Source organism: Bos taurus, chromosome 2 (assembly GCF_002263795.3).
Source record: "Bos taurus isolate L1 Dominette 01449 registration number 42190680 breed Hereford chromosome 2, ARS-UCD2.0, whole genome shotgun sequence".
Taxonomy (NCBI): Eukaryota; Metazoa; Chordata; class Mammalia; order Artiodactyla; family Bovidae; genus Bos; species Bos taurus.
In genome coordinates, this window is record NC_037329.1 from 135,995,804 (window position 1) to 136,063,098 (window position 67,295).

The following is a 67,295-nucleotide window of genomic DNA, read 5'->3' on the forward strand; positions in this document are numbered from 1 at the left end:
GGCAGTTACCTTCAGGGCAAACAGGACCTCCAGACTGGGCTTTCCCCTCTGGATTTTTGCCTTCTGCTAGATTCTTACTTTGGAATTCTTTTCTCTTTCTTTCTTTTTAAAAATTTATTTATTTTTGGCTGCACCACGGGGCATGTGGGGTCTTCATTTCCTGACCAGGGGTTGAACCCAGGCCCCCTGCACTGGGAGCATGGAGTCTTAACCACTCGACCACCAGGGAAGTCCTCGGAATCCTTGTTAATTGTTCGATGGTCTTAAGAAGATGATCTTTTTGAATTGGATCTAGGACTCTGGTTGTCTTCAGAGGAGGGTTGTTGCAAATTACATATCCCAGGAGCCCTGGTGTAGAAGTCTCTGCCCTTCTGCCTCCACTGGCATTTCTCTGCCCTTGCCCAGGCTGTGTTCTGGCCGCTCAGACGGTAAAGAGTCCGCCTGCAACGCGGGACACCTGGGTTTGATCCCTGAGTCGGGAAGATCCCCTGGAGGAGGGCCTGGCAACCCACTCCAGTTTCCTTGCCTGGAGAAGTCCATGGACAGAGGGGCCTGGCGGGCTACAGTCTGTGGGATTCCAAAGAGTGGGACAGCACTGAGCGACTGAGCACGGCGGCAGGCTGCGTCCAGGTGACAACGCCTCCCGCCTCATCTCAGGCACGCCTACCCTCCACGCCCTACTCGGAATGTGGCCACTGTGGGCTCTCCCAACTCACGGTCCCTTGCTCGCAGGCCTGGTCCCTAGAGTCCACATCCCCACGCCTGTGCTTATTTACCATCAAACATGTGTGTGGTACTCACAGTCTGCCAGGCCCGTTCCAAGCCCCAGGGACTCAGCTGTGACCAACACAGAGGCTGCCCCTTACCCTCCAGGAGGGTGATGAGAAGTTGGTAGCAACACAGTGGGATCTGGGTTGGGAGGAGGAAGCAGGAGCCACGGAGTACATTGCAAGGAGATTCAAGCAGGGGAGGCTTCCAAGAGGAAGTGATATTTAAACTGAGGCCTGAAGGATGTGTAGCAATTATCCAGCAAACACGTCTGTGAAGGTGCTGAGCAGAGCCGGTGAATCAGCCTGGAGGTCGGGGTGGGGGTGGGGGGCAGAGGGAAGCTGGGAGGTGGCCGCGGCACCCCGACTGCCTTTATGGGTCCCCTCTTCCCACCTCCCCCCAGAGATGGGCCTATAAAGATGAGAGGCCCCTTGCTTGAGGGAAAGCAAACACCCTTGATCATCAGCGCCACGCAGTCTCTTTCAGGAAAGGTCGCCGTCCTTGGCTCGCCTCAGTCCTGGGCTCCAGCCTCCTCCTCTGCTCCTGCTGGGGGCGGAACGGGAGAAGCCGGATGCAAGGCTGAATGAAGCCACAGAGCCGGCTCCCTCAACCACGGCTGCCAGGGCACCCTCTGCTCAGCCCCGAGGCCCTTCCTGAGCCACCTCCGGCTCCGTCCTCCCATCTGTTTGCCTTGGACAGGATCCCCGTGCTCGGGAACCTGAGGGACGGGGTGACGGGGTGACGGGGTGCAGAGGAGGCCTGAGCCTTCAGAGCAGGCTCCAGTGATGCTCTCTGTGCAGCCAGGGGTGCAGCGACCAGAGACATACGGGACCCCCAGCCCCTTTCTTGCCCCTACGTCCCCCTTGATGTGGGCCCAAGCCTGGAGGGAAGGTTGGTTAACCCTCAGGAACCAGGAGCTGAAGGGGCGAAGGGGAGGTCTCTGTCCTGACCGCTGAAGGCTTATTGCAGGGAGCTGGGAAAGTGACCCTACCTGAGGAGGGACTCCTTTATCCCACCCCATCCCATTGTCCAGATGGATAAACCGAGGCTCAGGTCACATGCAAATGAGGGGCAGAGGCAAGAGCTGAACCCAGGTGCCCTGCCTCTTCTCCCATCCCCTCCTCAGACGGCCCCATGATGGGGGGGCCTCAAGGCTCACACTCGGGCTGCGCTGGACGGGACGGGACCGCAGGAGTTAACCGAGGAGTTAACCATTCTCCAGCTCCAGAGCCTGAAACTCGGCCTCCTGGGAACAGATGGGGCTGACAGGCCCCATCCCACCCCGTGACATTTCATCAGAGGCTGACACCTTCCTGGCCCACAGCTCCAGGACCAACCACAAAATGCACTGAACAAACAGGCCCTGTGCAGCCTCTCTAGGCCTCTGTCAGCGCCTCCCAGGCAAAGAGCCCCAGAAACACAGCCGAACAACATTGGCTACTGCTTGCGGCAACGAGGGTGGGTGCTGAGGGGCGGCTCTGTGAGAAGCAGCTGAGCAGGGCTTGGGGAGGGCTCCGGCTGCTGTTAGGAGCTCGGGGAAGGGCTCGAGGGAGTGGAGTTTCACTCTGGGCTGGATGCATCCGGAAGCGGGGGTGACTGTGTGGCGGGGTACCCTAATGGTTTTAATCTGGAAGTAAAGAGGGATGAATTGAAGCTCAAGCTGTGATCAGCAAAGAAACAGTCGTCACTCACTCAGCTGGGATGTCTGGTCATTTTTGTGGTTTGGATCACATTCATCTTTTGTCTGCATTCAGACTTGATTATCGAGTGGTCTTGATTTTCGTCTTGATCCCTCATGGTCCTCGAGGGGCCCTGTCTGATGCTGGTGATCTATGATACTGCTTCTGCTTAACGGGAGTGCACGGGGGCCCAGGCTGGGGGGTCGGGCCGCTCCCGGCTGTGTGTAGGGGCTGCGTTTCTCTTTCTCAGCGTGGAGCCTGGGAACGCCGGACACCTCACACAGGAGACCTGTAACTGGATAAATGTCAGCTGTGCCTTGTCTGTGGGCCCCAAGGCCGCAGAGAAGTTCAGCTGAGAGAGAAGCCAAGAGCCTCTGGAGTCAGGCCTGGGTTCAGAATCTACCTCTGTTCAAGCTCTTAGATCACCTTCCTCCTTCCAACTGCACCCACCCACGAGTACTTAGCGAATGCCTGCTGTATGCCAGGGAGGGGAGCCTTGGGCGAGAGCCTTCACCCTCTGGACTCAGTCTCGGTTCAGCCCAGTCACTCAGTCACGGCCGACTCTCTGCGACCCCATGGCCTGCAGCATGCCAGGCTTCCTTGTCCATCACCAACTCCTGGAGTTTGCTCAAACTCATGTCCATCGAGTCAGTGATGCCATCCAACCATTTCATCCTCTGTCATGCCCTTCTCTGCCTTCAATCTTTCCCAGCATCGGGGTCTTTTCTAATGAGTCAGCTCTTCACATCAGGGGCCAAAGTGTTGGAGTTTCAGCTTCAGCATTAGTCCTTCCAATGAATATTCAGGACTGATCTCCTTTAGGATGGACTGGTTGGATCTCCTTGCTGTCCAAGGGACTCTCAAGAGTCTTCTCCAACACTACAGTTCAAAAGCATCAATTCTTTGGTGCTCAGCTTTCTTTATAGTCCAACTCTCACATCCATACATGACCACTGGGAAAAAACCATAGCCTTGACTATACGGACCTTTGTTGGCAAAGTAATGTCTCTGCTTTTTAATACGCTGTCTAGGTTGGCCATAGCTTTTCTTCCAAGGACTCAGTTTACCTCTCTAGAAAATGGGAAGAAGGTTGGTCTGTAAGATTAACTACTATCTCCCAGGGTTGCTGTGAGGTTCACTGAAAATCTGTGTGGAGTGTCTCAAGCACGGTCTGGAGCATGCCATCTATTCTTCCCAGGGGCCCCTGCCTCTCCTGACCACCCCGGCCTTGCGGGCCCTCAGTTGGTGGGAAAGAAGGAGAAGAGGCACGTTCCAGGTTTAGCCTGCTCGGGGGAGGGAGTCCCAGGGACCTGAGATGCCAGCTGGTAGCCGAGCAGGTCTGGGGCTCACCAAGCAGGAGGAGGGCCTGGCCCCTGCGGTCTGCGTGCTCAGCTGCTTCCTGGGGCTGGACCATGTGGTAAGCGGGGTGGGAGTGGCGACCCCACATCTCAGGGTTTCCCTGAAGAGAGCCCAGGTACCCCAGATCTGCCCAGGTACCAGCTCCACCTGGCTGCACCGTGGTCTGGATGCTGCCTGTTCTTGGGCCTAAATCTGTGCCCTATGGGGGCGCCTTCCCTGGCCTTCTGCAGAGCAGTGGTGGCAATCGCTTACTGGGGCCTGGGAGGCTGTGAGGGTGCCGGGTGTGGGGGTGGAAGACAGCATGCCCTGTCCTGCCCTCTCCCGGTTGTGGAGGAGGGTGGTGACAGAGGAGGGCATGAGGCCAGTCCCGGAGGAAGCATGTGTATCTGCCAGAGGTGGCAGAAGGGAAGGCCCATTGCAGGGCCTCAGTGGTGTGGCAGATGGGGGCTTCCATAGATGGGGGCATCCATAGATGGGGGCCTCTGCAGATGGGGGCCTCCACAGCTGGGGCCCTCCAGATGGGGCCTCCACAGATGGGGCCCCCGCAGATGGCCTCCACAGCTGGGCCCCACTGAGGGTTGTGTGGGGTGTGCACGTGCGGTGATGGGGCTCTGGCACCTGGGGAGGAGCCCCTGCACTTCTGTCCGTGTGGTGCCCCCACAGTGGTGGGTGGGTCTCAGGAACAGCCTGGGCTGAGGATTTGAAATAGCTGGGGTCGATGCTCAGAAGAGCGACCTTCTGGCTGTGTGTCCGTGGCCGGGTTGCTCGCCTTCTCTGAACCTCCTTCATTCACTCCACAAGCGTCACTTGAGCTCTTGCCGCGTGGCAGGCATTGGGAAGACAGGGACGGACAAGTGAGAGAGAGTCCAATCCCCCAGGCAGCCACCAGTCTCACCTGAGCGTCCCCATTTTTGAAGTGGGGGTGGCAACGCCTGTCTCCCAGATCGTGTGTGCCAAGGGCAGGGCCTTGGGTCTCAGTGGTCCGTGGAGACTGGTTTTCCTCCTCGTCCTGGAAACCTTGGAGCCGCACCCCTCCTTCCAAAGGACACAGCTCTCAGCTGGTGGGGGCAGGGGCCAAGGGGGCCCCTTCAGGTGTGACCCAGCGCCCAGATGGCCCTTGTCCTGCTCCGTGGCCTGGGGAGCCAGTGGCAGAGGCAGGCGGGCCGGGGTGGAGGAGGTGGGGGCCTGGGATCCCGAGAGCCTGGCGCCTTCCCGGCACCAGCGCAGGGAAGACGTGGGCTAGGTGCAGGCCTGGAGCATAGAGAGTCTCTGTGGGCCCCCCGCTCACCCCCAACCCCACCCAGGACGGGTACAGGTGAGGGACGGACAGAACTCCTCTAACGAGTCGGGGCACCCTCTTCTCCCGGGGCGGGGCTCCGGGGAGAGGGCTGGGGAGAGGGCAGCGGAGGCGGCTGCCAGTTTCCCACCGGGCTGCTGTTTACACCCAGGCGGTGAGCTGGCTCTTGGCTTCGCTGCCTGCTCACCTGGCCAGGTGTGTCAGGAGAGGTGGCCGGCAGCTCCATCGGCACCAGCGCTCTGACCCTGCTGGGTCTGGGCCAGGAGTGGTGGCAGCGGAGGAGGACTCTAGGCCCCCGCTTACAACTGAGCGTCTGATTTTTCTCACCGCCTGCTTTCTGACGTGGGCCGACGGCAACTCCTCTGAGTTTAAGGAGCTGCAGATCCTCTTGTTGGGGGAGGCGGGTAGTGCCTCAGGCGCCCTGGGCCGGCCAGGCAATCCCACGGGGGGAGCTGGTGACCTCTCTTCCGCACCCATGGACTTGGGGTGGGGGGTGCATCTCTACAAGGGCAGCTGCTAGCTGCTGGCCCAGAGGTAGGTGAGGAGGAAACAGGCCGCAGCTCATGCAGGAAAGATGCAAGTGAGGCCCAAGAGGGTCGGAATAGTCAGGGGGGGCCGGCTCAGCAGAGAGGCTTGCAGTTGCTGACCGGAGCCGTCTCAGGGCCAGCCTTGGACAGCAGTGCGGAGACGGTCCAGCAGAGACGGAGGAGGGGCTGGGAGTCCAGTCCCCTCTCCTGACACCAGCTGGAGGGCACATGGATCCCGTTCCAAACCCACCCACCCACCTGTTCCCTTCCACGTCCCAGCCATAGTCATGGAAAGAACCAGGCTTGGGAGCTGCTTGGTCAGAACTGTGCAGCAAACCTCTTCAACCTCTCTGAGCCTCAGTTTTCCTCTTCTGTATGATGGGCAAAGTGTATCTGCCTCTCAGGGCCCATGTGAGGCCATATGATGTCACACCAGCGGTCAGATTGTTGTTGTTCAGTCGCTCAGTCATGTCCGACTCTTTGTGACCCCATGGACTGCAGCACGCCAAGCCTCCCTGTCCATCACCAACTCCCGGAGTTTACCCAAACTCATGTCCATCGAGTCGGTGATGCCATCCAGCCATCTCATCCTCTGCCATCCCCTTTTCTTGCCCTCCATCTTTCCCAGCATCAGGGTCTTACCGATGAGCCTTCACATCAGCCAGCTGTGCCAGGCAATTTGTACCTGCCACGCATGGTTTAATTTATTCCTCTCGTCAGCTCTCTGAGGCAAGCGTCATTATAGCCCCATTTGACAGTCAAGGAAGCTAGGGCTTAGAGAGTCCAGGGAGACACGCGGTGAGCTGGGAGAAGGGAGGCCCGTGGCCACTCCTGTTGCTCTCAGAGGGCAGAGGAGGGAGGCAGGGGCTTGGGTCGGGGCCTGGACGTGTGGCAGCTGCAGGAGAACAGACCTGCAGTGCGGTCCTGGGCTGCAGCTGGCCCCCTCGGAGGGGTGTCTCACCATCCAGACAGGGGTTTCCTTCCAGCCACCTTCCCGACTTTCATTTTCCGCAGCAAAGGGTCCCAGCTGCACGGCTGGCTCCCTAGTGACACGGACTGGCACCCAGGCCCCCCACCCCCAGCTAAGGTTCTGCTCGCAAGGATGGCCTCGGCTTCTCAGTCCTTGCCCCAGGGGACACCGCCTCCTCCCAGCCCCTCTGCTGTCCAGGCCAGAGCCCTGCCTCCATCCTGTGCACGTTCCCTGCTTCCTTGGGCTCCTGTAGCCCTGGTCTAGGCATCCTCTGTCCGGGGCACTGATGCTGGGGCATCCAGAGAGAGGGGGGGAGGGGTTCTGTTTTGGCCCAGTTCTGACCTCACTTTCCTTTTAGGGGCAAAGAGCAAGGTGCAGGGACTTAAGGCGCCATCAGCACACAGCCTCGGAGGAGGAGCTGGGAGTGGACCCCAGGGAACCCACTCTGGTGCCCCACGTCCACCCCCACTCACTCAGCCTCTGCTAAGCCCCGCCGCCCCTTTTCCAGACCCCCGCTGCCGCCCAACCTGCGGCCTCCAGTCTACCCCTTTCAGAAGCCACATCTGGACCATCTCCCGCCCCTCTGCTGAACCATCAGCGGCTCCGCTGCGCTTCCTGGTGACGTGCTGGCTCCTAGCGCCCTCCCAGTGGTGACTGGCCAGGCCACGAGCCAGCTGGGCTTGGTGCCTCCTCCCGGCCCTGCGTCCAGAGTGAGGGGGGCAGCAGTTCCCCATGAGTCGCCAGGAGACCCCTCACATGCTCTGGGTCCCACCTGGGCAGTCCAGCAGAGCCCCGCCCAGGGCTGAGTCCTTCCCCTGGAGACCCCTAGGCCCCTGGAAACCAGAGCTGGTGAGCGGGTGGGCAGCCTGTGAAAAGCTCCCTGCCGCGCAGGCGCACACCGGCCCTGCTGGGCACCCCCGGCCCTCTCCTCCCCAAGCAGGTCCCCTTCCAGGGAGCAACGAGCCGACCAGCTGCCTCCTGGCAGGTAGGCTTGAGGGGCAGGGCGGCGAGGCCTCATTTCCGTGTAACTCCACCTCCCGGTAGGGAGGCCTCCGCCCCAGGGCCCACCCCACGTGCCGGCCGCCCCCCGCAGGTTGCTTTCCGGCCTGGGCCCGGCTCAGCCTCAGGGCTGCGGGTCACGTAGCCAGGCTCGTTCCTCCTCTCGGGCCGGGCTGCTGAGCACAGCGGTTTCCTGCCGGGAGCACACAATGAGGCCTGCCGCGCGGGACCCACCCGGGGAGGCGTGCCCGCCAGTGCTTAGCGCGGCGACCTGGGACAGGCGACGCCCTCTCCGAGTCTCGGGTGTCCTGGTGAGAAGTGAGGGGTGAGACAAGGTCACGGGAGGCCCCTCTCCCACGATGATAAGAGAAACGCTCCGTGAGCCCCGAGTGTGCGTCCTCACGAACACCGCAGAAGCTGGCGCCCAGCGAGCGCACAGCCACACTGAGCCCCGCTCCGCGGCCCCGCTCCCCCTCCGCGGTCCAGCCCCGCTCCGCGGCCCGGCACCCTTCCGTGGTCCGGCCTCCCAGAGCTTCTCCTGCTGCTCAGAGGTCTGCGCCCCGCGCCAGCCCCACGCCAGCCCCACGCTCAGCCCGTGTCTCCCCCTCCTCCCCCCAGAAGGCACCCAGCCCAGATGGGTTGAGCACGAGAGGCATGTTGGTCCAGATCCGATCAGAGGGACCTGGCCTGCGGTGACCCGAGTCTGCGGACCCCGGGGGGCAGTGGGACAGAGGGTTAGGGCGACGTTGGAAGCGGAACTGAAAACGGAAGTGAATTGAGGCGGAAGGGAGAAATGAAAGCTGAAAACGGCCGCAGGGGCAGACGGAACCCGCCACCTTGGGACCAAGAACCGTGTGACAAGTCCCCAGCCAGGGGGTTTCCAAGCCTGGGAGCCCAGCATCTTGCAGAGTTAACTTCTGACCCCCGCCTGTCTTCCCCTCCACAGGACCCTCAGCCTCGACAATCCCTTATTTGTCTCTGGATTTGGACCCGGCTTTGTGACCCAGAGCCTAGGCCCCAGGGCCTGACCATGAACCAGAGCCTCCCAGTGGCCGGGAGAGGGGATGTGGCCACACTCTCCAGGTGACAGCGCTCCAGGATGGACCCCAGAGCCCCCTGGCCTGACTCTGCCGAGGATCAGGGTCTGCACAGGGGGTTCCTGGGAGATCGGGCCCCAGGGAGGGTCTTCCTCAGAGCAGGGCAGGTGTCTGTGGATGAGGAGACAGCTTTCCGCCTGGACGCTGAGGCTTCCCTGAGGGTAGGGGTCGTAGCTACGGTCCCCACGGCAAGTCTCCCCCACGGCATGTCTCCCCCTCCTCAGGCTCAGTGTCCAGAGCCTGACAACGCCCCTGCCTCCTCACCAGCCCTCCAGGATTAGAATGGACCCTGGTGATGGTCAGCCATGACCTGCATCCTGTCCCCCGTCAGCCACTCAACTCTAAAGCTCAGGGTCCCCAGAAGGATCAGCCCTGGACGAAGCCCCAGCGATGCATCCTCGCCTCTTGCCTCCGGTCTTCTCCTCCTGACGTGGAGCGTGGCCGCCCTGCTCTCCTGGGCAGATGGCACGCAGGATTCCGGCACTCATGTCTGAGTTTCCTCAGCCGTACGAAGGTCCTTAAAATAACCCCCGCTCCCTAGGTCAGTTGTTGTTTAGTTGGTAAGATGTGTCAGACTCTTTCAATCCCATGGCCTGTAGCCCACCAGGCTCCTCTGTCCATTGGATTCTCCAGGCAAGAGTACTGGAGTGGGTTTCTGTGCCCTCCTCCAAGGGATCTTCCCCATCCAGGAATCGAACCCGTGTCTCCCACATGAGCAGGCGGATTCTTTACCACTCAGCCACCTGGGAAGCTCCTAAGCTTTTAGGACCAGAAGGACAACATGTATGGGAACCTCCACCCAGGGAGGTGCAGGATCCTGAGGACTTTAATAATTGTTAACAGGATTGACTTGCCGTCCCTCTGCATGCCTGTTCCTTCCCCTCTGCCTCCCTGCACTTTTGACTTCCTTATCTCATGGTTGCCACCGCCTCAGGCATCCAAGCCTGCTGGAAGAGCCCTCGGTCCTCAGACAGACCCTGCCCCAGAGCCACTCGCTCTCACGCCACCACAAGCCTCTCCCCAGATCAGCTTCTGCCTCTCCCAGCAGGCCTTGCTGGGCCTCCTCCGTCGGACGGCCCAGGGCCGAGGTCATCGCGAATCAAGGGAATTGGGACCCGGGTGGTAGCGCCTGTGGGAGGACAGGAGCAGGGTCCTGGGACCTGCATGTTGAACCTGCTTCCCAGTGGGTTCTGCTGCCCACTGTCCTGCCAGCTGGAACAGGAGCGTCTCACCCGTCAGCTGAGTCCTGGGGGCCGGCCCCTCTGTCAGCTCTACCCTGACCTGGTTACTGCCACTCCCTGCACTGGGAAGAAACACTCCCAGAGTGTCTGTTTCTCCCCCGACTCACCCCACCTGCTTCTTGGGCCGCAAAGGCAGGAGTGGGCAGGGCAGGGCTGGGCAGGGCTGCAGAGACCAGCTGGGCTGTGTTTGTGTTGGGGGTTTTCCTCTTTAGCTGGTTTTCTAGATAAACAACCTGGGAGGCTGTGGGGCCAAAGCCAGACCCACCCCATTATGGGACTGGAGGGGTCACAGTGGAAGAGGCGGGCATCCCAGAGCCAGGCTGTCTTAAGGAATCCTGCAGCTCTGTGATGCAGAAGCTATTACCCCATTTTACAGAGGAGGAGACTGAGGCTCAGAGAGGCCCAAGGACATGCCCAGGAGCACACAGCTGGGGAGGGAGCTGGGAGGGGTGACTCAGCAGGGAGCCGAGTCTGGGGCTGCCGCACTGGGCCCCCAGCTGCTCTTTCCTCGACCCTCCTGCCTCACCACGTCCCTCCTCCCCACTCTGTGCTCCTGCCCGCCTCAGGCAGCCTCTTTCCTCTCCAGGAGGCGGGTCCTCAGCCTGTCCTCACCACTCTGCTCCTAAGTGGATGCAAACCCCTCGTGGCTTCACCGGTCAAGGTGCAAACTGTCCAGACTGGGTCACAACAGCAACGTGTAAGAGGCTGGCCCAAGTCACGACCTGCTCTCAGGTGTCACCCGCGGCTAGCTCTTTCGTTCTCACAGCAGCTGTGTGAAGCGGGTGCAATTATTACTCCCATTTTACAGGCGAGGAGCACGAGGCCCGGAGGGGCAACCTGCCTGCGGGTGGCACAGCCAGGATTCAAGTCCAGACAGCCCAGACGCTTCTCCACAGTCTCCGCCTGGCAGTCCAGCCCAGACCGCCGACCTCCTGCTTTCTCCTGGGCCCCCGGCCCGGGGGGTCACTACCCCTGCCCGGCCCTGCCACGCTGCCCATCGCTCGCTTCAAGTGCCCACCGCTGCCCCATCGCGAGGTCGGGGGTCTCTCAGGCCCCTTTCATGCGTCCGCGCTGCGCGGTGCAGGTCCGCGCTCAGAGGGACAGGGCGAGCTCGGTCTCCGCTTCCCCACAGCGCCCCCTGCTGGTCACAGCGAACGCTGCCCCGGGACCCCCGGCTCAGGCCAGGCCCCACCGCCCTAGGAACCCTCTGGGTTTACAGAGGCCCTTCCTTCCAGCAAGCTCAAAGCACTTTCCCATCTGTGATCTCCCTGGCCAGGGCCCAGCCTCAGGAGTGTGGGAGGGCTCAGCATTTCTCTGCCCACTTTACAGAGACAGACCAAGGCCTGGAGACATACGGGGCGAGCCCCAGCGTGCTGCTGCAGATCCAGAGAAGAGCTCTTTGCTCCAACCTTCTCAGCTACAGATGAACAAACTGAGGCCCAGAGGGGAACAGGCTTACCCAAGTGATACCTGGGCTAGAGCCCTGGGGTCCTAAACACTGTCCAGGGCTTTCCCACGACATCAAGATCTCTGCCTGCACCTCAGCTAGACTCGGCCAAGTCATTAAACGCAACGAGCCTCTGTTGTCCTGGGTGTAAAACCAACCCTGCTTCTCGCTCTGCCTGCCTCCCAGGGGACAGGGAGATGGGGGACAGTCATGACCGGCTGAGGTCTGGTGAGGTGAGAGAGAAGGCGGTGACCCCTCAGCGCACATTTCAGTAGGACCCCACGCCTGCCGTAGACACGGCACAGGCCAGTGCGTGGATGTGCTGCCCATGTCCTGCCCCCACCGACTGCTCAGAGAATCAAGGGCGGGAGGGAGGAAGTGGTGACTGTCTCACCCTGCGTCTCAACTCCTGACCCTTGCGGTGCCCCTCCTCGCACGTCTCACCATTTGTCAATTTATTTATTCCAGTGACTTGTTCTTATCTGCCTTCTCTGCCAGACTCTAAACCAAGTGTCAGCAAACTTTTTCTGCAAAGGGCCAGGTAGCAAATATTTTTAGCTTTGAGAGCCATGGCATTTCTGCTGCAAGAACACAATCGTGCTGCTGTCAGGCAGGGCGGCCATACATAAACAAATGAGCACAGATGTGTTTCCATAAAACTTTATTTTAAAACGATGGCCAAGGGCCAGATTTGGCCCATGGATCATAGTTTGCTGACACCTACTCTAAACTCCAAGACAGCTGGGACCTGTCTGATTACTCTCAACTGTATACCATTATCTGAGCAGACAGCACATTGCTGATGCTGATTTGATCAATATTTGATGAAGACATGAATAAGGAGGGACACAGGGAAGGCCTCTGTGGCTGAGACTCGAGGGATGGATACAGGGGACATGAACTAATCGAGGGAAATGCACAGTCTGTGCAAATGTCCAGAGGCGGGAATAGGGGCAGACTTCGGGACGGGCATGCCTGGAGTCTCCCGCCTGCCCCAGCACGGCCACAGCTCGGGCCCATCTTGTAAGGTTACTGGAAGGATTAGTTAAACAGGACAGGACTGGGAGGGTCTCAGTACAGCAGCTGGCATACGGGAAGGCCTCAGCTGCCATGAGTATCATTGTTGCTGTTATTAACCCAAACATACCCACCTGCCCCCCAAGCCCACACCAACGGCCCCCTGAAATCAGGAGGCTCTCCCACACTGGGGGTGTGCCTCTGATGCTCATGAGAACGGCCCCTGAAACAGCTGGGGGACGGCTGTCCTGATGCAGGAGACACCTCACCCCGCTGGTGCCTCCTCAGTGCCCCGAGCTGTAACTGATCCTCCTCCATCAGACTGGGGCCATATTCCCTGTCCCTCCCCCGTCTAGTCCCCCTGGTCGCCTGGAGGGACTCCGACCTGTCATCTCAGTCCAGCTGGAAGCCCCCCCAATCTCGAGCCTGGAGCTGAGAGTGCAAAACTCTGAGGTCAGCTTGCGGCCTTTCCTCTCACTTCCCTGAAAGGCTGGTCTCCAGGACCCCTAGGCAGGGCCTGACCTCCAGAGGAAGTCCCTGGCACCTGAAGCCTCCAGGTGGAGCAGGCAGTCCCTCCAGCTGCAGGGTTCCAGGCCCAGCTGTGCTCCTAAATGGCCTTGGTTGGCTTCCCAGGCCTCGGTGTCCACATCTGTACAGTGGGAATCAGGACCAGGTAACGTGAGCTCAGGAGTGTTGCTGGCCTAAATGAAGACTGTGTGCAAATCTGGTCAATGCAGCCTTGTATTCTGAGGCATGGAAGGGAGATAACTTTGTGCTAATAAAAAGGCACCCTGGGACTTCCCTGGTGGTCCAGTGGCTGAGACTCTGTGCTCCCAATGCAGGGGGCCTGGGTTCGATCCCTGGTCAGGGAACTAGATTCCACATGCCACAACTAAGACGTCACATGCTACAACTAAGACCCAGCAGAGCCAAAAAAAAAAAAAAGGGCAGCCCTTACTAGGGCAGACCCAGCCCGTGCCAGAGCCCAGGGCTTGCTGACCAGAGCACAGGCAGGGTTTCCGTGTCCTTCTGCTTGGCTGGGCCCCCTCGTGCAGAACACACCACGCACAACCTCACACAGTGGGTGAGTACGAGTCGCTAAGCTCCCGTACTTTCCAGGTGAATTGGCCTTGGAAAGTTAATGACAGCCGTGAAGAATGAGGCTGTCTCAGGCTGCCCCCTGGTGGTCAGATAGCGCATGACACACACGGCCCGGAGGCGCATCTCAGGGGGGCCTTAACCCGCCTTTGTCCCTGCAGGGGCCTCCTCCCGCCGGCAGAGTCAGGGTACCAGCCTCGGAGCCCTGAGAAACGGGTCCTGTCATGGAGCAGCTACTGTAGGCCAGGCCTGGGCCGGGCACTTTAGAGATGAGCTCAGTGAACCGCGCTCACTCACTGGGCCAGGGCCGGCCTCACCCGAGTATCACGGGCGCCCGTCGCAGCAGCTCCTCTGCCACCTGGGAGCCCGGTGCGGACTTACCGTTTCCGTCTTCCGGTCCCACCCAGTCATGAGGGAGGAGGCGGAGCTCTCACTAGGCACCCCACTCTGGCTGGAAGCCGCCTGCCCGATGCTGGATTGCAGAGCAGGCACCGTCTGAGGTCAGCTGTGGGCTTTTTGCCCAGGCGTCTCAGAAAGGCCCCCAGCCCTGGTCCTCAGGACGCCTGGGTCAGGCTGGGCCTCCAGAGAGACAAGGAGCTGTACTGGGGGCCTCATCCGGGCCTCGACAGCCCCCAACCTGCGCCCAAGGGGTGACTGGAAGGGAGGCTGGCTTGCAGATGGAGAAGGAGGATGGGGCTTCCCAAGGCCCTCTGGATGAAGATGAGATCCCAGCACCTGGGGATCCGGGCCCACGGCCTGGCCAGCTCTGCCACCCCACCAGCTCACCCTCTGCGCGCCAGCCACACAGGCCTGGCAGGGAGGGAACGGTGCAGGGCAAGGGGAGCCACACGCAGAAATAGCTAGGTCAGGGAGGCCAGTGGTGCACAGCTGTTCCAGCTGAGCGTGGCAGGAGAAGAGCTGGAAGGCCAGCTCGCAGAAGAAGAAACAGACTCGTCCTGCTGAGAATCGGACCCTTCCTCCCTTCTCCACACCATTGCCCACGCCGGTCTCTGCCAGGCTGGGTCCCACACACCTTCCATCTGTGGACTTATCACTGTCACCTCCGCTGGACGCTCCATCCACCTGAGAGACCAGATCAAGTCCTCCTCTTCCACCCTCTCAAGAGCTCTTGTCTAGAACCTTCCAGGGCGGTGGGTCTCAATTTGCCTGGGCTGTTATCAGGTTAATGCCAACCTCCCCCACCAATCTGTTCTCCCTTCCCAGGGAATGTGTCTCTATCACCACCCCACAGCTCCGGGTACATAGTAGGTCTCTGGGAGTATCTGCAGGATGAAGGAGAGTGAAATCAGACAGCCCTGGCTGCAACCGCTTTCTGGATGTGTGGCCTCGGAGAAGTCTCAGGTTCTGTCCTCTTTCCGCTTATCCAGCTCTGTCTTTCCTGAGAAAACCGGTGTTGAGGAGATGTCTGAGGCTGGGAGGTGGGCACCTCCAGTCTGAAGTCTCATCCTCCCCCACTGGACCCTGGGTGTCATAGATGCCAGTCCCTGTGGGCCCGTCAGCACCCTGCCTCCGAGTCTTTGTGGACATGGAGCCCTCCTTCATCTCTGCATGCCAACATCCCTCTTAACCTTCAAACTTCCACTGCGGGCTCACCCTTGCCTTGACACCGTCCTCCTGACCCTTGGCAGAAGCAGCTCTCCCCCGACCACCCCTCGCTGGCGTGGGGTGCCCCTTACTTATGCACGTGGCTCCCCCGCACTGCGCCGTTCCCCCTCCTGGGACTGGGCGGGGACTGAGTCCGACTCATCCCTAACCTCCCGTTGGTTGACCTCTCTCCCACCAACGCCGCAGTGTCTCCTCTCCATGCTCCAGCGCCCGCCCAGGGCCAGGCACTGAGCATGGTGCACGTTCACTGTCCACCAGGAGCGGCGGGGCAGGCCACGCAGAGGGGTGCTGGCTGGACCCCCCAAGCCATGTCGGGAGAGCACAGCTGGCATGCTCCTCTGGCCCCTCTCCCACCAGGAGCCCCCCTCCCCCATGCATGGCTGGGGGTGGGGGGTGGAAAGTCACCCAGGCAGATGGGCTCTGGGCTGAGCCGGAAAAGGACAGCCTGCCCTGGGGGAAGGACAGCCACACATCTTGGTGCTGTTGGGGAATCGTCCGCTTCAGCAGAATTCCAAGGACTGGGAAGGTGAATGTGGGTGTGCTGGGGGCGGCCCACCCCCTGAGGCCCAGTTTCAGCCGAGGGCCAGGGCTGGGCTGACGGGCAGCAGGCCTGCGTTCCAGTCCTCACTCGGCCACCAGCTGGCTGTGTGACCTTGGGCAGGCCCCTGCCCCTCTCTGAGCGTCCATCTGGACAAGGAGAGCAGCAGTCAGTGGAGAGCTGACCAGCGTGAATGCTGAGGCTGGGCTGGCCAGAGCCCCACCCTGGACATGTCTCTGGCTGGGAGCAAGCGACCTGGGGTGGCACACTGCCCAGCCTCCCTGCGGGCCTCTGTCTCAGGCTGAAGGGGTGCCGTGGGCTCCCCAGGCACCCTCCCCCGTGAGTCTGGCACCCCCCGCTGCCCCCAGAGCGGTGGGCCACCAGCAGGGAGCCTCCGAGGCTGTGACCCAGCGTCCTGCGTCAGGGTGAGTCACAGCCCTCCCTCCAGCCGGAGCCAGGCGCCCCATGCCGGGAGGAAGAGAAAGGACCCCCCTCTCCCCAGCCTGGGCCGCAGAGCACAGACGGGGCCTGGCTGCAGGCGGAAGGGCGAGGGCACATGGCGCACGGCGGGTCAGAGCTCCCCTCCAGAGCAGGCTCGGCGGCAGGCTGGGGGTCTGAGGCAGGCAAGGCATGGCGGCCTGGAGCAGCCCAGTCCAAGGGCCGTGCTGGGCTCCAGGACCAGTGTGTCTGTTGTGGTCACGCTGGCACCTTGTAGGTGCTTCGCACGCGTCCGCTGAATGGAGTTTCCTCAGCGTTCCCACTGCGTGAGGAAATGCCGCACACCTGTGTTCACCATCACTGCTATTTTTAGCTCTAAGTACCTACTACGGCTTAGTCATTTTGCACACGTTACCTCACGGATCCTTACAGCAATCCCGTGAGGTAAGACTTCTACCCCAGTTAACAAGCAAAAACCCTGAGGCTCAGAGAAGGGAAGCAACGCAGTGGGTGTGAGCTGAGCCCACGTTCTCACCAGCGGTGGACACCCCTGGCTGGGGTCGCTCCCCACCAGGACTTTTCTCCGGAGAAGGCGCCAGGCCTGAGGAAAGAGGAGGCGGCAGTGCCCACCCCAGGCCCGGATCCTGCCTGGCTGCAGGCCCCGAGCCCCACCACACAGCCACCCCAGCTGCCTTCATCCCTCAGTGCCCTGCTGGGAGGGCACCAGGGCACCTGGCCTGCTCACTCATAAAAGGGGCACCGTGCCATCTGACCTGCCTGGCGCACACGGAGGTGTCAGGATGGATGGAGATGGAAGGAGGCGACAGTGAGCGCTCGGTGCCTGAGGGCTGTGTGGGACCGCCGGCTGGGGAGCTGGGGTGTCTGAGCACGACTGCGTGTGGATGGAGTGTGTAGATGTGGGCGTGCGCGGTGGTGAGCGGGTGGGTGAAGCATATGTTCACACGTGCAACTGTACCCACGTGTACTCACGGGTGGGCATGTGAGAGGGTGAGTGTGAGTGACTAGAGGGGCCCCGGTCACCCGCCCTCACGCGGAGGGGAACGCAGGCCCTGACCCTGACCTACGGCTCACTATCCCCACGGTCTACAGCCCCGGCCTGGCCCATCGACCCCCAGTGAGGGGCTGACGGGCAAAAGTCGCGGTCCCTCCCCGCGCAGGAGCCCTGGGCAAGGCGTGTGACCGCCTCTGTTTCTTCCCTGCAAAGCGGTTCACCGCTGGTCCTGCGCTCCGCCCGGCTGGCCGGACGCTGGAGCCTCCCCGCCCCCGCCGCCCGTCCCTGCCTTTCACCCCGCGCCCGGCGGCGGCCGGAGGGCCCGGGTCCCAGCGCAGCTCCGCCTCCGCGCTCAGCACCGCCCCGCCGCGCGGCCACAGGTGCGCGGCCGCCGGGGCTCGGCCCCGCCCGCGCTGACCGCGGCGGGGCGGTGCCAGGCTAGCGGGCGGCGCGATCCGACGCCCGGGCGGCGGCGGGAGCCGCGGGCCCGACCCCTCCCCGCTCGTCCGCGCCGGCGCCGCGCGTGGGCCCCGCGCCCGCGGAGACATGAGCGCCCGGCGGCCCGGCCCCGCGGCCCCGTGATGGGCTCCTGCGTGTCGCGAGGTGAGGGGGCCGGGGCCGTGCCGGGGGAAGGGGCCCCGCGCCGGGGTCGCGCGCAGTCCCTCAGCCGCTCCGAGGGGCCTGGGCGGGGGTGGGGGAACCACCTGCCCTTCCCGGCGGCCGCACCCCACCGGCGCCCCGGGGACGCGGTGCCCCGCATGCATCCACACCCCAGCAGGCGGCGGGAGCCGGGTCTCTGTCTTCCCGGCGGCGCACACCCCTACCTGGGGCGGGGGACACGGAGCGTCTGAGCGCCCCCGGCCTCTCCGGAGGGACTCGGGGCACTCGCGGCGCAAGCCGACCCCCGTTCCCACGCCCCCCGAGACGCAGGGCCCACCGCTGTCCGCGAACCCCACTCCCTGTCTTCAGACTGCCTGAACACCCACGGCAGGGGTTAGTGGGATGAACAGGGTCTAAAGAAGGCCCCCTTCCCTCCTGCCGGCGCCTCACTCCACCCCCAGCCTGGTCCGGGGACAGGTGGGGACAGGCGGCCGGGCCCCCAGGAAGCTGCGGCCTGTGTCTCCACCCGGATCTCTGCTGCCTGCCGGTGCCTGACCCCTGGCTGTCCCCGGGGTGGAGCAGGGAGCCCCCGGAGCTGCCCTGGGGGGCGGTGGGGTGGGCAGGGAAGGGGTGGGCAGGTGTGGGAGGCTGCGCCTGGTCCCTTCACCCCGCAGCCGGAGCAGCTGGGCTGAGGTGAGGGGGCACAGACCCTGGCTCCCACTCTGCGGTATGAAGCCAAACCCAGTGACCCCAGGCACGGCCTTGGGGGGCCGCCGCCTCATCACGCACCCCAGCCCTCCTCAGGTGTGGAGGGGTAACCAGGCATTGGGAAGGGGCTGGGCCGGCTCCAGGGGACCCGCCGTGGGAGACGGTGGGGAAAGGGTGCCGCCTGGGCGCTCTGCTCACCAGGCCCCTGGGCTTCGGGTAAGCCGCTCAGGATGTCTCAGGAGGGTGGGATCGTGCGTGGGGGCGGGGCTGGGTGAGGTTCTTTCCTTCATTCATTAAACTGACGTCAGCCTGACACCTACTGTGTGCCAGCCACTGTGTACACGCTGGGTGCCGAGAGGCGGTGAGCCCAGCACAGCGTCTGCTCTGAGACCTCCAGCCTGGCCAGAGGGGAAGGTACTGTTTAGAGTGGAGAGTACTTAAGTTTCTTTAGAACCGGCAGGCTCTTGGTGTGTCTGCAGAAGCCCGGAAGGCTGGGCAGGCTCCTGGTGTTGGGGTCCTGGGGTTCCCTTTCCTGTGGCCCTCCCGCACACTCGGCCGTCCTGAGCCAGGTGCCGGAGGCCCGGCCCCAGGGGACTTGCCCGTTAGCCGCAGACCAGGGCGGTGCTGTCAGGACTGGGGCGGGGGCTCGAGTCCTCTGACGCCCCTGTAGCTGGTGCTGGGACCCTCTGCAGTGCCCTCTGTGTGAGGTCACCCTGAGGTCTCCACCCTTCCTGCAGTGGCTTGGGCTCCTCGTTGTGTATCCTGACCTTGTACCCTCCTGAGGGGGTCTGCCCACTCCCAGTGCCAACATGCCCGCAGGCAAGTTGGATGCAGGTACAGAAAGTGTGAGCCCCCTTGAGCAGAGGACAACCATCGTCCCATTACTCTGGTTCTGGGGGTCTGAACCCCTGAGTGGAGGCCACCTGCCCCTCTAGCTGTCACTGCTCCTCCCAGAGTGCGCTTGGCTCACCAGGGAACGTTCCAGGCTCAACTCGCCAGTCCGGGGTCTGTACTAGCACAGCCCTCATTTTACAGACAGGGAAACAGTGTCTGGGGCTGCATGGTTAAGAAAGAGCAGAAGCGAGGCTTGAACGTGGTCATGCTGGCTTCGGAACCTGCGCCCTTGTTCTCTGTAATACACAGCCAGCCGTTGGACCCAGGGCTGGCCTGGCCCGCTCCTCTCCAGCCCCCGGCCTCTGGTTTCCAAGAGCCTCTGAGTCTCCACGTGCTAAGTCACTCAGTCGTGTCTGACTCTGTGCAACCCTACTGGCTGTAGCCCTCCAGGCTCCTCTGTCCACGGGATTCTCCAGGCAGGAACACTGGAGTGGGTAGCCATGCCCTCCTCCAAGGGATCTTCCTGACCCAGGAATTGAACCCGCGTCTCTTAATGTCTCCTGCATTGGCAGGCGGGTTCTTTACCACTGGCGCCACCTGGGAAGCCCTGGGAGTCTCCACACCCGCCCCCATTGCTAACAACAGCCCCCCGTACTCCACGTGCCAAACTCACAGCCCGAAGCCAGGCCAGAGACTGCATCCTGCTGCTGCCCATAGACACCCAGAGCCTGCAGGTGACTGCCGCTGCCCAGCCAAAGCCCAGGCTTCGGGCCACAGCTGAGAGAGCCACGCCGCCCAGCCCTGGGCAGCAGTTAGCCCCCTCGAGCCAGGCCTGAGTGTGAACTTTGGAGCCAGCCAGCCAGCCTGCTCTGCCACCTCAGCAAGTTACTTAACCTGTGTATGTATCTCAGTGTTCTCATCTCTAAAATGGGAATAATACTGCTATGGATGTCTTAGGGGACTGAAAGTGAAAGTGAGAGTCGCTCAGTTGTGTCCGACTCTTTGCGACCTCATGGACTGTAGCCCGCCAGGCTCTTCAGTCTATGGAGTTCTCCAGGCAAGAATACTGGAGTGGGTTGCCATTCCCTTCTCCAGTGATCTTCCCAACCTAGGGATTGAACCCAGGTCTCCTGCATTACAGGAGATTCTTTATCAGCTGAACCACCAGGGATACTAGGAGGGGATTAAATGACTTAATTCATGTAAAGCACTCAGACCGCTACCTGGCATGTAGCCAGCCCTCTAAGTGTTAGCTGTCACTTTAGTTTTTAATTTTTATTATTACCCTTCTGTGCAGACAGCTAATCCAGATCCTCTTGGCTGGGACAGGGGAAGCTACAGGGGCTTTGAGCAGCATCCCGCCTTGTAGGAAAAGACACGCGTGAGAGGCTGAGGACGTGGGGAAAGTGATTGGGCCCAGATGGAGGCACCAAACGCCTTTCCTCAGAGCTGTTTTGTGTTGTCTTGAGTGCTTATCCTGAGCTGGCTGAGGCTTCACTCTCCTGACCTTGTTAGACCACATTCAACCCCGAAAGGGGGGTGTCGGGCTCAGAGATGGGAAGGGTCTTGGCTGAGGTCACACGGGCAGGACCCAGAGAGGCAGGATTTGAATCCAGGACTGCCTGATCTTGGAGCCTGAGCAAAGAAGCCCTGCCTTTTGCCTTCTCGGGTCCCCACTTGAGAGGGTGCCGGGCAGGTGGCCCGTGCTTGAGGCAGTCAGCTCTGGAAAATGCCCATGTCAGCGTCCGCTTTGGCTTTGCCGCCACCCGCAGCGACGGTCTGTACCGAGCGATCTGTGTCTGCCCGCCTTGCTCCAGCTCCAGGTCTCTCCGGGCCCATCTCCTGCCCCTGGGGCTGAAACTCTCTGCCTGCCCCTGCCCACTGCTCCAGACCACCCGTCACCCTCCTGGCCCCACCCTGGGTCCAGTGCCCTGGGAGCGGTGAGTTGTGAGACCGGGGAGTTCCTTCTGGAAGGTCAAGCATCTGATGATGCCTGGGAGGGGCTGCAAGCTCTAAGGGGCCGACCGGAGAACCCCCAGCACCCCCAGCGCTCTGACCCCTGACTGTGACCCCCCATCCCCCCACCCCCAGTGCTCTGACCCCTGACTGTGACCCCCCATCCCCTACCCCCAGTGCTCTGACCCCTGACTGTGATCCCCTATCCCCCTACCCCCAGTGCTCTGACCCCTGACTGTGACCCCCCATCCCCCTACCCCCAGTGCTCTGACCCCTGACTGTGACCCCCCATCCCCTACCCCAGTGCTCTGACCCCTGACTGTGACCCCCCATCCCCTACCCCCAGTGCTCTGACCCCTGACTGTGATCCCCTATCCCCCTACCCCCAGTGCTCTGACCCCTGACTGTGACCCCCCATCCCCACCTCCAATGCTCTGACCCCTGACTGTGACCCCCCATCCCCCCACCCCCAGTGCTCTGACCCCTGACTGTGACCCCCCATCCCCCCACCCCCAGTGCTCTGACCCCTGACTGTGCCCCCCCATCCCCAGCACCCCAGGCCCATGAGCAGAGTCCCTCTGGGCACCGTGGGGGGACTGAGGAAGGGGTGGATGGGGCCCTGCCCTTAGAGGCTCACAGTCTGATGCGGAGACGCAACCTTGTCCTTGAAGCTTTGTCTCCGGGGGAGGCAGGACACACACACTGGGACAAACAGCCTGAGGAGCCGCTCAGGAGCTCAGCACTGGCCAGCGGGCACGGCACACGCTCTGGGGTCTGACTGGCCCAGGCTTCAGCCTCATTTCTGCCACTTACGAGTAGGTGCCCTGAACCTCTCTGAGCCTCAGTTTCCCCATATGTAAAATGGGTGTGAGTGAGTGAGTGAGTGAAGCTGTGCAGTTGTGTTTGACTCTTTGTGACCCCATGGACTGTAGCCTGCCAGGCTCCTCTGTCCATGGAGATTCTCCAGGCAAGAATGCTGGAGTGGGGTGCCATTTCCTTCTCCAAGAGATATTCCTGACCCAGGAATCGAACCCGGGTCTCCTGCATTGTAGGCAGACGGTTTACTGTCTGAGCCACCAGGGAAGTAAATGGGTGTTCAGTTCAGTCGCTCAGTCGTGTCCGACTCTTTGCGACCCCATGAACCACAGCACGCCAGGCCTCTCTGTCCATCATCAACTCCCAGAATTCACTCAGACTCATGTCCATCGAGTCAGTGATGCCATCCAGCCATCTCATCCTCTGTCGTCCCCTTCTCCTCCTGCCCCCAATCCCTCCCAGCATCAGAGTCTTTTCCAATGAGTCAACTCTTCGCATGAGGTGGCCAAAGTACTGGAGCTTCAGCTTTAGCATCATTCCTTCCAAAGAAATCCCAGGGCTGATCTCCTTCAGAATGGACTGGTTGGATCTCCTTGCAGTCCAAGGGACTCTCAAAAGTCTTCTGCAACACCACAGTTCAAAAGCATCAATTCTTTGGCACTCAGCCTTCTTCACAGTCCAACTCTCACATCCATATATGACCACTGGAAAAATCATAGCCTTGACTAGATGGACCTTTGTTGGCAAAGTAATGTCTCTGCTTTTGAATATGCTATCTAGGTTGGTCATAACTTTCCTTCCAAGGGGTAAGCGTCTTTTAATTTCATGGCTGCAATCACCATCTGCAGTGATTTTGGAGCCCAGAAAAATAAAGTCTGACACTGTTTCCCCATCTGTTTCCCATGAAGTGATGGGACCAGATGCCATGATCTTCGTTTTCTGAATGTTGAGCTTAAAGCCAACTTTTTCACTCTCCTTTTTCACTTTCATCAAGAGGCTGTTTAGTTCCTCTTCACTTTCTGCCATAAGGGTGGTATCATCTGCATATCTGAGGTTATTGATATTTCTCCCAGCAATCTTGATTCCAGCTTGTGCTTCTTCCAGCCCAGCGTTTCTCATGATGTACTCTGCATAGAAGTTAAATAAGCAGGGTGACAATATTCAGCCTTGACGTACTCCTTTTCCTATTTGGAACCAGTCTGCTGTTCCATGTCCAGTTCTAACTGTTGCTTCCTGACCTGCATACAGGTTTCTCAAGAGGCAGGTCAGGTGGTCTGGTATTCCCATCTCTTTCAGAATTTTCCACAGTTTATTGTGATCCACACAGTCAAAGGCTTTGGCATAGTCAATAAAGCAGAAATAGATGTTTTTCTGGAACTCTCTTGCTTTTTCGATGATCCAGCGGTTGTTGGCAATTTGATCTCTGGTTCCTCTGCCTTTTCTAAAACCAGCTTGAATCAGCTTGAAAATGGGCGTAATAGTGCCTAATTTGTAGAGTTGTTGTTTCCCTCTCTGACTCTCTTTTGGCCACCTGGCTTGCAGGATCTTAGTTCTCTGACCAGGGATTGAACCTGGGCCCCCAGCAGTGGAAGCACTGAGTCCTAACCTCTGGACTGTCAGGGAATTCCCTGACGGGTTGTTGTTAAGATAAAATGGGAGATAACGGATGGCAAGGCCTAGCAGAGGAAGTGTTCAGTCACCAGTGTAAGGAAATCACTGTACACCAGACTACGCTGAGTAGGGTTGCTGGTTAGGTAACGGCCTGATGCAGCTGAGGCTGATCTAGGCAGGCTGCGTGGAGGAGGTGAGGCTAGAGCAGGGTGTTCAGAGAAGTTGGGCTCTTGTCGTGCAGGCACATCAGCCCAGGGAGTGAGGGGCCGGGATTCGTGCTCGGGGCAGGCCCCTGGGGGGAAGGCTGTGCCTGCCATGCTATCTCCAGGGCGGGGCTGGAGCCTGGCATGTCATGGCCAGCCGTGGCCGCGGTCCGCCCCGTGCGCTCAGCCCTGGGGCCCCGAGACGCATGGGGGAGGCCCGAGACGGCCCAGGGAAAGCGTCACAAGGGCCTTCGGGCTTGGTTGTGTCTCAGATCCTGTGTGTTTTCGAGAGGAGCCTCACCCTCTCTGGGCTGCTGAGCTGGAGCAGGGTGAAGCCTGGGACCAGTGTGCCCCCCAGGGCGTGGGACCCGGGCAGACGGCAGGCACTGACTGATGGGCAGGGGCGCCAAGGCCCAGCTCAGGGCCTGGAAGGCAGAGAGAGGAGTCTGGAGGGTTACGTGGCGGCCTCACCCCGGGCACGAGCGGAGAGGACCAGTGTGGGAGCTTTGCCGCAAGAGGGTGAAGCATCGGGAGCAGCTGCCTGCGTGGCTGGACGTGGGCGGACTCAGGAGCCGGCGTGGGAAGGCAGGGGGCATCCTTGGCATGCTGAGCAGCTCTGGTGGAGGCAGGGGGTGGGGGGGACGGAAGGAGAGGATGGCTCCACCCTGCAGGGCCAGAAGGCCCTGCTGCCACAGTGACCGGGGCCTGTTCTGCTCCTGGCCCGTGGTGGAAGGGCAGTCAGAGAAGGGACCTCAGACTCTGGGTTCAGGGGAGTGGGCTGTGCACTGGGAAAGAGCGGGTGCTCCACGGCTCCCGGGTGAGAGGAAGACACCCCAGGAGCGCAGGCTGGGGGTCTCCGCAGGCTGTCCCCCAGCCCCCGCCTGCATGAAACGCTGTGTTTTTCCAGTTGCCTGTGGTGACGTGGCCTCTGGTCCCAGCTGGGCGAAGAGCAGCCTGTGATTTCCCTCGGGGCTGGTTCATTACCTGACATCTCCATGGCAACCAGCCTGTGCCATCACGGGGCCAGAGTCCTTGAGGGGAGAAGGCGGCTTTGGCAGAGGCGCCGGCACCCCTCCTGAGCTGGGGGGTAGGAAAGCTAGGGAGGGGCTGGGAGCAGGAGTCCAGGACTGCACCACATCGACAGATAGTCTTGTCCGAGTCCCATCTCCTCCAGGCTTCAGCATTACTTGCCATCTCCCCTCGTTTCCACTCTGTGGTCCCAGTTTCCAAGCAGCTTCTGGCAACGGGCAGGGGCCTGGAGGGAGCCCTGCACCCTCGGGAGTTCCCGGGGCAGCTGGTAGCCAGTGTCACCCGGCCTGAACATTGGAGGCCCTGGCTGGTGGGTGCAGGACCCTCAGAGGTCCTTTCAAACTTTTTTGACTGGACCCGTAAGAATAAATGTGCTTTGTATCATAACCCAGGACACACACACAGAAAATCCTCACTGTATACACACAGGTGTCTTTGCAATTCAAAAGAGGCTTCACGAAATAAGGCTTAGCCTGATTGTGCAGTGGGTTCTGATATTTTTCTGTTCTACACCATTCTGTTTCATTCTTTTAAAATACGACCTAGGAAATTGCTTGCTTGACCCACTGAAGGTTTCCCCCTGCCCTCCACCTGGTTTGAACACCAACTCTGAAGGGCCTGGAACGTGGCGTCTGTACACTGGAAAGTCTGAGGCCCAGTGAGGCACAAGATCTGCCCAGGGTCACACGGCCAGAGCTGAGGGTAAGGAGCACAGTGCGTTGCACGCCCCGGGGGCACACGGCCCCATGCTCATGGCCCCGCACTGCCCCACTGCTCCTAGTGCTCGGGTCACTGAGCTCTGGATCCAGGGCTGGAGCCTCACCTGACTCCACTCCCCTTTTCTCCGGCCCCTGCCCCAGACAGTCTCACTGAACCGCCCCGACCTGCCAGCCCGTAACGCCCTTTGGGCAGATCACAGAACCCTCTCGCCCCTTCTGGACACAAGTCAGTCCATCCAGTTCGGATGACAGCTTTCCTCTCCCGTCCCATCTGACCCTCCCCTCATCCCCTGTGGCTGAGGCTTGTTGTTGTTCTGTTGCTAAGTTGTATCTGACTCTTTGCGACCCCATGGACTGCAGCACGCCAGGCTTCCCTGTCCTTCACCAACTCCCAGAGCTTGCTCAAACTCACGTCCATCAAGTCAGTGATGCCATCCAACCATCTCATCCTCTGTCATTCCCTTCTCCTCCCACCTTCAATCTTTCCCAACATCAGAGTGTTTTCCAATGAGTCAGCTCTTTGCATCAGGTGGCCAAAGATTTGGAGTTTCAGCTTCAGCATCAGTCCTTCCAGTGAATATTCAAGACTGATTTCCTTTAGGATTGACTGGTTTGATCTTGTATTCCAAGGGACTCTCAAGCGTCTTCTCCAGCACCACAGTTTGAAAGCATCAATTCTTTGGCGCTTGGCTGCCCGTACCCAAGGGTCATGGTCTGCTCTTTGCTCTGCTGGCCCCTCTCTCCTTTGGGTCCCATTCTCCTGCGGCATGCTGGAGTCGGGCACAAAAAACTTGAGAAAAAATGGGGCAGAGACCATTTTGTATTTGTATCTATCTGGAGCTTTAACAGTCTCCCTCGGCTACCCCTGGCTCACTGGTGACTCCTCTGTGTGGTTGGCACCCAAATGTTCATTCCTTCCTTCTTTTTTTTTTTTTAATTTTATTTTATTTTTAAACTTTACATAATTGTATTAGTTTTGCCAAATATCATAATGAATCCGCCACAGGTATACATGTGTTCCCCATCCTGAACCCTCCTCCCTCCTCCCTCCCCATACCATCCCTCTGGGTCGTCCCAGTGCACTAGCCCCAAGCATCCAGTATCGTGCATTGAACCTGGACTGGCATCTCGTTTCATACATGATATTTTACATGTTTCAATGCCATTCTCCCAAATCATCCCACCCTCTCCCTCTCCCACAGAGTCCATAAGACTGTTCTATACATCAGTGTCTCTTTTGCTGTCTCGTACACAGGGTTATTGTTACCATCTTTCTAAATTCCATATATATGTGTTAGTATACTGTATTGGTGTTTTTCCTTCTGGCTTACTTCACTCTGTATAATAGGCTCCAGTTTCATCCACCTCATTAGGACTGATTCAAATGTATTCTTTTTAATGGCTGAGTAATACTCCATTGTGTATATGTACCACAGCTTTCTTATCCATTCATCTGCTGATGGACATCTAGGTTGCTTCCATGTCCTGGCTATTATAAACAGTGCTGCGATGAACATTGGGGTACACGTGTCTCTTTCCCTTCTGGTTTCCTCAGTGTGTATGCCCAGCAGTGGGATTGCTGGATCATAAGGCAGTTCTATTTCCAGTTTTTTAGGGAATCTCCACACTGTTCTCCATAGTGGCTGTACTAGTTTGCATTCCCACCAACAGTGTAAGAGGGTTCCCTTTTCTCCACACCCTCTCCAGGATTTATTACTTGTAGACTTTTGGATCGCAGCCATTCTGACTGGTGTGAAATGGTACCTCATAGTGGTTTTGATTGCATTTCTCTGATAATGAGTGATGTTGAGCTTCTTTTCATGTGTTTGTTAGCCATCTGTATGTCTTCTTTGGAGAAATGTCTAGTTAGTTCTTTGGCCCATTTTTTGATCGGGTCATTTATTTTTCTGGAGTTGAGCTGTAGGAGTTGCTTGTATATTTTTGAGATTAGTTGTTTGTCAGTTGCTTCATTTGCTATTATTTTCTCCCATTCTGAAGGCTGTCTTAAAAATATGGAATGCTTCACGAGTTTGCATGTCATCCTTGCGCAGGGGCCATGCTAATCTTCTCTGTATCATTCCAATTTTAGTATATGTGCTGCCAAAGCGAGCACCATTCCTTCCTTCTTACATCGAATATTTAACGAGCACCTACAGTGTGCCAGGCCCTGGGCAGGTGCTAGGGCCATTGTGGCAGATAAAACAGACAGAGTCCCAGCCCTCCCAGAGTGCGTGTTTTAGGGGAATCCATGAACAAGGAAACAGACACACGCTTTGTGGAGTGATGGGTGTAAAACAGGATGAGGGGCTGGAGAGGCGTGGGTGTCCTATTAAATGAGACAGTTGGGGAGGCCTCACTGAGGTTATAGCATCTGACCAGAGACCTGGGTGGAGTGAGGCGTGAACCGTGTGCATGGGGAGAGAGTCCCAGGTGGAGGAAAGAGCGGCCGGCTCACAGGATCCGAGGCAGGAACACCCGGAGTGAGGGGGCAGAGGAGGGCTGGGGGTGGGTGGCGGCCAGGGTCTCCCAGGTTAGCACGGGAGATTCTCCAAGCCCATGGCAGTGGGAGAGGGTGGGCCCATCATGGGAGATCTGATCTGCTCTGACCTCTTCATCCCCCGTTCAACTCGCTTTTCTCCCTACAGTGGCCCACCTTCCATCCTCTTGGGGCTAGGGTCCCGTTGCCTGCAAGCGGCCCTCTTAGGGGGCACCAGCAAGACTCACAGCTGGCCCCTCTCTCTGTGTCTGCCTGGCCCGTGACGACACAAACCTTGCCTTACGGGAGGTGGGAGGGCAGGCTGCCCCTGCCCCAGTCGTGGACATCCAAGCAGGAAGGGGTGAAGTGGGCAGATGTGGTGGGCTCTCCTCTGCAGGCTTCCCAGATCTCTGCAAGTGAGTCCCTGACATCCCCTCATTCAGCCTGTGGGGAGAAATGGGCAGAGTCAGAAGACGCTTGCTCCTTGTGGTGGGGGGGGCAGGAACTGTGACAAACCGACACAGCATATTCAAAAGCAGAGATAATCACTTTGCCGACAAAGGTCCGTACAGTCAAAGCTATGGTTTTTCCAGTAGTCATGTATGGGTGTGATTTTCATTCTTTATGTGATTCTCCATAAAGAATGTGCAGTGCCAAAGAATTGATGCTTTCAAACTGTGGTGTTGAAGACTCCTGAGAGTCCCTTGGCAGCAAGGAGATCAAACCAGTCCATCCTAAAGGAAATCAGTCCTCAATATTCATTGGAAAGACTGATGCTGAAGCTGAAGCTCCAATGTTTTGGCCACCTGATGTGATGAGCTGACTCCTTGGAAAAGACTCTGATGCTGGGAAAGATTGAAGGCAGGAGGAGAAGGGTATGACAGAGGATGAGACGGTTGGGTGGCATCACCGACTCAATGGACATGAGTTTGAGCAAACTCTGGGAGACAGTGAAGGACAGGAAGCCTGGTGTGTTGCAGTCCATGGGGTCCGAAGGAGTTGGACACAACTGAGTGACTGAACAATAAGAGTCAGAAGGGGGTTGACAGCTGGGGCGGCAGAGCTGGTTTCAGCCGCTTTGAAGAGGGTGTTCGCTCCCCCCACTCCACGTCCACCCTCTTGAGTGGTTTTCTTCAAAAGCGGGGCCCTGAAAGCCTCCTGGGTCTCAGCTTTGGATCCTAGTAGACAATTCCTGAGGAACGAGAACCACCTCCCTCAGTTGCCCGTTTTACAGATACGGAAGTGGAGCCTAGGACAGGTGAAGTCACTTGTTCAGGGCTCACGGGAATAAAGGGATTTGAACTGGACAGTCTGGCACCAGAGCCTCAGCCAGCTGTCTTCAGGGCAGTTCCTCGGGAGCCGACCCTGAAACTGGGATTTGGGTGCGACTGGAATGTGAAGGGAACCTTCCAGAGGAAACCAGTGCAGAAGTGGAGAGAGCGGGGCGGAGGAGACGCAGCCAGGAGAGATGTCCGCCGTCTTGCAGGGGTGGTTTCAGCCTGATCCCACCGGGGACTCGGATGAGAGTGAAGCTCAGAGTTTTCCCACCCGAAATAAAGTACCTGGGGCCCCGCCCCTCCATTCACGGGCGAGGGCTGCTCCGCTGGGAGCAGCATCGCTTCTTGGCTAGTTTCAGCCCAGTTGCCCTTGGGCAACCGTCTAGGAAGAGCCTCAGGAGCTGCCTGGTGGAAGCGCAGCCCGCGGGGCGGGGACTGTGGGCGACAGAAGCAGACGGGGGTCCACGGGGCCTGGGGGGCTGGGTGGGGCGCCCGCAGCCTCCGCTGCCTGCTTTCCCTCCTCGTTAACCCCGAGCTCTGAGCCTCCAGTTCTGCCCACTCTCCTCTGCCCAGCCCTGCCTTTGGGGTTGCCTGGCGCCTCCCATCTCCAGCCTCAGACCCTCTCTGGCCTCCGCCTCCTCCAGGAAGCCGCATCTGTGTCCACGCCATCCGTTCGTCTGCTTCTGTCCAGGCGGCTCCCAGCCAGAAAGGGTGATGGGAGCAGTGCCCAGGGCAGGACGGTGGAGGCCGGGACGAGCGTCCTACAGGGGCTCCCCTCCCGGCATCGCCCCAGACGCTCCTTCCAGACTCTGTGGCTTGGCGCAAGCCCCGCCCGCCTCACCCCCTCCCCGCTCGCCTCACCCCCTCCCCGCTCGCCTCACGCCCTCCCCCTCCCCTCCCCACCTCCCCCCTCCCCTCCCCCCAATCCCTCCCGGCCCGCCTCACCCCCCTCCCCGCCCACCCACCATCCCTCCCCACTCGCCTCAACCCCTCCCCACTCGCCTCAACACCTCCCCACCCACCTCACCCCTCCCCTCCCCATCATACCCCTCCCCTCCCCACCATCTCTGTGCCCACCCAAACCGTCCACCTCCAGACACCCCCTCCTGGCCAGCTGCCCCATCAGCGCTCCCATGCAGCCCCTAGTCCCCACCGAAAATCATCACAACTCCTCCTGTGCTTTGTGAGAGGAGGAGCCTTGGCATTAGACCCGCAGGGTTCAGGTCCTGACCTCCCGTGCCGGGCCGTGTGCCTGGGGCTGTGACCTCCCCCCCCCCCACCTGCCCTGGGTTTCCTCACTTGCCAGGCTGACCATGGAGCCCCTTCTCTAGGTCACAGTGAGGACTCTGCCGTCATGCCTAGACAGGAGGGTGAAGAGAACAGCGGTCGGCGGGTGCTGGCGTTCCTGCCGCTCAGCCTTGGGTTTGAGTGAGGGGCTTTGCAGGGCTTCCTGCATGTAACTGTGAGCTCCCTGAGGGCAGGGACAGAGCTGGTCCCACCTCGGTCCCCAGGTGCCTGCACAGTGTAGACATCCAGGAGATGGGTGCTCAGTGGCTGAAGGAATAAATGGCTACATGGGTGAATGAATGAGTGAGCAGTCTACAGCTCTTCATATAACTGGACTTCTCTGGATACCCAGATTTCAGCTCTGAGCAGCTCTCAGAGCTTGTGAGTTCTGGGTTAACTGTCTGTCTCACTTACTAGAATGTCAGCTCCACGAGGGCAGAGAAATCATCTCTGTCTTTTTTTTTTGGATCATGCTGCACAACATACGGGATCTTAGTTTCCCAGCCAGAGATCAAACCCACGCCCCTTGCAGTGGGAGTGCAGTTTTAACCACCGGACACCAGTGAAAGAAAGTAAAAGTGAAGTCGCTCAGCTGTGTCCAACTCTTTGTGACCCCATGCACTGTAGCCCACCAGGCTCCTCAGTTCATGGAATTCTCCAGGCAAGAATACTGGAGTGGGTAGCCATTCCCTTTTCCAGGGGATCTTCCTGACCTCAGGACCGAGCCCAGGTCTCCCACACTGTGGGCAGGTTCTTGGCCATCTGAGTCGCCGGGGAGGACTCAGAGCAGTGGTGCCACACAGCAGTTGCTCAGCTAATACCGTTCAGTGAATAGAAGAGCAAGTAGCACATTAATCGGACAGAGTGTTCCCTGTCATCCTGGGGGATTGGAGGATTCCTCTTAGTTAGACCAAGGATTCAGTCCAGCAATTCTAGTTGCTTGGTTCAAGGTGTTCACTCCCTCAACAGTGACTGTGAACCTAGTATGTGGTAGGCCCTGATGATTCGTCAGTGGCGGGCTGATCCGGCCCTCCCACATGTAAGTACTTTTACCAGACGGTAGACGTCATCCCCCGGGTGTTTACAGAGCACCTACTAAATGCAGGTGCTGTGGACGCAGAGCCCCAAGCAGAGCTGCCATGGGCTCCACTCTCGAGGCGCTTACATTTGTTATGAGGGGAGAGGCTGGACACTTAAATAAACACAAATATCGGGGTGATGACTGTGGGGGGTGACTGGTGGCTGACACGGGGACAGGGAGGTGGCCAGGGACGGCCTCTCTTGAGCTGAGCGCTGGATGATGAGGTTCCGGAGGATCTGGGGAACGAGTGTTCCAGGCACAGGGGGGACAGCAAGGATGAAGAGCAGGCCTAGCCATTTGAGGAGCAGCACGGAGCAGAGTGCCGAGGACAGTGAGCGCGGGCGCGGGCCGGGGACTGCGGTCAGAGTGGGCCGGCGGGAGGCCCCCAGGCCGCGAGGCTGGGGCTGGCTCTGTCCCTAAAGGTGATGGAAGGGAGGGAGCCGGGCAGATGGAGACAGCCTGACCAGGGGTGTGACGTCCTGTGCTGCTGGTGGAGAATGGACGGCCCAGCAGGGGAGGGAGGAGGAAGGTGACAGCTCTCGCGGGGCAAAGCGAGAGCAGCTGTGCTGATGGAGAGGGCTAAATCTGGGGCGGAGGTCAGAGACAGGGCCCGGGGACATGCTGGTTGATGGCTGGGCTTGGTGGAAAGAGTTGGGGAAGCAGGACTCCAAGAAAGTGCCTGGGTTTTTCACTGGGACAGCTGGGTGGACCATCGCATCATTTTCTAAAGCTGGGGAAGGAAAGGAAGATGGATTGTGGCTCACAAATTCCGTTTTGCCTGCGTTTGCTTGAGATGCTTAGTCGGCAACCATGTAGGGAGCTGGAAATTCAGTCAGGAGCTCCAGCAAAGTCGGGGCTGGAGGCATAAATGTGGGTGTCAGCCGCAGGGGTAAGACCTCCTGGCAGAGGGGAGAAGGGAGGTGAGAAGGGGCCCGGGATGAGCGGTGGGTCAGCTCCGGGGTTGAGCAGAGGAGGAGGAAGAGGAGCGGCCGTGGAGGTGGGGGGTCAGGAGAGGGTGCGGCTAGAGGGGGGGCACCCTCGTGCCTGCTGGGGGGCCGCTGAGGACCGGCCGGAGGTTCCCTCTGAGCTTTCTGGCCACTTGCCAAGGGCTGTCTCAAGGAAGTCTGGTTGGAAGCGGTGCAGGAGAACAGGAGAAGACGGGGAGTAGAGGCTGGAGACAGCTCTAAGTTGGGGTCAGAGGCGTAAGCAAGGAGCGGAGGGACAGGGGTTGGGAGAATGTCTTCCAAGGGTGGAGAGGCTTGGGTTGCCAGGATGGGAGGGGCTGGGGGCCAGCCCAGTGGTGAGGGGACCCCACGCAGCAGGAGACAGGAGAGGCGATGCCGGCAAGAGCCCTTGAGCCCAGAGGCAGCGCAGCCACACCGGTGGGCCGACTCTGGGGAGAGAGACTCGGACAACATGGGAAGAGAGAGCACGGGGCCCCAGAGGAGGGCAGGCACAAGACCCCAGTGGACGGGCTGGGCTTGGACTGGGCGGACGGTTCTTCCTTTGTCACAAGAGGGAAAGTGGACGGTGTGGCATGCGGGCGGGGCAGTGATTTGAGGCGGAGAGAATGGGTGATACCTGCCAAAGGCTCCTGGATTGCACTGAGAGCCGGAGAGGAGCCGGCAGTAGGGTGCAGGAACCCACAGGGGTGTCAGTGTGAAAGTTGGAGAAGGGAAGAGGAGCAAGTGGTCAGCCTCACAGGATGCAAACTCTCAGGAATCAGAGACATGTAGAGGGATCCCTGGGTAGACCGGTGGGCACTGATTTAACTTGACACCCGTGACTTTCCCTGGCAGCCAGCAGCTCTGAGGGTCCCCACAAAGCGGGCGGAGGGTTAGGCCAAAACAGGGTTAAGAGAGGCGAGTCAAGGACATCTGCAAAGGAGACCTTTAAGGATATGCCAAGGAGTCTAGGCTGGGCCTGGAGGGAAGCGGGGACATGAGTGTCTTACAAAAGACAGGCGAACAAACGGATTGGAGGTCTCCGTGAGGTCAAGGAGTCGCGGGAGTGTGAGGACTACAGGTAGTAAAAATGGAGTAACGAGGAGAGGTCGGGAAAATCCCACTGGTGGGATCTGGCTGGACTCCTCACCTGCTGTGGGCCTGAGTCTGTTTTCTTTTTCTTTTTTTAAAATTTTATTTATTTGGCTGTGTCGGGTCTTACTTGCGGCACGCAGGATCTTTCGCTGCACTGCGCCAGCTTAGTTACTCCAGGGTGTGTGGGATCTTAGTTCTGTTATCAGGGATTGAACCTACATCCCCTGCATGGCAAGGCAGATTCTTAACCACTGGACCACCAGGGAAGCCCCTGAGTCTGTTTTCGATGAAATGATGTAATAATAAAGTAACGCCATCTCTCTGAACTGGCTTGAATGGGCTTCGTAATCAACAGAGCTGTGGGCTCGTGTCTTCCTTTTTTCCAGATTTGCTCACAAGTGCCCACAAGGACTGCCCCATGCCCCAGGGCATGGCCCCCCTGAACCCAGACTTGCCCTCCATCGTGGCTCCAGACCATGTCACTGGCAAGGTAACTGGTCATGCCTCGTCCCCCTGGTTCCTGGGCTGTGCCCTGGAAGCAGAAACTGTTTCAGCCTCCTTCTCTCCCCGCTGGGCCTGGCTCCTTCCTGCAGGGTCAGGCCACCCAGGGTTGTATTCAGCTGATGAAGCTCTGAATGGAGCAGGGCATCCAGGCACTGAACCTGGTCTATATAGATAAGAGTCCCATCATGAAGGGCCTCCCACCCAGATTCACTCAGTCCTGCAGAAAAGATAATGTTACGAGCCCACGACTCCTTGGCCGCCTGCACTGCAGGCTGGGGAGTAAAGGAATGAGTCCTCAGTTCAGACAGATCAAGCCGAACTTGCTAGGGGCCTCAAATCTGGTGCACAATTTTGACCTTTGCCCCAGAAGCTGTGGCCTGAACGGACAAGTTGATATATATATCACAAATATATATATATGATATGTATATCATAAACAAGTGTGTATACACACACACACACACACACACACACACACACACACACACGATTGCCAAGTGGCGCTAGTGGTAAAGAACCTGCTTGCCAATACAAGTAGACGTAAGAGACGCGGGTTTGATTCCTGGGTCTGGAAGATCCCCTGGAGAAGGGCATGGCGACCCACTCCAGTACTCCTGCCTGAAGAATCCCACGGACAGTGGAGCCTGGTGGGCTACAGTCCATAGGGTCGCAAAGAGTCAGACGTGACTGAAGCTACTTAGCACGTACTTGTGTTGTTTAATCTGTAAGTCATATCTGACTCTTTTTGACACCATGGACCATAGCCTGCCAGGCTCCTCCACCCGTGGGATTTCCCAGGCAAGAATACTGGAGTGGGTTGCCATGCCCTCCTTCAAGGGACCTTCCTGACCCAGTGATCGAACCCGCATCTCCTGCACTGGCAGGCGGATTCTTTACCACTGAGCCACCTGGGAAGCTCAGTGGTAAAGAACTGGTGTGTGTGTGTGTACATATGTATACAGAGAGAGCCCACACACCACGTGCTCAGTGTTGTGCCGGCACTTTGCCTACATTATGGCATTTATGCTTCCCCATAGCCTGGGGGATGAACGGCACTGTCCCAGCTTACAGAGGCGCAGAGTAAGGCTCTGGGATGTGAGGTGACTAGCCCAGGGATGTCCAGGAGAAGCGGCAGAGTCACAGTCTGAGCCCAGGCCTGCTCGGTCCCCCACGCCGCTGTCTCTCCTGCATAGTCATGGTCGCCCCGTACCCACCTGCTTCTCTCTGTGTGCCAGGGGACAGGAGGGCCTGCCCCAGGAGCAGGCAGACCCCTGCTCAGTCAGGGAGCACCGCCCCCTGGGGCTGCAGGAGCTGTGCCCTCTGCCGGCACAGCGTGCCCGGCCCAGCCTGTTCCTTTTTCCCCCTCTTGTTGCAGGACAAACGGATGGATTTCTGTTGGGATCCTTGGCAGGTGAGTGCGCTCGCCCCTCCTGCAGTCTGGCTAGCCCCAGCTTGGGCACACAGCGCTGCCAGCCCTGGGGGGTCTGATGGACACAGGGCTGGGGAAGGTCCTGTGGGGGTTGGCAGGACTGCCCAGGGCCTGGGGAGGGTGGGTAGAGGGGTGGGAGGGGTGGGGAGTCATCCCGCCCGTCTACCCCCTGCTCACCCCTCTCCCCTTCCTACAGAGGTGCTTCCAGACCACCAATGGCCACCTGTCCGACTCCAGGTCCTGCTCCAGCAACTACAGCGTGGCAGCCCTGGCCACCTCGTCCCTCGTGGGTGAGCTCCGGCTGCCCCCTCCTGCCCTGGGGATCTAACCCTAGCCACTGGCGGTGGGAAGGTCAGGGCAGAATGGCAGCTGGAGGGACTGCAGCCCTGTTGGATGCAAGAGTTTTCTAAGCACCTGGCTCCGTGCGGGGCTCTGCAGGACTTGGGGGTTCCTGCCCCTCGGGGGGTTCAGTTGCTGGGTTCTCCTGAAGTTCTGGGTGTCTCCCCGGTGGTCTCCCTGCCTCTCTGCAGCACATGAAAGCAGCCAACTTGTGATGGGTTCCCTAGAAGCAGAGCCGAGAGGGGCACTGTGCCGGGGATTCACCGAGGGGTTGTTCTCGATGGAACCCTTCAGGGAGCGAGGGGGGCAGGGCAGGGGCGGGGCTCGGGGCGGGGCTCTGCGGAGGGCTGCTTGTAGGTCTCTTCTCTCCCAGCCTGACCCACAGAACCCGCGGCTCTGAGGCCGTGGCTGATTTCACACGGCTCCTCCTTCCGTCAGTGTCGGCTGCCACTCGGGAGGACTCCCAGCTTCCGGGCCTCTCTGGGTGAGGCAGTTCCCGTCAGCCAAGGGCAAGGCTCCCGAGGGTGCAGGTGTGAGCACAGGTGTGAGCACAGGTGTGAGCACAGGTGTGCTCCCGTGGTGCCCGCAGCAGCAGGGGGTGGTCGCCCCGGCGCGGGGCCTTCGGGGCTCTGCTCAGCCGGCTCTGCTCGCAGGCTGCTACATCCTCAGCCCCTCGCAGCCCCCCCGAAGTGCCCCCCATTTCCTCCACCCGAAATCCCTTCCCTCTGCCTCACCTGCCCCTCGGGGGCCACTGAACCACCCCCTCCAGAAACGTCCTCCGGTTGCCAGAGCTCCCCAACCTGGGGGCCCCCACCTTCTTTCCTGCCTTCATCTCTCCCAGATGTTGTCACTTGGATGGAGGAGCCTGAGAAACTCTCCCAGAGTCTTGTCTCAGCTTCCTTCATGGATGCCTGCCTTCCTTCCTTCCTTTTTCTAAAGCAAGTTAACATTAGCTTTTTTTGAATTATTATTTTTAATTATGTATCTATCTGTTTGGCTGTGCCAGTTCTTAGTTGGGTCGTGAGGAAGCTCAGCTGTTGCATGTGAGATCTAGTTCCCTTACTGGGGATTGAACCCGGACCCCCTGCATTGGGAACGTGGAGTCTTAGCCACTGGACCACCGGGGAAGTCGCCTTTCTTTCCTAAATATTGCTTTTCCTCATGTCCTGCTTTCTGGGACCAGTGATCCGCAGATCTATGTTCTCAGCCTGGGTTCGAGGAGATACTGGGGATCGTCCTTGACAACATGTTGTCCATCAGCCTGCTCCCGAGAGCCCCCCAAGCCCTGCTCCCCATCTCCCCACCCTGTCCGGTCCCTCACTGACCCCCTTCGGTGGCCCCTAAGGCCCACCCTTGGCCCTAAGTCCTCCAGTGAGGACATTCTTCCTCAACAGTGGGTCCGCCCTGTGCTGCTGTCCTGCTGTCACCGAGCCGTTGCCGTAAGGACAGGGCTGGTCCGCCCCAGGCTGGACCGTGCTGAGCTTCCCAGGCTCTTGTGACACCTGTTCCCATGTTGCCCTGTGGCTGCCCCCTGGTGGTCCCGGGACCACCCAGACTCCTCTATGCCTTTATCCTCTTCTCAGCTCTGAAATAGCCTCCAGCCTTGCCTCTTTTTATCCAACCCAAACTGCCTTCAAAGCCTACCTCCAGCCCACCTCGTCCAGGAAGCCGTCCCTGCCTGCTGCAGGCCTCACCCTGGGAAGAGCAGGCAGTGTCTAGGCACAGAAGATGCTGTCCCCTAGCTTGTTAACTGCTGGAGGAAGGGGCAGCTGGTGGGTCTTGAAGGATCCACAAGTGAATCTCCTTGAGCAAACGGGTGTGAACTTGGTCAGAAGAGAGCAAGGGGTGTGGCAGGTCTGGAGAGGAAGGGCCAGGCGGGCGGGAACACTGCCTAGGAGCAGACCGCTGGGAGGACGTGGGGCCTGCAGGTGGGTGGGGAACGTCTGTGCAAGGGGACCTCGGGGTGTGTGACGGTGTGGGCAGGCGGGGCGTGAGGAACGGGGAGGGTATGGGCCCTGCAGGTGGGACTCTGAGGACACGGTTCTGGAGGGACATGGGGTACAGGGCACTGGACCGGCTGGAGGTTCTGGGAGGGCTGGGGCTGGCTCAGCCGCCCTCAATCTCCACAGGAGTGGTGCAGAGCATCAAGGACCACATCACAAAGCCCACGGCCATGGCCCGCGGCCGCGTGGCCCACCTCATCGAGTGGAAGGGCTGGAGCGTGCAGCGGGCGGGCTGGGAGCTGCCCCCGGCCGCCGCCGAGGAGCATTACTGCCTCCTCCCGGATGAGCTTCGGGAGGCCCGCTTTGCCGCAGGTCAGCAGGGGCGGGAGCTGGGGGACGGACTGGCCGGGTCTGGTCTTGAGAGGCCCCGGGGTACCCCCTGTGTGTTGTCGGGGCATGCTCAGTTGCTTCAGTCATGTCCAGTTCTCTGTGACCCCATGGACTGTAGCCCGTCAGGCTCCTCTGTCCATGGGATTTTCCAGGCAAGAATACCGAGTGGGTTGCCATTTCCTTCTCCAGGGGATCTTTCCGACCCAGGGTTTGAACCTGCATCTCTTATGTCTCCTGCATTGGCAGGCGGGGTCTTTACCACTGGTCTGAGCAGGGAATTACAGTGCTGAGCGTGGGGGCATTGATGGGAACTCCGATCCCCCGGGCCATGGATGGGCAGCCTCGAGAGCCAGCATGTGGTGCCCACCCACCCGTACCCTCTGTGCCCCTGCTGAGCTGGGTCCATCCCCACAGGGGTTGCCGAGCAGTTTGCCATCACGGAGGCCACACTGAGCGTCTGGTCCTCGTTGGATGATGGAGAGCTGGGCCTGGAGAGCGGCCCCGTGGACATCCTGCAGCTCCAGGGTACGGCCTGGGGGCCGGGGTGGGATGCCGCGGAGCCGGCGTGCAGGCCTGCTTTGCTACCTGTGCCCTGGGGCCTCAGAGAAGCCCCCCGACCCTCAGCCTTAGGTTTTCTTCATCTGAAAAAGGGGGCTGGTGATCCTTGCTCTGCCCATTGCCCTGGAGCACCATGAGCATAAAGGGGATGACAGATCGAGAGGCAGGCGATAGGTCAGATGAGGGACGGAGAGATGACAGTAAGTAGGCGGCAGACAACGTGCATCAGGTGCTCGCTGTGCAGGTGCTTTACACGTGTTATTTCGATTTATCCTGTGATACTCTGAGAAGCAGGGCGGCTATTATCTCCATTTCACAAATAGGGGAAACTGAGGCATCAGGAGACTTGCCTCAGACATTTCCCTGGTGGTTAAAACTCTGCGTTTTCACTACAGGGGACACGGCTTTGACCCCTGGTCGGGAACTAAGGCCCTGCATGCTGCATGGCGTGGCCAAAAGGAGACTGGCCTCAGACTGTGCTGTGTGCTAATCGCTCAGTCGTGTCCGACTCTATGCGGCCCCATGGACTGTAGCCCTCCAGGCTCCTCTGTCCATGGGATTCTCTAGGCAAGATTACTGGAGTGGGTTGTCATGCCCTCCTCCAGGGGATCTTCTCAACCCAGGGATGGAACCCGGGTCTCCCACACTGCAGGCGGTTCTTTCCAGCTGAGACTCCAGGGAAGCCTCAGATTACACAAGCTGAAGGCATCAGGATCTGAACCTCAACCTCAGGCACCATCAGTCACCTTTGTAGATACCCCGTTACCCCTGAGGGCTTCAGGGAGCCTGGGTCCTGGGTGGAGCTGGCAGACCCACTGTGTGCTCCTCCTCCTGACATGAGTGAGGGGAGGGGCGGAGGCCTGGGGAGAGCACTGGTCAGCCCAGTTCTCAGAGCACAGAAGGATTTGAGGCCAGCAGGCTGGCTGCAGAGTCTGTTGTTAACCATGCTGCTCACTGCCACCACCACGCCATCACCCAGGGAGAAACAGGCTCAGAGGGTCAGTGACATGACCGAGGCCACACAGCTTGGTGCTGATAAAGCAGGATTCCGAGGCAGGTCCTCTGCCGCTGGCCCCCACCTCCTACCCCGGGGAGGGCAAGGGGCAGGGCCTTCCCAGCTCCATCCTCACCCCCACCCCCCGTTGCTTTTGCAGACCTGGGGAGCGTCTACCTCCAGGACAGCCTTCTGAGTGTCCGCTCGCAGGATGACAGTCTTCTGGCCTTCTCCTCCCCCGACGGCTGGCCCTCCCCTGACGAGCCCCCCAGCCCCGGATGGCAGCTCCGGCCACGGCTCCCGGGGTCCCTGGGGCCTGAGGCGGGGGCCAGACCGCAGGGCCCCCTCCGCTCCGGGGACGGCGGCCTGCCCTCTGAGGAGGAGGACGAGGTGTTCTACAACTGAGGAGGGCCAGGCCGCTCCCGCTGTGGCCCGGCAGGCAGCCCGGAGCCATCAGGACCCCGGGCGCTGGGTGGGCGTTTTGTGACCCCTCGGGGCAGGCATGGGGTTGGGGCGGCACTCCTGTGGACACTCTGTGCCTCCCGGACCTCCCCCGCCTCCCCCGTGGGAGCCGTGATCCCCTTCCCCCTCTCTACCTGGCTCAGGAGGGCGCCTTCCCTGAAGGGTGTCTGCCATGGGCAGGCTCGAGGACTCTCAGCAGACACCCGGGCAGACTGCCCAGAGGAGCCGACAGCCACGCAAGGGCGTGGGGACCCCGCTCAGCCCCAGGCTCAGCCCTCCGCCCTCTGCCTGCGCTCCGGCCCCATCAGAGGCGGTGGCTCCTCGGGGTGCTGACCCCTGCTTCTCGGGGCGCTGACCCCTGCTGCTCAGCGCTCTTCACAGGACTCTGTCTCGGGGTGTTTGTCGGCCCCTTATTCTCCAGATCCACTCCCTGGGGCCCTGCTTCCCCTCCTCACACCCGCCTCCACCTCCAGGAAGGTTCTCAGCAGACATTAAAGTGGTGGATTCTCCATGGATGACCTTGGCCTGGTCTCTGCAGGGGATGGCACGTCCTTCGGCTCCCAGCTCACGGGAGAGGGCCCTGACCCCTCAACACAAAGACTGCTGGTCACCCTGCTGCTGGTGGCCAGGATGGTCCCCATGGAGGAGACTTAAGGCTCTGTGGACTCTGAGGAACCCCACCTGGGGACCCTGCTTTGTCAGCCCCGGCTCAGCCAAGGAGGAGGCTGAGGCTGGAGTGGAGGTAGCTGGGTCACAGGGTCATGTGTACCCATGAGGACAGGCATCGTAGGACCCAGTGGGAGCCCGCTCTCCCCCATAGCTCCCTGCCAGGAAGGGGGCACAAGGAGTGGGGGCCCAGGGTCCAGGCCTGGAATGCCCATGCAGCCACCTCGGGACCCCCGAGAGCTCACTCGGGGTTGGCGCAGGCGAACCGCTAAGGCGGCGAGACACCTGGATGCTGAGATGAGCACGGAGCGCAGCTCTGGGAACCGGCTTTATTTGCCTTGGAAGCTTCCTGTTGGGAGTCACACAACTCCCAGAGGGCACCTGTGCCTGCCCTTGCTGACAGAGGACACCAGGCTCTTCATCTGTGAATCGGATGCTTTCTTGCAGTACCCACCACAGGGCAGCTTTCTGCTGTCTCCCATCCTGAGCTCCCAGGGTGGGGTTTGTCCTTCAGGACATGTGGTACTTGTCCCACGAGGATGGGACATGGCGACAGTGGTAGGTCAGTGATAGGTCAGCTGCCTGTTTTGCTGAGGAGTTGAGCTGGGCTGGAGGGGAGGGGTGTGCTGTCGTGGGGACACAGGCAGGGTCTTTGTGCTGCTTCCTTCACGGGGTAGCCGAGTGGCTCTGTTTCATCCTGCCAGGCTGGCTCACTTTGGGGCCGGAGGGTTCGTCAGCTTGGAAATCGCTTTCTCCAACTAGAACAGAGACCAGAGAGGGGGAGAGTGAAGAAGAGACTGAAGATGGAGGCTGCAGTATAGTCTGCCTCCCCTGAGGGCTGATTTTGGAGTGAGGTTTAGAGCCAGTGCCTCTCTACTGCATAGATGGGATCACTGAGGCCCAGAGGTAATGGCGGGGTGGCCAGTGGCCACAAGATAAGTAGGCGTAGCTGGACCGAGTGGCCGGCTCATCAGTCCCACGGGCCCCTCCCCATGTGGTGGCGGTTACTGGTCCCCCGCCCCCACCCCGGCTGCTCAAGCTTGGCTGCTCCCCTTTGTTTCATCCTCGGGGCCACGGTACCTCCACCCAAGACACGAAGCCCACAGCTCTGCCCTGAGATGTCACGAAGAGGGACTGAAGATTCAACAGCTCGAAGAGGTTGTGTGCCTGCAGGAGAGGGGTTAGGAAGCGCTGGAGGACCGGCTCCCACCTCAGTTTCTTCCCAGCCTGTGAGTCCTGCGCAGATGAAGGCCCTGGCCAGCCTCTGTCCGGGGTGCTGCCCCTGCTCCCCCTGCCCGCCCCGCTGCTTCTGAGCCGCTTCTGAGCTGTTTCTCAGCCTGGAGGGCTGGGCCTGCAATGTCCACTATGACCACCAGGGGTCCCCAGAGTCCACACAAGGGACCAGTGGGCCTCGCCACTCAGGATCATCCAGCATCAGCCGTGGACACAGGGGTTGGGCCTCCTTTAGGCCCCCAACCCGCTCCGTCCCTCCATGGCCCCATGTGCTAGGCTCTGTGCTTGCAGCGGGGAGGGACCAGCAGTCAGAGTGATTAAGTAATTTGCCCAAGATCACACGGGCAGAATGTGGGAGACCTGGAATTGAAATCCATGTGTGCCTTGATGAAAGACAAACTTCTAACCACCATTTCTGTCCGTCCAGAGTCTTCAGCTTCCTAAGCTCTCCCTCTCCCCGCGTCTGTGTCCCAACAGCCCTGAGACTGAGGGGTAGAGAGGCGGGGACTGCATGCGCCTTCCACAGCGGGGAGGTAGACGCAGGAGGAGCACAGCACACTGTGTGTCGAGGACCCGAAGCCGAGTCTCCCTCTCAGTTCCTCCCCTCCGTCCCAGGACCAGGTCTGCCCACAGCCGGAATTTTGCCCATTACCTGGTGCAGGGACGTCTCCGGGGACAGCTTCAGGGTCACTGGCTCCACGGGGCACCCCTCAGCCAAGATGTCCTGGAGGCACCGCTGAGGATGCGGGAAGGGTTATGGGGACCTGGGATAGGCCCCCTCTCAAACCACAGGCGATCAGCTGGCCACTCTGCGAAAACCCTCCCGACTCCCCATCCCCTCCTGACACCTCACGAGAGCACTCACCTGCTGTCCTGGAGCCCAGGAGGGTGGCTCAGCTTGGAGGGCCTGCACCAGCTGTGCCCTTCGCATGGTGCCCACCAGGGTCTGGGACTCTGGACAGGCAGAGAGGGAGACGGAAAGAGCCACGTTATGAAAAGGAACTTCTGTTTCCTGGGCTTCCGTGATGTGCCAAGAACTGTGCTGGGTGTTCTCATGACTCTCAGGAACCTGCAGCAACCTGTGAGCCAGGAACTACCATCGCCCATTTTACAGAAGAGGAAACAGGCTCAGGGGCACAGAGAGGTTAGTTGTCTTGCCCAAGGTCACTCAGCTTCTGAGGGCAGCTGGGCAAGGATGCCAGGGGGCCAGGAGGTCACTTGCCCACCCTGAAATGCCCCATGTGGCGGGGCCTCAAGCAGGAGCAGGCCTGGGACACCTCCTGAGGACAGCTGTGCCCTGGGGCTGGGCTTTGCCTCTCATTTCCCAGTGAGGGCATGAGTCCAAAGGCCACCTTGTCTGTCCTCCCTACTTTCCAGCTGAGGCAACTACAGTTCATAGAGCGTAAGGGGTCTGTCTACGGTTCTGCTGCTCATAATCGCTTCACGCTTCTTGGGTTCGGGACGTGGATGGCACGTATGGCTGTGCAGGTTGCTCAGTGCCCGAGAAACCGGCTCACAGGACAAGCGGGGACCAACGTCCAGCCACGCTACGCTCGCCAAGTGCGCACCTTTCCTCATTTACACAAAGGGGACGTACGGGCTGACAGAGGCCCTGAGTGGACACGGCTGTCCCCTCCCTAAGCCCTGCTTATCTTTCCCACTCACACTGTCCTTGTCCAAGAGGGAAACGATGTTCCAGCTAGGCCCTCCCTCAAGATTCAGCTTACGAGGCTTTTAACAAGGGCCCCCATCCATGTTTCCGTGAAAAGATCTTTCTGATGGTGCCAGGACTGAGGGAGGTAGTTCGGCTGGGGAACGCTGGGCGGGGAGGCTGAGGGAGGAGCCTCCTGGGAGGAAGGTGTGCTCCCATCACGCTACCCTCCTCCCCAAGCACACCAGGCCTGTTCTAGGACTCGCACTGTGCCTTACCAGCCCCCTCTCACTCTCATTCAAATGTGTCGGGACGTCCCTGGTGGTCCAGTGGTTAAGATTTTGCCCCAATGCAGGGGGGTACGGGTTCAATCCCTGGTCAGGGAGCGAAGGTTACACAAGCCTCATGGCCAAAACAAACAAACAAAACCCCGAAAAACAGAAGCAACACTGGGACTTCCCTGGGGGCACAGTATACAAGAATCCACCTGCCAATGCAGGAGACAGGGGTCAGATCTCTGGTCCGGGAAGATCCCACATGCCGTGGTGCAACTAACCCCGAGAGCTACAGCCACTGAGCCCGAGTGCCCGAGACTGGGAGCCACAGCCACTGAGCCCGAGTGCCCGAGACCGGAAACCACAGCCCCTGAGCCTGAGTGCCAGGGACTGGGAACCACAGCCACTGAGCCTGAGTGCCCGAGACCGGGAGCCATAGCTAGCCACTGAGCCCGAGTGCCAGGGACCGGGAACCACAGCCACTGAGCCTGAGTGCCCGAGACCAGGAACCACAGCCACTGAGCCCGAGTGCCCGAGACCGGGAACCACAGCCACTGAGCCCCAGTGCCCGAGACCGGGAGCCACAGCCCCTGAGCTCGAGTGCCCGAGACCGGGAGCCACAGCCCCTGAGCTCGAGTGCCCGAGACCGGGAGCCACAGCCCCTGAGCCTGAGTGCCAGGGACCGGGAACCACAGCCACTGAGCCTGAGTGCCCGAGACCAGGAACCACAGCCACTGAGCCTGAGTGCCCGAGACCAGGAACCACAGCCAATGAGCCTGAGTGCCCGAGACCAGGAGCCACAGCCCCTGAGCCTGAGTGCTGCAACTGCTGAAGCCCTTGAGCCCTAGGGCCCTTGCCAAAAATAAATAGATAATTTTTAAAAACCCAGAAGCAATATTGTAACAAATTCAATAAAGAGTTTACATGAAAAAAAGAAAAAAAAGAACCTTTAAAAGAAAAGGACTGCAAGGTCAAAAAAAGATCAATAAATAAACATGTCGAGGACCGCAAGGTGGGATGGTTATTATCTCCATTTTACCAACGAGGAAGAAGGCTCAGAGAGCTGAAGTGACTTGCCCCAGGTCACACAGTTGCAGAGCCTGGGTCTGGATTCAGGTTCCTGACAGGTGCAAGGCTCTGCTCACCCTTTGCTGAGTCTGACTCTCCCAGGTGCGAGAGGGAGCAGATGGAAGCCCCTTCCCCATTCACACCCCGCTCCTGTTGGGCACCTGTGCTCGCCACCAGCGGATACTCGGCCATGTCTGTGGAGGTCACGACCTTGACCACCTCCTCCTGCGGTGTGTCCTTGGCCAGCGTAGTGATGGCTCGGTTCATGAAGTGCTCCACAGTCACCCTGTGAGAGCTGCAGGCAGAGGAGTGCTCCCATCAGGCCCTGGAGCAGTGTGTCCTCCAGACCCGGGGCAAGGCGGGGGCCCAGGTGAGTTCCGCTGGTTCTCCAGTGCAGGCCAGGACTAAGGGATTCCTAGGAGGAACAGTTCCTCACATCCCAGGTTGGGGAGGAGCCTGGGGAACGACTCACCTATGGCCTGGCTCTGGATTCCCAGCCCCCCAACCTCTATCTCCCCAAGACCAGCTCCAGTTTCATCAGAAGCCATCCCTGGAGAATTTCATTTGAAGAAAAGCTTTATAGCATAAAGGGGGGAAAAACTTCAAAGTTTGAAAATGACTGGAGTAACCACCCGCATTTAACAGATGGGGAAACCGAGTCTGGAGAAGGCGGCAGCTTGCTCATCTTTGAGTTGGGCCTTGGACCCAGGAGTCTCAGAGGCTCTTGGTCCTGCTTCGCTGGGGACAGAGGCTGCTCGACCCTGTGTGGTCGAGGGAGGACCTCAAAGCCTGTTTCCCATTCTAGTATTCCAGCCCCACCTCTAGCTCCCAAGGCCCCAGTGAGGACCGCAGAGCAGGAGCAGGGGGAGGGGTGGGACCTCCCCGAGCTGGTGCTGACTCGCTGTGTGACCTGGGTCAAGACACGGCACTTTTCTGAGCCCCAGCATCTGTCCTCCTGTTGTGAAGACAGACTGATGACCAGGAAGACACTGAGGCTCGGGAGGCCGAGCACTCATGTGAGGTCACACGGGGAGCTGGAGTGCATGCAGACTAGACAGCCGCGTGTGTCAGCCCCTCCCACACTCACCCGGGACCGGGTTCAGCCCACCCGGACTCCGTCGCCTCGGTCCAACCTGAGCGGGCGCCGCTCACCTGATTTTTCGGCCCCGGATCCACGGAAGGTATGGCAGCTTCTTGACGATGATCGTGCCGTCGTAGAAGGAGGGCTGGCAGCTCTGGGCGATGGCGTTGGCAGCCAGCACTGCCATCAGCACAGGCAGCGCGTGCACGATCTGACCAGTCAGCTCGAAGGCCAGCAGCGCAGTGGAGATGCTGTGCGTCACGGCCCCTGAGAACGCAGCAGCCCCTGCAAGCCGGGGAGGGCGTCACAGCCAGGGAGCGGGTTCAGGCTAGAGACAGCAAGGCTGCTGTGAGGATGGCCGTGGGCTCGGCTGGGGACTGTCCAGAGGCTACAGCTGGCTACTGTTGGAAATGCCTCGGGCCTGGGCTTGGTGACAGAGAGAGCAGTAAGGGAGAGGGGGCATCAGGGCCCAGAGAGAAGCTAGAAAGAGTAGTGGGGGCTTAGAGGAGGGGTCCAGGGAGGGGTGGGGCTCAGGGGAGGCTACTGACCTCCCCATGCCCTGCAGAGCTGCTAGCCGATTCTCCAGGTCCAGCCCAGACCCATGATGTATGCCCACCCAGTAAGAACCTGGTCCACTCACCTGCCAGCGCGTACCCCCCAGGCATGATGGGGTTGGTGACCCCTCCGGCCACGATGCCCTCGGGGAAGGCCACAGAAAGGGCCTCTCCTAGGAGGCGCCCAATGGCAGCTCCTGGCCACAGACTTAGTGTGAGGATGGGGGCTAGGCTGACCTGCTTCCCAGAACCCTCCCCACCTGGGGACCAGTCTCAGCACCATACTGGGGAGGCAGGTGGACGAGCAGCCATGGCCCTGTCCCGGCACCCTGAGCCTCAGACCCTTGACACCCAGACTCACCGAAGATAAATATGGGCATGAAGTACCCGGCAGGCATGGGGATCGTGGTGGCCAGAATCAGCATCCAGAACTGCGGGGAGAACGGGGCGGGGTCGTGGGGGCGGAGGTTAGAGGCGGCAGAGGAGGGACCAGCTGGGGCGGGGAGTCTCCCTGGAGGAGGAGGAGGCCCAGGCGCACACCGGTCAGCAGCGTCTGGTGTGAGCGGAGGTGTGAGCCAGGGAAGGACCTCCATGCTGGCAGCGTGCCTACTGTGTGCCTGGCACTGCACCAGAGCCTCTCGTTTCTTGCCTTCCAACCTTCTATGATGTAGGCCTGGTGACGACCCCACTTTAAAGATGAGGAAAGCAAGGCTCAGAGAGTTGAAGCAACTTGCCAGGGACCACACAGCGGGCAGAGGTCAGGGCAGGGGGTCTGAGGGAAGGTGCAGGCCCTGTGCTGCATGCATATCGTGGGGAGGCACCCCGGCCCACCCAGGCTCTGTGCACACCCCTGGGGGCCCACCTTCATAACGAGGAAGAAAGCGAGGGTCCCAAAGATGGTGAACTGTGGGTGGTACCATTCGAACCACAGGTTCTGGGGGTCGGGCTCCACGGGCCAGGGCGGGGACGCGTTCCGGGTCAGCAGCGCCCATGAGTTATGGTCGAGCAGGGAGTCCAGATACTCCCTCATGGACAGCTGGAGGGGAGGGGGGTCAGAGTTCTACCCAAGGGCCGGGCAGCAGTGCCCCCACCCTTCACGGCCTCAGACCCTCCTCTGTCACTTCCTGCTGGGGGGACTCCTTGGGAACGGCTCTGTCGCTGCAGGAGCTGCTATGTGCTCAGTCGCTCAGTCGTGTCCGACTCTTTGCGACCCCGTGGACTGCAGCCTGCCAGGCTCCTCTGTCCATGGGATACTCCAGGCATGAATACCGGAGTGGGTTGCCATGCCCTCCTCCAGGGGGTCTTCCTGACCCAGGGATTGAACCCAGGTGTCCCATACTGCAGGTGGAGTCTTTGCCATCTGAGCCCCCAGGGAACTGCCATGGCCTCCCATGAAAAGCGCCACACAGCCCTCCTCTTCTGGGTGTTGAGGGGACTCAGGGAGATGGTGGACACCCCCAGCTCAGGCCCTTACCCGAGACGCCATGAAGCGGCCCGCGCCAGGCGGGTAGGTGACGGAGGCAAGGACCAAAGCCGCCAGTGCTGAGTACAGAGGCTTGCTGTGGGCGTGGGTGGGGGTCAGCGCCGGGCCGGCCATCGACTCCCCGCACCCCACCCGGGTGGGTGGGGGTCAGCGCCGGGCCGGCCATCGACTCCCCGCACCCCACCCACGGGCAGGCCCGTCAGTCTGGGGGCGATGCTAAGGCAGGAATGGGGGGAGGGGGCAGGGCTCTGATTCGGGGGGCTGCCCCACACCACTGGGTGACCGGAGGCGGGAATATAGGAGGGTTCAGGACAGAGGCCACTGTCCGCCAGGCAGGAGGGACGGGAGTGGGACTGGCCTGGCGGAGGAGGGCTGAGTCTGAAACAGCAACGCCAGGGCTCAGACTAGGTTGGGGGAGCAGGGCTCAGTGAGGTCTTGGGCTTCGTAGGCAGTGGGGTGGCCGTTAGCAAGGGAGGGCTGGAATGTTGATGAGTAAGGGGGAGGCAGACCCTGCGGGGGCCTGCAGAGGGTGCTGGTGACCAGGGACAGAGGGTCTGGGGCATCACCCTGACGGGTCCCGGCCCCCACCCAGGGCACACCTGGTGGCCATCAGTTTGGAGAGGACTGGATTTGTTTTGACAAAGCCGAGAAACTTTCGCTGGCAGAAGAGGTAAGCGCAGCTCGCCACGCCGCAGATGGCCCTGCAGGGGCGGGTGTGAGTCCAGAGCCCCTCCTGGACCCAGGGCAGCTGTGCAGGCCGGCGGCGCCCCCACTCACCCCAGCGCCACGAAAAAGAAGATCTCTGGCAGGTCGAAGGGAACTTCCACCCGGAAACTGGTCTTGTAGAGGGAGGTGATGGTCTCTGGGGAGACGGGGAGTGGGGTCAGGGCCCGGCCCAGCCAAAGGCTCAGAATCAGCGGGCAGGAGAGGAGGCCAGCAGGTGTGCCCCAGACGCCTTCTCCCGGCCGGCCTCCCTGACTGGCTTCACCCGCTTCTACCCTGGGGGCTCCCATCCTTCAGGCCCAACACAGGTCAGTTCCTTCCAAGCGCCTAGGAGCGGGGCAGCGGACGGGAGGAAGCGGAGAGGGAGGGGAAGAGATGGGAGGGGGGAGGGGCAGGGGGCAGGGGGCAGGGGGCAGGAGGGAGGGGGCGGGGTTGGGGGCAGGGCCAGGGGGCAGGGGCAGAGTTAGGAGGCGCTCACCCTGCTCGCTGTTGAAGACTGCCAGCAGGCGGAACATGAAGGCCCCGCAGGTGGCCGCGAAGAAGCCCCTCCAGTAATCCCAGACCGAGAAGTGAGAGGACACGACCTCGATGCAGAACAGGACGCCTGGGGGCGACGCGGGGCTGAGAGCCCGCCGTGCTGGGCCTCCCGCCGCCGCCGGGGCAGGGCCACCCGCTCCCGGTTCTGAGCTGAAACTGAGGGCGGGCACGCGCCGCGGGACCCGGCGCCCCTATCCTGACCCCTGCGGTGGGGAGGGTGCCCGCCCCCATTTCACAGACGAGGAGTGAGGCTGAGAGCCGGGCTCAGCGCTCCGGGACGCGCAGGGGGGCCGAGTTTAAAGCCCAAGTCTGTCCAGGGGACCGCCGCGCGTCTCGGCGCCCACCCGCGCCGCCCCGCCACCCTGGGGACGGTCAGCGCTCCCGGGAAGACGGCGGGAAGGACCGCGACCGCCCCATCTGCCCCCCAGGTCCCTGCGCCGGGCGGAGTGGCCGGGCTGCGCCAGGGGCCGTGGGGGCCGGGCGTGGGAGCCCGGGAGCTGTGGGGGCCCCGGGGGGTGTGGGGGGTCCCCGGGGGTGTGGGGCGCCCGGGGGTGTGGGGGTCCCCAGGGGTGTGGGGGCGCCCGGGGGTGTGTGGGGGGTCCCCGGGGGTGTGGGGGCGCCCGGGGGGTGTGGGAGGTCCCCGGGGGTGTGGGGGCCCCGGGGGATGTGGGGACCCCCAGGGGGTGTGGGGGAGCCCGGGGGCGGGTGTGGGACCCGGGGCCGGGCGGGGCCTCACCGCTGAAGGGCGCTGCGAACACCGTGGCCACGCCCACTGCCGCCCCGGCCACTAGCATTTCATTCCGCTTGCTCTTGTTCTGGAGGGATCCAGAGTCCCGGGCTGAAAGCCAGCCCGCGCCCACCCCTCTCTCTCATTCCTCCAGCGGAGGGGGTCTCCACGAGCCCCTTACCTCGGACTCCCCAGTGGCCTTGGCGCGCACGCGGCCCAGGTAGGCAGCGATCATCACAGACAGGTGCACGAAGGGGCCCTGCCAGGGAGGTGAGGGCACAGGGCTCAGGTCGGGCCTTGAGCCCCCACCCTGCTCCTCCCCTTCTACTCCCTCGGTCCCAGGGCCCCTGCTCATCCAGGGATGGCGTGCCCCCCACCCCTCCACCCCACCTCCCAGGTTCCAGAGTCACACTCTGGGGACCTGACCTTCCTCCACCTTCAGGTGGGCACTGGCCTCAGTGGGTGATGCAGAAAAGGCAGCGGGGGCTGGAGGGCAGCGGGGGGGAGGGGGGAGGCAGTGGTGCGCTCACGCCGGCCATACCACTTTGCCCAGGAAGATGGTGCTGCCGCTGGCCAGGGTACAAGTGAGGCCCACCGCCTTGGCCCCGAAGTTCTTGATGTCCAGGTAGTCCTCCAGGACCACGCCTGACAGGATGGTCTTCAGCTCCGGAATCCCAGAACCTTGGTGGGGTGGGTGGATGGGGGCAAGGGGAGGACCACCTTTAGATTAGCCCTCATCCCTTTACCCTGCACAGAGTTCCACGTTCGGGTCTTGTCGGGTCCCCTAAGCCCTGTCAGTGAGGAGCTGTAAATGCATTCTGCAGATGAGGGCTTCCCTGGTGGCTCAGACAGTAAAGAATCCACCTGCAACCAGGAGACCTGGGTTCAATCCCTGGGTCGGGAAGGTCCCCTGGAGAAGAGACAGGCTACCCACTCCAGTATTCTTGCCTGGAAAATTCCATGGACAGAGGAGCCTGGCGGGCTACAGTCCATGGGGTCATAAACAGTCAAACGTGACTGAGTGACTAACACTTTTCACTTTCTGCGGATGAGAAAGCTGAGGGTCAGAGAGGGGATGCGAACATCCACCTTCCTCCAGCTGGGCCTGCTAGATGCTACTGCAGGATGGGGGGAACTAGGAGGGGCTCTCAGACCTCGCCCCCGGGACGCACCCCTGCATCCCCCTCTGCTGGCCGGGACCGGAGGCAGAGCTGCTAGGCCTGGCAGAGACGTGCGCCTCCATGAGCCCCTCAAAGCAGAGTCAGCAGTGACCCGAGGCAGGCTCTGTCCTTTTCACTGTGTGACTTCGGGCAAGTGCCACGACTCTTCCAAGCCTGGCTTCTCTGCTGATAAGTGAGGTTACCGCTTCCTGCTGTCCCCCAGCAGGAGCCCGGCAGGACAGGAGTCTTTGGCCAGCAGTCACTGCCAGGCAAGGCACACAGGCAGATGGGGTGGCGACTGGGCTTACCTCCCGAGAAGGGCGTGATGCTCTGAGAGAAGCCTGAGGAGAAGGAGACCAGGGCCACGGGGTACACGGTCCAGGAGAGATACCGGAGGAGGTGGCTGTCCCCGATCTCCCGGTACAGCCACTTGTGTGCTGGGGACAGCGGGGCATCAGGGAGTCGTCCACAGACTGCACAGCCCTCAGACACCTGCTTGCTGGCCGGAAAGTGCACGGCCAGAGGCCGCTCACAGAAAGGTGGCCAGGGCCGTCCCATGAGCGGCAGACCCCCAGGAGGAGGAGGAGCAGGACCCTGGATCCCTATCTCAGCGTTGCCACTCCTTAGCTGAGTGACATTTTGCAAGCTGTTCAACATCGCTGAGCCTCTGTTTTTCCCATCTGTCAAATGGGCTCTGATGGTAACTCCCTTACAGGGTGATTGTAAGAAAGCCAGACGTGGTCTAGTGCCCGGCAGGTCCTTGTAATGCCACCAGAGTAACTTCCTGTCTCTCGCTCCCCTTGCAGGGGGACCTCAGGTGGAGGGAGCCTGCAGAAGCATGGGGAGGGACTGTCCTGTGCCTGTGGTCTAGACGAGGGCCCTACCCAGGGTTACTGGGCTGAGACCAGGGCAGGGGGAGCAGGGGCAGTAGGCAGGGGTGGGCATAAAGCCCAGAGAAATGACGGTTTGGTCTCTCGTCACAGTGCAGACATGGAGTCTGAGGCCCAGGGAGGTGCCCAGGGTCACCCAGCATGCCAGGACCAGACCCAGCGCCCTCCCTGCCCCCTGCACCTGGCAGCCCCCTCCATCCCTGGCATCCCGAGAGCGTGCTCGGAGGCCTGGCTCCTGAGCGGGCGGGCGTGTCGGGGGTGGGGGGGTTACCTCGGACCACACGCCCAACAGTGAAGCTCATGGTGAAGCTGATCAAGGCCATGAGCACCCCGAGGACCGTCAGGAAGTACCAGTCCTCACCCACGCAGAACAGCTTCCGCTTCAGCCAGTCCAGGCCACCTGGGGCAGGGGCAGCGGGTCAGAGCCCGGTGCCGAGGAAGGCAGGGAGGGAAGGTGCTGTGTAGGGCTGGGGTCAGCTGGGCCAGTCCCGGGAGGCTGGGAGGGGGCTCTGCCTTACTTGAGGGAGGGCAGGATTTGTGGCAAGTGGAGGCGGTGGCACAGTGGGTACCAGGCTCCACCAGGAGGGTGCCTCTGATCATCTGCCCCCCGCACCCCTGCCCCTTCCTGAGGCTCTGATGGAGGAAGAGAGAGGCAGGGCGTGGGGGCCCCGGAGTGGTGCTCTCTCCAGCATCTCCGCAGGGTCCACAGCAGAGAGAACGCCGGTGTCTAAAGAGACTGCTCTGTCGTCCCAAGACCTGGGGACCGTGTTCCCAAAGAGCAGAGAGCCAGCCGCGAGCACGTCTGACCCACAGACAGGCGGACAGACCCCCTCCCTCCATCCTGTCACCCAGGAAACACTGGACCTGGGGAAGGAGGGGCTGCTCCCAGGCTCCAAGGAGAGTGGGGAGGCGGGCTGGGCAGGGTGCTGTCATGAGGGGACTCCCACCTTGTGATGGGGTCAGGGGTATGGAGCCCAGCTCTCACCTCGGATGCCTCGGCGGACGCGGGGACATGGGCCCCAGAGCTCCTGGAGAGTCACAGGGTTCCCCGAGGAGCGCTCACGAAGCCCCACCAGCTCCTCCATCGGGCCCCTGAGGGAGTAGACGGGCCCTGGTGGGCGGCTCCAAGGCCCTTCCCCTCCCTGCCACTGGGCCCTTCCCATCTCTGCTTCCCCAATAGGAAGGAAAGGAGACGTTTTCAGGAGCAGACACAGCTCTGATGTGCCTTCCTTCCTGAGGGGGTACCCCGAGGCTGCACGCGTTAACATTCGGGGTGGGGCTGGGGGTTTAGAGTGGCCCGTTCCATGTCTAGCAGCTGGTTGACCGAGGCCTGGCCCCCGGCTTTCTGGGAGCCGTTACTCCACCTTCCCAGGACGCTTGACTGTTAACGCTGCTCGGGGCAGCCTCCTCGCCCAGCGGAGTCACCGTCTCACTGTGGGGTCCATCAGTGAGCCCCCTGAGCCCCCTAAGCCCCCATCCCTGAGCCCCCCCGCCCCCGCAGCTGAGGCTTGAGTCAAGAAAACCCCAGGTCCAGAGGGAGAGCCCCTGAGGGTCAAAAGGCGGTGCTGGCTCCCTGTCCCCAGCCTCCCATTCCCGCCCTGCGCTGGCCCGGGCAGGTTTCGTCCGAGTCCATCCTGGCGCTGTACCCCGCGGCCTCTCACCTCGGTCAGTCTGCTCCGCTGTGGCCCCAGCCAGCACGCCTCTGACAGAGACTCCTTTGCTTGCAACTCAGGTGCACCTGGACAGGTGTGCATTCCACCAATCAACACCTGGCCCCCGTCCTCCCCGCCCCTCCCTGCTGGGGTTTACCCTGGCCATTAAGAATGTCCTTGACAAACCGACTGGAACTGCCCCGGCCCGCCGAGCAGTACAGGCCAGAGCCGCCAGGAGGGGCCAGGGCGGGGGCTCCCCAACCTGCCAGAGCCACGCAGAGGCAGGGGCACCCACCTGAGCTACGGGCTGGTCAGAGGGCCTGCGAGGGGGATGCTCGTGATGCAACAGGACAGGTAGGGGTCATCTGCAGGGGCTGAAGGTCAGGGCCGCACAGTCTCAGAGTTGGGCACGGGAGGGATTTGGAAGATCAGAGGAGAGAGAGTGGAAGGGTCCACTCAAATGGTGATGCTGTCCCTGACCGACAGGGCTGCTGGGAGGAGGAGCTTGATGCACCCGCTCCCACGCTCGGTTGGGGCAGGTTAAAGTCTGTGGCCTTTACCCGGAAGCCTCAAGCACAGCCACTGCCCCTGGGGTGCTATGGTGGGAGAGGCAGTTTCTCAGACTGGGGGGTCTGGACATGAAGATCTAGTCGAAGTTCCTCCCCCTGCCCCAACTCCCTGTTCCTGCTCCAGCCTGTCGGCCCCCTGCCCCCAGCTCTGAGTGAAGGCAGGTCATCAAGGCAGGATCTTGGCGAGGTGTCCAGGCTTGGGAGCCAGGTAAACCAGGGTGGAACTTTGGGCTTTGTCCCTCGGCCTCTGTGACCCTGGGCAAGCACCCTCGCCTCTCCGAGGCTCTGTTTCTTTAAAATGGGCTGACACCTCTCACCTGCTTGGGTTTCCCTGAGCACTCACTGACTTGGAGGAGGGTTGAGCACAGTGCCTGGACACGGCAAAGATACAGTAACAATAAATGGAGCGTTGGAGAGGGGCACTCACTCGTCTAAGATCACAAAGCAGATGCTGAACCCAGACTCAGATGCTATGGCTCTTCCTCTGCCCAGAGTCCTGCAGTTTCTGTGGCTTAGGCATTCAGGACGAGGGTTTAGGCATAGAGAGCAGAGGATCTCTGCCCGATACCACTTTTTGAAGACTTGGGCCAGAGATCTGGGACAACTCTCGCCCTCTTCCAGACAGCGCCCCCTTTCTGAAAATCATGATGGACCTTCAGTGACTTAAACTCCTGAGACCCCGAGCCACCCTCTGTCCCTAGACGTCAGGCCAAGTCAATCCAAGCTAGGAGCGCGTGTGTGCTGTGAGGGGTGGGGTGGGGGCTCACTGCTCTGCACAGACCGGGGCCCACCGTTCCTCGGCTGCTCCAACCCGTGTATAGTGACAGTGTCACCGGCCGCCCTGTTGATACCCCAAACCTGCATCTCCGGTCTCAGGCAGCCTCAGCTGGCCAGCCAGCAGCAGACGGCCACACCTCATCCCCTAGCCCTGCGAGCATCGGGAACCTGGGGTGAGGGTGGCAGGCGGACACCGTGCCTGCGGCGAGTCCCCCCAGAGCCAATCCCTGCATTGCAGCTCCCCTCGTCTCCTGCTTCTGCGTCAGGCCATGGGGGCGGAGGGCAGGCTTGATGCCAGGATAGCTCTCTCACCCCTAACTGGTCCTTCACCACTCGGGGCCTCGGTTTCCTCTTCTGTCCAGTGAGGGCTTCCCTGGGGGCTCAGACTATAAAGAATCCACCTGCAACGCAGGAAGCCCAGGTTCCATGCCTGGGTTGGGAAGATCCCCTGAGGAAATGGCAATCCACACACCAGTATTCTCGCCTGGAGAATCCCAGGGACAGAGGAGCCATGGAGCTACAATCCATGGGCTCACAAAGAGTGGGACATGACTGAGCGACTGATACTTCACTTCTTGCAATGAGGGGAGCGCGAGAGCCATGGGGCAGGGCTCTGTCTCTACCTTGCTCATCACTGTCACGGGTACCCCAGAACCCAGACAATGCCTGGCACAGAGCAGCTGTTCAGCAGTTACCTGCTGAGCCGTGAGTTGTTTCCAAACATTGGCCTGTTGGCTGGTTGAGCAGGGAGCTGACGGGAGCAGATTCCCATCAGAATCTCTGGGCATGTGGGAAGAGTCTGTGTTTGTTAAAATTTCCTCCAGGAGGCTGAGGTGCCCTGGCAGGTCTGGGATTGAAGATGCTGCATCATCTCTGAAGCCCCTTCTGTCCCTAGGGTCTGAAGGGAGAGACAGGCGCAGAGACAGAGGAATGCCCTTAATGACCTTTCAGGGTCCCTCCTGGCCTCTGAAGCCAGTAGATCCAGTGCGTGTGTGGGTGACGCCTCGGGGACGGGGGAGGGGGAGGCACGGGGGGCGGGGGTGGGTAATGAGAGCTGACGTCCAGGAGCAGTGACTCAGGCCTCCACACCATGACTGTGTGTCTGCATTTAGCCACGGGCTCCTGTTTCCTGGCGGGCGGGTGGCAGGCCTCTGGGCCCCCCAGCCCCACCCCCACCGTCCCTCCGTTTCACCTCAGTGCTGGGGACTTCCTGGCAGCCCTGCTGGAAGCCCCTCTTTGGGGTGGGGTGACCCAGCCAGGCAGGAATCTCCACTGGAGAGACAGACCCCTCTGTTCCAGCCGCCACCCTGACCCCACTGCATGGACCACCAGCCCGTCATCACCCTGTAGCTGGACCCCCGCCACACACACATCAAGGAGGAGGGTGTGCAGGAGCCAGACAAGAGAGGAATGGCATCCATGTTCAGGAGCCCCTGTTCTGATGGGGCAGACAGGCGAAGACCTGCCCCAGGGAGCTGCCAGTCTGAGAGGGGATGGGACACTGGAAGCCCGAGTCACACCCAGCGCCGGGGTGGGCAAGGCCAGCTGGTACAGCGGGCACCTGGGCAGGACCTCCTGTGTGGGCTGCAGCAGTCAGAGAGGCCGCCACAGGCAGGAGGAACCAGAGCTGGTCTGGGCAGGAGGGGAGCCAGCCTGGGGCCCCAGGCTCCCAGGTCAGCCTTCCCTGGCTTCACTCCCTGATGCCGCGTGACGTCAAGCCGGGCTCCGTGGACCTGTGGGTGGGCAGGGGCCTCTCGAGGGGTTCTGGGCCAGCTTGTCTCCTTACACGGATGTTCAGGGTGCCCTGGCTTCCTGGGGGGTTTGGGTCAGATACCTCATTTCAGATCCCGGCCCCGCCACTTCCCAGGTGCAAGCCCCAGGCTCTCTGTGAGGCTCCGTTTCTCCATCTATATAATGGGAACACCCTCTCCTTGCAGGGATTGAATGAGGCCACGCTGGAAAGCTCGCAGCTAGGAGCCCTGGCCCAGCAGGCCCCTCAGAACTCAGAGCTAGAACGACCGTCTCGCCGAGCCTCCTTTACTCTGAATAAAACCTCGCCTGCTGCCTCCTTGGCCTCTCCTCTAAGCTGGAGGTCAGGCAAACACCTCCTGGGAACAGAACCTTCTATATCATTAAGGACCATTCCTGAATCATCTGCTCTCCTCCCCTGAGTCCAGACCCAACCTACCCTGCCTCAGCTTTCTCTTCTGGGTCTTGAAATATTCCAGAGTTGGGGTGGTGGGAGGGGCAGGGGGCAGGGAGACAAGCCTGACATCTGGGTTCCCTGGGGGGCTGGGAGGGGAACAGCTGCAGGTTCTATATCCTCCTCCAGGGCCGTCTCAGGCCTTCCGAGAGATGGCCGTGAACGTTATCTGTTCTGGCTGGGGAAGCCCTTGCCTCACACAGGGATCCCGTGGGTGGGGGTCCCCCATGCACCCCTGACCTTGCATCTCCTGACCTCCCCAGATCCAGGGCCTTGGGCTTCTGCCCTGATCCCTGGCACCAACGGCTGAGAGAGAAAACCCTCTGCAAGAGGTCTGCAGTCTGATGGGGGAGGCACAGTTCTTCGACTGCTGGGGGAAGACAGGCCCAGAGACAGGAATGCACAGGGTCCTGAGGTGGGCCAGGGTCTGAGCGGTAGGGGGACAGTACAGGACCCCACGCGGTTGCCACGGCGGCTCTGGGGCTGGAGTTATCAGCCTGGAATGCTGGGCAGTGAGCTCAGCCTCGCGGCCTCCCGCGCTGGACTGTCAGCAGGGCGGTCTCACTGGAGAAGCTCCCCAGCCCCTCTGGGCCACGGAGAGGACTAAATTTAGCCGGTAGACAAGGGGCTGGCCCTGTGCCCAGGGCGGCCGGGCCTTATAAAGCGGCGGTGGCCGGTCCCCGGCAGCTCCCCGAGCCCGCTGCCCCCGCGCTGCCTGTCTGCCCAGCCCGCCGGCCGGGGCCCGCCGCCGCCCCGTGGATGAGCCACAGGACATCCTCCACCTTCAGAGCGGAGCGGAGCTTCCATTCCTCCTCCTCCTCCTCCTCCTCGGCCTCCCACAGCCTCCCGGCCCAGGACCCACCCATGGAGAAGGCCTTGAGCATGTTCTCCGAGGATTTTGGCGGCTTCATGCGGCCCCACTCGGAGCCCCTGGCCTTTCCAGGCAAGCGCTCGGGGCCCCGTGGGGAGGGGGGCCGCGCAGGGCGGGACCACCCGCTGCCACTGCGCCTCCAGCGACAGGTGCTACCGCTGCAGCCCCGTGCAGCCGCCGGGGCAGATGTGGCTGGACAGACAGATGTGGCCAGGACGGGCAGGCCTTCAGGAGACAGTGCTGGCCTGGGGTCAGCTCTGGTGCCAGGGTCCGCGGGGCCTGGGGCCAGGTCCTCTCTGGAGTTCTGAGAGCTGCGGGGCTCTGGGGAGGCATGCAGACCCCCTGCGGGCCTGGGGTGGGTCCCTGCAGAGTGTCCTACACGCACACCCCTCCCCCACAGCCTCTGCTGGGCAAGGCCCCGCCCCCTTGGCACAGAAGGTGGGCTGCAAGAGGTGAGGGGGACGGGCTGGTTAGAAGTGGTGGTTGAGGGGGCAGTCAGGCCTCGGGGTCTGCCCCTTCACCCCGCACCCGAGAGGGAGCCAGAAACCTGGCCCTGGGGACAAGCCTGCCCTGTGCTCTGCCCACCCAGCACTCCCCACGGCCCGTGCTGCGGGGCCGGGCAACATCAAGACCCTGGGAGACGCCTATGAGTTTGCTGTGGACGTGAGCGACTTCTCACCTGAGGACATCATCGTCACCACCTCCAACAACCACATCGAGGTGCGGGCTGAGAAGGTGAGCCCGTCCCCCCGCCCCAGTCCTGGGCTTCACACCCGTACCCTCTGCACAGGGGCCCTCTCCCAGGTCCCATCCTGGGACCCTGCACCCTGACCGCAGCCCTCAACGCCCAGGACAAACAGGAGGCCTTGCTCCTGCAGCTGGTGGGCCACGGGACCCCTGTCACTAACCCAGGCTCCCAGGTTCTTTCTTCAGGAGCCAAGGGAGCCACGGGGAGGGGCGAGGGGCAGAGGGGTGCAGGAGGGGGCCCCCGGGAGGTGAGAGAAAGGGAGCTGAGAGGAGGAGGACGGCCCTCCCTCTAAGCCTGTGGGTGGTGGGCACCCCATGCCCGGAGGCAACCGGGGCAGGAGCTCTTGCCCCTGATGCCCCTCAAGGCCTCGTTTCTCCCAGACCCAGAGGCCCGGCTAGCATCTCATCTCGGGACCCCTGAACTGGGCTCAAGGCTGGGCAGAGCCCTGCAGGTCAGGGCCTCACACCCTCCAAACCCCACGCTGCGTCCACCCACAGGTCCTCAGGGTCAGGAGGCTTGCGCCCTGGAGGAGGGGGTGGCTGTGGCTGAACGGGCAGGTGCCCCTTAGAGGAGAGGGGCTGCCCAGGGCCGCCTCTGATTCCCGCGGCCTGGCTTCCTCCTTTGAGCCTGGAGGGCCCCCATCAGGGAGCCAGGCCCTGCGGATGCCAGGACCAGTGGGCAGCACGTGCCCGCCCTGCCCCCACCAGTGACTCAGCGACCCCGGCTCTGCTGGACACTGTGCTGGCGGTGTCAGGGGGTGTGCTGCCAGCGGCTGATGGACACCCACGAGCGGGCATTCGAGCGCAGGGACCCGGAAACGCCCCCTCCTCATTTGAGCTCCTCCACCGAGCTCCGCCCTCCCCCGGGCCTGCTGGGGTCCTTTGAGCTCCTCTGCACGCATCCACGCTCGGCGCTCAGCCCGTGGGCACCACTGCCCCAGGGCAGCTCCGATGCCAGGCTCTCACGCCTGAGAGCAGGAGCTCAGGGCGCGTGGGGCCCAGCTGGGGTGGGAGCAGGGAGCAGGGGCTGGGGCTTGACGTGAGCAGGCGGGGCTGGGGGGGGTGCAGCTCGCCCTGACCCTTCGCCCCTTCCCCAGCTTGCAGCCGATGGCACCGTCATGAACACCTTCGCTCACAAGTGCCAGCTGCCTGAGGACGTGGACCCCACTTCGGTGACCTCGGCCCTGCGGGAGGACGGCAGCCTCACCATCCGGGCCCGGCGCCAGCCCCCCACGGAGCACGTGCAGCAGACCTTCCGGACGGAGATCAAGATCTGAGGCCGCCCCTGCCCCACCCCCAACTACCCCGTGTCCTGTTCTCCCCGCTGGCCAGCCAGAGTGGCTCTCCTGATCCCCTCGTGACAGCGCTGGGGACATCTCAGCCCAGGTTCCGGGCCCTGACACCCCACCCCACCCCAGACCCCAGGTGGGTCATCCCCACCCCCAAATGAGGGCTTCTGCTCTACCCAGGGCAGGTCAGGGACCCCCCACCTCACTCGTGACCCCCAGATTGCAGATGCAGCCTTAATCCAGAAGAAAAGGTTTGGGATGGGAACAGGAGATCCAGAGAACCCGGTTTGGAGAAGGGGCTTGGGACAGGCAATCTGGGCAAATAATCTGCAGGACAGACAGACAGACATATTCTTTCATCTTTGGAGTCTCTGCAGGGCAGGGGAACTGGGCACCCGGGACCCCCTTGGCCAAGGGAAGCAGGAGGGCAGAGGGAGATCGCCGGCAGAGGTGCCCACAAAACCAAACTGCCCAGGCACAGAGAGGCCAGGAGACAGCCCTGATGGTCCGCTTCCCCGCGGCCGCTCTCCAAGCCCCGAGCCGGCTGCCAGGCTGCCCGCCCACAAGGTGCGCCATCCAGCCTGCTGCCCCGGGGCAGGGCCATGTTGTGTCTGTATATAGACGGGGTTTTTCCAATACAGCTGGTTCGTGATAAACTGTGTGAACCGTCTGTTACCTGCTCATGCCTCCAGGGAAGGCTGGGCCGAGGGGCAGGGCTGACCCTTCCTCCTCCCACCCGGAGACCTGGGCTCCCAGGACTGTCTCCGCCGCAGACAAGTCACCCCACAAGAGGAAGTATGGATGGGGCTTGAGTCCTCAAGGTAGGACCCCAGCTTCCCGCCAACCTTCCCTTGTGGCCGTCCGCCTCCCCCATCCTCCCTATCTATGATCTGTGAAGCGATAGGCGTGGCATGTGTGTGTAGCACACACACAGGTGCACACACACACATGCCCAGTTACGCTTGTCCTTCAAATACAAAGCGTTACCATTGATTGCAGCCAAATTCAGAACATTCTATTTTTATTTCTCAATTTTTGGTCACACCCCGCAGCCTGTGGGGCCTTAATTCCCTAAGCAGAGATTGAACCCGCACCCGCTGCGTGGGGAGGTGGAGCCTTAACCACCGCCACCAAGAAAGTCTCAGAACACTCTAAAAGCACGTGTACAATCTCCACTTTTATCAGTGGGGACAGAGTCTGAGCAGCTGAGCGGCCAGCTTGCCCACTGAAGGCTGGGTTTGAACCCAGGATGTCAGAAGCTGCTCTCCAACCAGCCGTGCTCCTCTGTGCAGAGGGGAAGAGCTCCCTGTTCTGCCTTTCAGCCCTGCACCCACCCCACAGCTTCCTGTTAGAGAGAGAATGCCCTACCCCTGTCCCTCCTCATCTCCAGGCCAGGACAAGGACCTCCTGCCAGCCTCCATTTTGGGGACCCCCAGCTGCCCCCCATGACCTGGTGCAGTCTCCCACATTCAGAGGCAGGGCTGAGGGGTTGCAGTAGGGGGCCCCAGCTCTGTGAGGTCGCCTCAGGGGACGACGGGGGTGGTGGGGTCCTGGCGTTGTATCCTGCACACACAATAAACAGCAGAATCACCGGCTTCTGGAGGTCACCCGCCTGAGGTTTTCAAGCTTGGGGTAGGGCAGGAATGGAAAGCTGGATAAACGGTGTCTTTCTTGAGACTGGGGAGTGGGGTGGTAGCTCAAGTAAAGGTCAAGACCACACAGACAGGTGGGTTCCTTTGGCCTCCTGCCTTGGCTCCCAGGCCCACGTGGGGAGTCTTCTGGGAATGGTTTCCCTGAAACCCTTGCGTCGCCTTCTCTTCCAACTGCCAGCCCCTGCTCCTACCTGCCAGGCGCTGTCCCAGGCATGGGGACGCCTACAGTTGGTCAGCTGCACTGGGCGGCTTTTGAAGCCTGTCTTGTACCAGCCGGGTGCTGACGACCAGTGAGGCTAAGGGACTAACCTAGGGGCACACAGCCCCGGGCAGAGGCCGGCTGGGACCTGGCTGGGGAGCAGACCGGTTCAGAGTCTGAGCGCCCTTTGGAAGGACGCCCCACACGCACCACCAGGCGCTACTGAAATCGGAGTTGCAGGCAGCTCGGCGCAGTCTGGAGGAGGGGAGGGAAGGGAGGCAAGGGGCGCGGTATTTCCAGTCTTCGTGACTCACTGATTCCACCGGGCTATTTGCAGCCCCGACACTCATCGCTGAGGAGCTGGGGGGAGGAGGGACCAGCTCTCCCCCTTCTCCGACCCCCACTTGGGGCCAGGCTCACCTTGGCGTCCCCAGCCCAGTGGCGTCCCTCCCTGGGCCAGGAAAGGGGGCAGCTCCCCGGTGGCCAATGGGGCCGAATGTTCCCACCCCGCGGGCCCCAGCGGCCCCTCCCCAGACTGCGCTTTTAGAGGCTGAGGGAGCTCTGGAGACTGAAGGCGCCCCACTGCCAAGGTGACCCGCGGAAGAGGAGGGCGGGGCTGGGGACAGCGGGCTCCGCGCGTTGGCTCCGCCCCCTGCCGGCCGGGCTGCCGGCCGCGCTTTGTCTCGGCTGGTCCCCCACGCTTTCCCGGCTAAAAATAGACCTGGCTGCGGGTCCTGGGCTCCGCCCCTACCACGTGAAAAATAATTATAGCAGCCCCATTCATTGAGCGCCTAGTGTGTGCCAGACACCTGCTCATGCCCACCATCCTGCGAGGTGGGCACCAAGGAAGACAGGAGGCTCAGAGAAGTCAAGTAACTGGGCCAAGGTCACACAGCTGGGAAGTGGCATGGCCAGAATGTGAATCACTGTGGCTCTAGAATGTCCTCTGCGGGGTCAGCTCAGATCAGTCCCCCACTCCCTGCCCTCCTGTATAGAGAAGGGGAACCCTTACATCTTATAGCTTTAGCAGAGGGTGTGGGCAGGAGGCAGGGGAGGTTGAAAGCATGCAACCTTCCAGGGCTGGAGATCTGTGAGCAAGTCCAGGTCCAGTACCTGATGGGTGTGGAGGACCTAGGAGGTGCCTTCACTTTCCAAGATCTACCCCAGACCAAAAGCCTTCTCTTCCTGGAAGTCCTCCAGAGTCACCAGCTCAGAGTCACAGAGCTCAAGGAACCCTAGGCCCAAAACCTGTGTTTCAAAGAAGCTCAGATTCAGATGAGATGAGCACATGCCTGGGGCTGAGGGCAGACCTGAGGCTTGGTTGGCTAGCCCCATATCCTCTGGGAGTCACTCCCAACTCCTCATGGTTTGATGGGGGGACCCAGGCCCCCGGAGGGGTAGGGCCTTGCCCTCAGTAACACAGCAAGTCAGTGGCAGAGATGGGGTGAAGACCAGGCCTCTGGAACTGCAGACCAGAGCTTCTTTACTAGACCATCCCCTAGCCCCAGCCCACCCTTCCCTGACCCACCTGCCCGTTGCACGCCTCCATTGGCCCTCACCCCTTCTGTTTCCCATCTGCTTTGGATCCCAGGTCTGCGATGGCAGAAGATGCCTTATTCTGCCTTCTTGCTTCCAAGCCCAGCATGGGAAAGGAGCTAAGTAAATGCTTGTGGAATTTTTAAAAAAGCTCAGAAGGCTTAGTAAAGAGTGGAGGGTCCCTGGTGGCCCAGTGGAGAAGAATCCACCTGCCAATGCAGGGGATGTGGGTTCATCCCTGGTTCTGGGAGATTCCACATGCCGCGAAGCAAGCAAGCCCCTTTGCCTCAGCTACTGAGCCCGCGCGCTGCGCTGAAGCCTGCATGCCTAGAGCCTGTGCTCCACGGAGAAGCCCGTGCGCCGCAGTGAAGAGCAGCCTCCGCCGCCGCAACTAGAGAAAGCCAGGGCGCAGCGGCGAAGACCCAGCGCAGCCAAAAATACACAAATAAAATCTAAAAACTTCCTTTTTTTAAAAAAAGAGTGGGGGCTCAGGACCTCCCTGGTGGTCCAGTGATTTGGGTTTGACCCCTGGTCAGGGAACTAAGATCCCACATGCCGGGGCGGGGAGGGGGGCAGCTAAGCCGGAACGCCGCGCATATGCCGAGCGAGCTAGCACGCCACAACCAGAGAGTCCGCGAAGCCTCAACGAGAGGCTCCTGTGCGCGGCAGCTGAGACGCGATGCAGGCAAATAAGTCAAAAAGCGTAGTTCAAGCGGGGCCCTAGACATGGGCAGGTGACTAACGATCGAAAGTGTATGATGTATGAAGCGAAGTGAACTGAAGTCGCTCAGTCGTGTCCGACTCTTTGCGACCCCATGGACTGTAGCCTACCAGGCTCCTTAGTCCACGGAATTTTCCAGGCAAGAGTACTGGAGTGGGTTGCCATTTCCTTCTCCAGGGGATCTTCCCAACCCAGGGATCGAACCCGGGTCTCCCGCACTGAGGGCAGACGCTTTACCGTCTGAGCTACCAGGGAAGCACGTATAATGTATGCTGCTGCTACTGCTGCTGCTAAGTCGCTTCAGTCGTGGCCGACTCTGTGCGACCCCATAGACGGCAGCCCACCAGGCTCCCCCGTCCCTGGGATTCTCCAGGCAAGAACACTGGAGTGGGTTGCCATTTCCTTCTCCAGTGCATGAAAGTGAAAAGTGAAAGGGAAGTCGCTCAGTTGTGTCCGACTCTAGCGACCCCATGCACTGCAGCCTAGCAGGCTCCTCTGTCCATGGGATTCTCCAGGCAAGAGTACTGGAGTGGGGTGCCATTTCCTTATCCAATGCATGAAAGTGAAAAGTGAAAGAGAAGTCCCTCAGTCGTGTCCAACTCTTCACGACCCCATGGACTACAGCCCACCAGGCTCCTCCGTCCATGGGATTCTCCAGGCAAGAGCATTGGAGTGGGGTGCCATTGTTTTCTCCCGTATGATGTATAGATTTCATTAAAAGAAAAGGAGTGGAGGATCAGTTGTAGACTCTGGAGCCACACCACCTGGGTTCAAATCTCGTCTCTGCTGCTTGTGAGCTCTGTGATCTTGAATAAGTAACTTATCTCTGTTGCACCATGGCAAGAACACACAGAAGAGCTGGACAAAAAAGATCTTCATGACCCAGATAACCACGATGGTGTGATCATTCCCCTGGAACCAGACATCCTGGAATGCGAGGTCAAGTGGGCCTTAGGAAGCATCACTATGAACAAACCTAGTGGAGGTGATGGAATTCCAGTGGAGCTACTTCAAATCCTAAAAGATGATGCTGTGAAAGTGCTGCACTCAATATGTCAGCAAATTTGGAAAACTCAGCAGTGGCCAGCAGGACTGGAAAAGGTCAGTTTTCATTCCAATCCCAAAGAAGGGCAATGCCAAAGAATACTCAAACTACCACACAATTGCACTCATCTCACACGGTAGTAAAGTAAGGCTCAAAATTCTCCAAGCCAGGCTTCAACAGTATGTGAACTGTGAACTTCCAGATATTCAAGCTGGTTTTAGAAAAGGCAGAGGAACCAGAGATCAAATTGCCAACAACCGCTGGATCATCGAAAAAGCAAGAGAGTTCCAGATAAACATCTATTTCTGTTTTATTGACTATGCCAAAGCCTTTGACTGGGTGGATCACAATAAACTGTGGAAAATTCTTCAAGAGATGGGAATACCAGACCACCTGACCTGCCTCCTGAGAAATCTGTATGCAGATCAGGAAGCACTAGTTAGAACTGGACATGGAACAACAGACTGGTTCCAAATAGGAAAAGGAGTACATCAAGGCTGTATATTGTCACTCTGCTTATTTAACTTGTATGCAGAGTACATCACGAGAAACGCTGGGCTGGATGAAGCACAAGCTGGAATCAAGATTGCCGGGAGAAATCTCAATAACCTCAGGTATGCAGACAACATCACCCTTATGGCAGAGAGCAAAGAAGAATTAAAGAGCCTCTTGATGAAAGTGAAAGAGGAGAGTGAAAAAGTTGGCTTAAAACTCAACATTCAGAAAACGAAGATCGTGGCATCTGGTCCCATCACTTCATGGCAAATAGATGGGGAAACAGTGGAAACAGTGGCAGACTTTATTTTTTTGGGCTCCAAAATCACTGAAGATGATGATTACAGCCATGAAATTAAAAGACGCTTGTTCCTTGGAAGGAAATTTATGAGCAACCTAGATAGCATATTAAAAAGCAGAGACATTACTTTGCCAACAAAGGTCTGTCTACTCAAGGCTATGGTTTTTCCAGTGGTCATGTATGAATGTAAGAGTTGGACTGTGAAGAAAGCTGAGCACCAAATAATTGATGCTTTTGAACTGTGGTGTCGGAGAAGATTCTTGAGAGTCCCTCGGACTGCAAGGAGATCCAACCAGTCCATCCGAAAGGAGATCAGTCCTGAGTGTTCATTGGAAGGACTGAAGCTGAAACTCCAATACTTTGTCCACCTGATGCGAAGAACTGACTCATTTGAAAAGCCCCTGATGCTGGGAGAGATTGAAGGTGGGAGGAGAAGGGGACTTCAGAGGATGAGATGGTTGGATGGCATCACCACCTCAATGTCATGGGTTTGAGTAAACTCTGGGAGTTTGTGATGGACAGGGAGGCCCGGTGTGCTGCAGTGCATGGGGTCGAAAAGAGTCGGACACGACTGAGCGACTGAACTGAACTGGACTGTTGCACCATGAAGCGGTGGCAGCAGGCTGCACCTGCCGTGGCTGCTCTGTGACGCACTCAGAGGGCTTGGTGCCTGACGGCTGGCTGTGGCTCACATATGCCATGTGCTGAAGACACCAGAGGGCTCAGTTAGATCCCCTAATCTCGTTTCTGTTTGGATCCTGACACTGTCTCTGGCTCCATTAAGATGAAGACTTGGACTGGAAGGGCAGAGGAGCTGCCTTG

General features: G+C 60.4%; 3 protein-coding genes and 1 non-coding gene across 7 annotated transcripts; 2 read left to right on the forward strand and 2 right to left on the reverse strand.

Moving 5' to 3' along the window:
- Positions 1 to 17,322: 17,322 nt before the first annotated feature.
- FAM131C (family with sequence similarity 131 member C) lies at positions 17,323 to 40,883 on the forward strand. 2 transcript variants are annotated; one of them, XM_024983355.2, is made up of 7 exons: positions 17,323 to 17,716; positions 34,136 to 34,239; positions 35,629 to 35,664; positions 35,879 to 35,972; positions 38,151 to 38,336; positions 38,769 to 38,879; positions 40,067 to 40,883. In XM_024983355.2, the coding sequence occupies exons 1-7, from the start codon at positions 17,695 to 17,697 to the stop codon at positions 40,309 to 40,311; spliced, it is 798 nt and encodes a 265-aa protein (XP_024839123.1). In that variant the 5' UTR covers positions 17,323 to 17,694; the 3' UTR covers positions 40,312 to 40,883. The 2 variants fall into 2 exon arrangements, with proteins under 2 accessions (XP_024839123.1, XP_059736090.1); XM_059880107.1 differs by lacking the exon at positions 17,323 to 17,716 and adding an exon at positions 18,668 to 20,153.
- LOC112443692 (U6 spliceosomal RNA) lies at positions 27,596 to 27,702 on the reverse strand. Its single transcript, XR_003032100.1, has one exon. It is a non-coding gene; the product is annotated as a U6 spliceosomal RNA (small nuclear RNA).
- A 466-nt stretch (positions 40,884 to 41,349) lies between the features above and the next one.
- Positions 41,350 to 54,167, reverse strand: CLCNKA (chloride channel Ka). Of its 3 annotated transcripts, XM_024983349.2 has the most exons (20): positions 54,078 to 54,167; positions 53,402 to 53,508; positions 52,688 to 52,816; positions 51,835 to 51,963; positions 50,908 to 51,047; positions 50,548 to 50,625; positions 50,376 to 50,454; positions 49,581 to 49,706; positions 49,157 to 49,241; positions 48,979 to 49,080; positions 48,371 to 48,455; positions 47,759 to 47,932; positions 47,258 to 47,327; positions 46,983 to 47,093; positions 46,414 to 46,627; positions 45,423 to 45,556; positions 43,133 to 43,221; positions 42,920 to 43,003; positions 42,115 to 42,201; positions 41,350 to 41,792 (listed from the first exon to the last, which is right to left on the reverse strand). In XM_024983349.2, exons 2-20 carry the CDS (start codon positions 53,499 to 53,501, stop codon positions 41,745 to 41,747), a joined length of 2,064 nt encoding a protein of 687 aa, XP_024839117.1. In that variant the 5' UTR covers positions 53,502 to 53,508; positions 54,078 to 54,167; the 3' UTR covers positions 41,350 to 41,744. The 3 variants fall into 3 exon arrangements, with proteins under 3 accessions (XP_024839117.1, XP_024839120.1, XP_024839122.1); XM_024983352.2 differs by lacking the exon at positions 48,979 to 49,080; XM_024983354.2 differs by lacking the exon at positions 46,983 to 47,093.
- A 4,135-nt stretch (positions 54,168 to 58,302) lies between these two features.
- HSPB7 (heat shock protein family B (small) member 7) lies at positions 58,303 to 62,119 on the forward strand. Its single transcript, XM_003585805.5, has 3 exons — positions 58,303 to 58,560; positions 59,078 to 59,223; positions 60,333 to 62,119. Exons 1-3 carry the CDS (start codon positions 58,377 to 58,379, stop codon positions 60,510 to 60,512), a joined length of 510 nt encoding a protein of 169 aa, XP_003585853.1. The 5' UTR covers positions 58,303 to 58,376; the 3' UTR covers positions 60,513 to 62,119.
- Positions 62,120 to 67,295: the final 5,176 nt, after the last annotated feature.

Excerpts from the sequence above, each read along its gene's own strand:
- FAM131C (XM_024983355.2), top strand. The coding sequence starts at position 17,695 with ATGGGCTCCTGCGTGTCGCGAG. Across the intron at positions 35,665-35,878 it reads TCTGTTGGGATCCTTGGCAG|AGGTGCTTCCAGACCACCAA; the intron begins GTGAGTGCGCTC and ends CCCTTCCTACAG. Across the intron at positions 38,337-38,768 it reads GGAGGCCCGCTTTGCCGCAG|GGGTTGCCGAGCAGTTTGCC; the intron begins GTCAGCAGGGGC and ends CCATCCCCACAG.
- CLCNKA (XM_024983349.2), bottom strand. The coding sequence starts at position 53,501 with ATGGAGGAGCTGGTGGGGCTTCGTGAGCGCTCCTCGGGGAACCCTGTG. Across the intron at positions 50,455-50,547 it reads AGGCCACTGGGGAGTCCGAG|AACAAGAGCAAGCGGAATGA; the intron begins GTAAGGGGCTCG and ends GGATCCCTCCAG. Across the intron at positions 47,094-47,257 it reads CATGCCCATATTTATCTTCG|GAGCTGCCATTGGGCGCCTC; the intron begins GTGAGTCTGGGT and ends GTCTGTGGCCAG.
- HSPB7 (XM_003585805.5), top strand. The coding sequence starts at position 58,377 with ATGAGCCACAGGACATCCTCCACCTTCAGAGCGGAGCGGAGCTTCCAT. Across the intron at positions 58,561-59,077 it reads GGAGCCCCTGGCCTTTCCAG|CACTCCCCACGGCCCGTGCT; the intron begins GCAAGCGCTCGG and ends CTGCCCACCCAG. Across the intron at positions 59,224-60,332 it reads TCGAGGTGCGGGCTGAGAAG|CTTGCAGCCGATGGCACCGT; the intron begins GTGAGCCCGTCC and ends CCCCTTCCCCAG.